We start from the raw sequence: 72,089 nt of genomic DNA, 5'->3' as shown, positions 1-72,089 counted from the left end.
TTAAATACCGTTTGTAAATTCTGAGCACTGTTTCCTGAGAAAATATACCATAACTGATTACTGAATGAACGTAACTGAAGTATACAGCTCTCAAACATTCACTACTGGATGCAGATACAAGGACTCTAAGTGCATAACATGTTGTGGATATCTTTTTTGGGAGTTTTATAGCATGTTACCCACTTCATTTGGCTGTCAATGTGCAACCATAAGAATTTTGTTGTAGATACATCATCTATGGAGATGTTATCTACTCTTAAATTTAAGGGACTGTATTTTCTGTTCATTCTAAAGCATATTGTATTTGTTTTATTTACATTGAGAGTCACTTTGTTTTCATGAGACCATTTGTGAACATCCCTCAACACTTCAGTAGAATTTTCCAACATTTGTGTGGGTGTCTTACTGGTGATTACTATGTTGCTGTCATCTGCAGACAATATCTTTTCTCCATGGCTGATATGTTGCAGGAAATCATTTATATACACCAGAAATAATAAAGGGCCTAGTACACTTCCTTAAGGGACCCCAGTATTGATATATTGTGGATCAGATATATGTTTCTCAATGTACTTTGATCCACTGGAGACATGTGTGACCTCTACTGACTGTACTCTGTTTTCTAGATATGAACAAGACCATTTGAGAACCACGCCCCTTACTCCTAGTGCCTCTGATTTATGCAACAGCTTCTGGGGTCAACTATATCAAATGCCTTAGACAGGTCTAGGAAAAGGCCAGTTACATAGCTGTTCTCATCTAGTGCTTCTGAAACTGTTTTTGTAAATTGTGCTATTGCAGATTCTGTACCTCTACCAGGCCTGAAACCATGCTGGTAATTGCAGAGGAGGTTGAATTTACTTAGATAGCTCAAAATCCTGTTTTTCATTATTGTTTCTATCACTCTGGAAAAGCATGACAATAGGGCTATTGGTCTGTAGTTCTCAATGTTTTCTACATCACCTTTCTTGTGAACTGGTAAAATTTTGGCATGCTTCAGATAGCCAGGGAAGCAATCAGTTTTGAAGGATTCATTTATGATTTCTGTTAGTGGAGCTTTGATACCGTTTATGCATTTTTTCAGCACACACATTGGGATTTCATCTAAACCTACCGAGTTTTTGTTCTTTAATTGCCTTACAACATTGCATACTTCCTCCTCAGTAGTTGGAAGCAATACCATTGAGTTTGCTATATGCTTCTGTATTGGTTGATTAGCACCTTTCGAAAAAAAATTTCTGTAAGTTCGTTGCAATGCTGCTAAAGTAGGTATTCACAAAATTTGCTAATTCCTTTGGGTTACTTTCTAAGTTTTCCTTGTTCCTGATTTGTGTCTTTATACCTCTCTGCTTCACAGTTCCTGTTTCTTGTTTCACTACAGGCCATGTAGCTTTCCTTTTATTATTGGCTAAATTTATGAATCTATCATTGGCTGATTTTTTGCAGTGTTGATTACCTTCCTGTAGATGCTTTTGTAGTTTTTGTAGTAGTGCAAAAACAACTGGATCACTATCATATTTTTTAATGGAGTTTAGGTATTTACAAGTTTGAGCACTTTTTCTAATTCCTCTAGGAATCCATTTATTGTTGGTTGGTGTTCCAATGGGAATTAATGCTTTGGGGAATGTTTCTTCAAATTTTAATTTAAACTCAGACATAAAATTGGAGAACTTGCTATTCACTTTAGTTTCTATGTATATTCCTTCCCAACTTTCATGTGCTAACTTTAAGGAAAACTCTTGCAAAGCTGATGGAGAGTAAACTCTTTTATATACATGCAGTTTTGATTCTTTTTTTACACAAGCTTTTACTTTTATAATCTGACATAGATGATCACACAGTCTTAGATTTTTGACAAGTAGATCATAGTTTTCTCTGCCTACATCTGTAGCTACATGGTCAATGGTAGATGATGAATGTGTGGTTGTTCTTGTTGCACAGTTGACTAGTGATGATAGACCAAAACTATGTAGGATATTCATAAATGTGTTACTGGTGTCATCTGTTTTATTTGTATTTATGTTAAACTCCCCACACAAAAGGATATTATGTTTCAGAGTCAACGCTAGTTCTAGGCTTTGTATAAGTTTTGAAAAGAATATCTCTAAATTACCACTGGGAGAATGATATACACATAATATAGTTACTTTCTTGGGCATATTTATAGCAACTATCTGTATTGCTGACACTTCAAAATCTTTGTCTACACTTAGCATGATAATATCATTTCTGACTTTAAATTCAATGCTGTTCTTAACATAAATACATGATCCTCCACCTTTCATTGTGTTTCTGCAATAATAACATGCTTGGACATATGAGGGTAAATTAATATATAAGATTTCACTTTCTTTATACCAGTGCTCTGTAATACAGATAACAGTGCTGTCTAAGATTTGTAACTAGACTTCCAGCTATTGGACTTTGTTTTTTTACACACTGAATATTTTGGTGGAGTACTGTAAGACATTTAATGTTACTTATCTTGGTGGCTTCTTTTTCGTCATATCTGCAATTAAAAAATCCTTTAGGTGGGAAGGAGGTGTCCTTTTCCGTCTACTTGCTGCCCCATGGATAGTTGTTTTCATGTCTGCTGCTGCTCCTGCTATTGCTGCAAAAACAAATTCAAAGAATTTAAAATTCTATCTGCACCAAGTTTGAACATATATGAGATAATACTTCTTTTAATGGTAAATTGTAAAGTATCCCCAAGCAGAAATTTTCATGACCACAACACTAGAACTAAAGAAAATTACCATTTCTGCAGCAACAGATTGAAAATGACTAGACAGGGACCCTACAAATGCAGGAAGCTTACCTTATAACAGGGTGTCACTTAGCATAAAGTTCATGAAGGAAATGAGGGTCCACCTTTGTTGCTGAGTTGTTAGCGTGATGAATTGATGACTGATGGAAAGGGCTTGGGTTTGATTCCTGGCTGGGTTGGTGGTTTTCTCCACTTGGGGACTGGATGTTGTGTTGTCCTTAGGCTCAGTTCATACTAATTGACATTCCACTCTTGTCATGGCTATATTAGCACATCCCAGGGAAAAAAAGGGACTAAGTGCCTTCAAATAAAAACTGACAGAATTTCTCACCCCTGGGCTTGATGTAAGTTGAAGCAGTAGTTGCAGGTAAATTCATACAACAAATATAAAGTGGGAAATGGAGTAAAACACTTCCTTTGTAGGAGGAAACAAATGTACTGCAAGAAGAAAAATTGAAACCACAGTGTAGTGCTCAAAATACTATGTATAAATGTCTAAATACTTTCTGCATTATGGCTACACATATATGATCTACATCACCAATTTTCAGTTTGTATAAATGTATTTTTAGTATTTTCAGCTATGTGGCAAAAACATATAACTTTGTAGACTTTCCTTATGTATGAAAGACTGTTGTGTAAATTATTGCAGGCTATTAGCATATCACTGTGTACTACTATTGATTATCAGTTATATTATTATACAAGGAAATGATGAATTTATAAGAAATTAGTTTATTCTATAAAAAAACTAGCTGCAAGACATGTCTAATATCATTGTGAAATATGATTTATGGACAAAGAAAAAGCTTTAAACATTAGTCGATGCTCACTTGCAGCCCCCTGTCATTGAAATGTTTAGCTATTTCTGCTATGGTGCACCATTAGTCACAAAATATTCCAGCTCCTTATACTGTCTGTCCCAGATAAGGATTGAGATGATACCTGCATGTGTTGTTAAGTGGGAGTTACATGGTTGCAGCATGTTGTTAATATATAGGATGTATCATAATGAATGGCAAAAACTGATAGTGGTGAAATTACATGATAATGAAAGCTAAAAAGGTGCAGTAAACATGGATCTGTAAATGAGTTTCTTGCAAGACAACTGAAAATGTGTGGTTACCAGCTGCTACTGACTCCTGTATGAAATATTGTACACGTTAGTACCAATTTATATGAAATGTAAACTTTTCCATTAAGTCCTCATGGAAGTAGGCTCAAATGTCACTCATACCTCTTGTGGAACATTGGAAAGTACATAACATGCATGATGTGACAATGGCACATGTTGCTGCTGTTGTACAGCTACATCCAGTGCACCAGTATGGTTCAAGATGCAGAGATCAAGCAATGCCTGTACATTTGCTTCCAAGATCACCTTAACTCACCCTGTGAAGTTTTCTGAATGGACTCACCTTAAAAGTGAAATAAACACCTCTATTGATTCAGTGGAAGAATAGGAGCAGTGAGTTGTATAGTTTTACAAGATGACCTGGATGTGTTTGGAAGAATTTGTAAGTCACCACAGAGATGAATGCAGTACTGCATCCAAATATGAGTATGACACATGTATCATCCCCTTTAAAAGTACATGTGTATAGTAAACTGTAACATTTGATGCTCTTAAGCATTGTATTTCATGGGTGAAATGTGAGGACAGCTGAATGTGGACTCAACTGAAGGCAGTGGCAGATTATAACAACACATTCACAATTATTCCTCAGATGACTCATAAGTTACATTTACTGGAACACTTACTCTTTTGTTTTGTGTATTTTCTCTCATGTCAGTCTTAAGTATCAATTATGATACATTCTGTGCATGAAGTAGAAAAAGGAACAAGTATTGATGCCTGAGACACACTTGGAGTACTCTTACACTACTGGAGTGAAAATGTTTGACTTTACGATCAGTTTCAAATGTTATTGTCATACTTTTCTTGCAGTTAATTATATACTTAGCTGAAAGATGGATAGAAAGGTCCTTGAAGTTATATGACTTCAGTTCTGTTAGAGGTAACCCATATTTTATTGTTTTATGGAGTAAAAGTATTTGTCAGGTTCCCTCAGAGGTAACACATGTTTTCAGAGTAAAGAGCATTTGTCAAATCTAAAAATATACCTGCAATTTCAATTTGTTTGCTTTCCTGACGATATACCTAATGAAAGGACTGTATTGCTGCTACAGTTGCGCATACCTCTGTTCCAACACCACCACACCTTAATGAAGGCAAAAGAATACAGTAAAGATTCCCAGATATGTGAGTGCTCAAAGACCTGTTTATTAACAGAAACCAGTATGTTGTCCTCGGCAGCAAGCGTTCATAGGGACAAAGGTAGTGTAAATGCCCCAAGGAAATGTGATAAGATAGCTGTTATTTTCTGTATCTATAAATGATCTGGCAGCAAACTGCAGCTGTTTGCTAGTGATGCTGAGGTGTATGGAAAGGTGTGGAAGTTGTGTGACAGTAGGAGGATACAAAATTACTTAGACAAAATTTCTGATTGGGGTGATGGATGGCACATAATTTGAAATGTAGAAAAAATGTAAGTTAATGCAAATTATCAGGAAAGAAATAAAGCCTGTTTTGTTCGAATATGGTACAGCATTAGTTGTGCACTGTTGAGATAGTCACATCGAGTAAATATCTAGGAGTAACACTGCAAAGCTATATGAAATGGAACAAGCATGTAAGGAATGTGGTAGGGAATGCAAATGATTGACTTTGATTTATTGGGAGAATTTTGGGAAAGTGTGGATCATTTGTAAAGGAGACCCCTTATAGGAAAAATTACTGTGAGCTATTCTTGAGTATTGTTGAAGTATTTGGGATCTGCACCACATCAAATTACAGGAAGGCACTGAAGCAATTCAGAGGGCGGCTGCTATATTTATAACTGATAGGTTTGAGCAACATGCACATAGTATGGAGATGCTATGGGTATTCAAATGGGAATTCATGGAGGGAAGGTGGCATTATTTTTGAGGAACATTATATGTAAAATTTAGTTAAAAGGCATTTGAAGCTGTCTGCAGAACTGTTCTGCTATAACCTTTATGCATTTTGCATGATGACCAAGAAGACAAGATAAGAGAACATATGGTTTGTACAGAGGCATATAGACTGCCGTTATCCCCCTCACTCTATTTGTGAGTGGAACAGGAAATGAAATGACTAATACCCGTACAGTGTACCCTCCACCATGCACCATATGGTGGCTTGCAGATATGTATGTAGAGGTAAATGGATGTATTTTCTACCGTACTGCATAACTGGTTTTTTTCTCATTCCACTCATGTACAGAGTGTGGGAGCTTAGATACCTCTATGCATGGTGTAATTAGCCTGATGTTGTCTTTGTAGTCCCTACAGGAGTGGCACATAGAGGGCTGTAGTGTAGTCCAATATTTCTCAGTTGCTGCTGGTTCTTTAATAGTTGTAAGTTGGCTTTTGCAGGACAAATGAAGTCTATCATCAAGTGTCTGTGTATTTAGGTTTTCAGAATTTTCATGATGCTGTCTTGTGATCATTTGTACTGCTCTTGTTTACATACAGTCAACATGACCTGTTAGTTTTATCTGGTATGAGTCCCACAGACTTGAACAATATTTTAGGATTGGTCATTTGAGATCTCATTTAGAAACTGACTGTGATTTTCCAGTGTCCTACACATGAAGAAAAGTCTATAATTTTGATTTACACATGACTGAACACATGCCATTTTTCCATTTATTGTTCCCATGAACTATTCCACACTGGTATTTCTATAAGTTGACTGAATCTTGCAGTGACTCATCAATACTGTAGTCAAATGAAATACCTTGTCTGTCTTTTTGAAACACAAAGTTTCGCATTTTTAAACATTTAAAACAAGTAGTGAAACTTTAAACCCTTTAAAATCTTATCAAGATCTGTCTGGATATTTGCTCAGATATTTTCGAATAGAACTTTATGATACATTACTGCTTCATCTACCAAAGTCTGAGTTTAGTAATTATGTTGACTGCCAGTTGATTAATTTGTAACATAAACAATGAGGGTCCCAAAACACATATGTGGGGAATGCCTGAAGTTACTTCTACAGCTGTCAGTGAGTCTCCATCCAGAATAACTTAGTGAATCCTCCCAACCATGAATTCCTCAATCTGATCACAAATTTCTTTGCTACCCCATCTAATAATACTTTACTAGTGAGCACTGGTGTGGTTCTGACACAAAAACCGTATTTGGAAATGAAATCTTCATTCATGGCTTTCAGGATGTCATGTGAGAAAAGTAAGTTGGGTTTTACCTATTCAGTGTTCTTGGGGGTGGATAAAAGTTGTGTCAAATGGTGGGTGCATCACACAGCTCAATCTTCATTGACTCAGTACAGGTTTTGTGATTTGGATTTCCTGGTCTGGGAACTGGTGAACACTACCAGTTCTCTTTAACCATAAGCTCTGGCATGCTTCAGTGAACAGTGTGTGAAACAACAGCACAATGTTGCTTGTCACAATGTTGCTTGTCAGAGGGAATGGGGATATTAGCTTAACCACTTGGATTGCGAGGATGGTTAGAAACCCATAGTCTGAAGGTGGCCGGTGTGCTTGTTGCACCATTTGGGAGTATTCATAACCCCTATACCAAGAGACTGAGGGAGGCTAGTGCTCAAGTGCCTCATTTCTGTATTCATAAATGTCAAGAAGGGCTTGCTGATACCTTCAAATCTATTAAACAAAGCTGAATTCAGCAGGTCAAGTCAGTTGGAACTTCAAAGGAAGTCAAAAAATTGGGTGACTATGACATAGTTGAGATCTGAAACTCCCTCAACTCAAGCAAGGGTGTGGTAACATGGTGCTATGTTATGCACATGGATATCTCAGAACTGAAACAAGAAAGGGTACAACTGATCTGGAACAAATAACATGAAGGAATAATGGAAAGAGTGTAAGAAGACACCACTTCTCCATCACTGCCTGAGCACATTACGGCAGGATTCCTCTGATTTAGGGGTGTACCTTACTCACCTAACCCTATGAAGTGTAATGCAAGATATTTGGGCACAACACTGAGGTGCGGGTTTGTAGCGACTTGTGGGAAATGTGGAGAGGCAACCCATGAGGGTGGCACTGACTGTCTGTCTCCAGTTACGTGCATTAACTGCTAGGGGAACCACCCAGACTGGAGCAGAGACTGCTTGGTAATCACTGAGAAATGAAAAATTCAAGAAATAAAAGTTACAAAGCAGATCCCTTATGCTGAAGGAAGAATATAAGGCTACAAAAATCTTTGCAACCTACTATGTTACATCAGTGAAGTAAAATATTTCAGTGCAAAAAACATCCAGTGAAACAGAAGCCACCACTAACATCTGTACCAGCACTTGCATCTGAAAAAGCAAACAGAATGATAACACAGCAACATAGACAGCTGTAACACAAGAGAAGAGCAAATCTCCAACACTCAGTACAGGGAGGGCACCCTAAAAACAGAGTGCCCCTCATCTCCCCCTTTCCACACCAAACTTGGAAGGAAAAGGGGCTGTGAAAGGAGCATGGCAGGTGGGTCAAAATCTGCTCCAGGTGCCATCAGGTGACATACTGGCATATGTGAGTGATGAGGTGAATGTCATGTAGACCCAGACAGCTGCTCCACTCTCCCTCACTCTACCAGTGTCTCACCATGCCAACACAAAGATATGGATAAATTAAAACCATTATGCTAGAATGGCTTCTATACTTCAGTGGAATTTGTATGGCTACAGCATCCATTTGGAGGAACTGAGACTCCTCATACAGAACAGATCTTTGTGCCTGTCTCCATGAGACTCATTTTTACATACTTAGGCACCTGTACTTAGGGGCTATTGTTTCTACATGAATGGCAAGCTTACTGGTGACAGGACAAAATGAACTTTAGCGGTGTTCATCAGGGACACATTCCACTCCTCATCTGTGATCTTAACCGCAATGCTACAACCAGTGGCTGTTGGTATGGTACTGAGTCAAATGCTGTTTGGTAACATTGAAATAATGCATCCCCTGATTTTCTTCATTCATGGCATTTCGGCTTACCTGTCACTCCAAGAGCCCATTAACAGTGAGATCTTCAAAGAACATCTTGATTTTCTTAATTCATGGCATTTAGGCTTACCTGACACTCCATGAGCCCATTAACAGTGAGATCTTCAAACAAGCTCGTTGCTGAACTGTCCCATTCCTTTATTCTCTTAGGAGATTTTAATGCACACACCACTTACCCCATGGGTCAACTGCTTAAGGATGTCATGCAAAAAGAAAGCATTTTACTTATTCCAAACTGCTACAGGTTGATCTCTTCCTGCTCATCTGTCCTCGCAGGTGCTCCTCAGCCAGAGGTGGATGATGACTGTCATGGAAATGACCACTATCTCATCTGAAGCAGATCCTGAAAGGAAGCTGATGAGATGGCTGTTCGGAATGGCTGACTCAATGCTTTACAGCCACCTAGCTGTTTTCAAGCACTGTGAATGTGCCCAGGACTGAGAGTATTACATTGCAGCTGTGATTCACCAAGATTCTGATGCATACATCCTCAGGTCATCAAGAGCACTTAGGAGGCATCACGTCCTTTGATGGAATGATGTCATTCTGCCATCATGCAATCTCAGACAGAACGGTGGTTCTGCAGTGTTTCAGTCAGTGCCCTACAGAACTGTACGAGAGCAGGGATGCCTCTGAACATTGCCAGGAGACATTGCTTGGACAATGGGTGAATTATATAAGAACATCATGGCTAATTGTAGTGTTCCATTGTTACTGGGTGACACAGGAGAGGGTTGGCTGGGATTTCCATTCCACAAACATGGAGGAATATGACTGGCATTTCTCATTGTGGGAGCTGGATTCTGCATTGTTAGTAGCTCGTGATACTGACCCCAGTCACCGTGTGAAACATACAGTAGGTTGAAACAGTTGAATGTCCTATAGAAGGAGATCCTCCTTCACCTCTTTAATGAAAATTAGTTGCAAGAGTATTTTCAAACTCATGGAAAGAATCTATTTTAATCCCCATTTTAAAATCAGGGAAGGATCATACTCACTCCAGTCGTTATCATACTCATAGTATCAGTGTACACCCCGATAGCTGAGTCGTCGGTGTGACGGATTGCCATCCTTTGGGCCCGGGTTCGACTCCTGGCTGGGTTGGAGATTTTCTCCACTCATGGACTGCGTGTTGTGTTGTCTTCATCATCATTTCATCCACATCCAGCACACAGGTCACCCAGTGTATCATGAAATGTATTAATCAGACCTGCACCAAGGCAGCTGGACTTGACCCGCAAGGGGCCTCCCGGCCAATGACACCAAATGCTCATTTCATTTCATAGTATGAGTCTCACAAATGCTTAGGGAAGACAGTGGAGCAAATGGTCAGCCAGTGCCTTGTGTGGATTCTCAAAAGCAAGGCACTAATAAGTCGCTCCTCGTGTGGGTTTAGGAGGTATTGCTGGAAGTAGCAGTTTTGCAAGCTTTCCTAAATAAGCAATACCTTGATGGTGTATTCTTCAGTTTGGAAAAGGCCTAGGCAACTTCCTGAAGGCTAAATATTGTGTTGGAGCTATACGTCTGGGGTTTCCACAGATGTCTCCTTACTATTATGATGCCATTCTTCCTCTCAGAAAGATATTTTCGATATAGGGATGGCACTGTTCTGTTAGACATTTTTAAGCAGGAGAATGGCATTCCTCAGGGGAGTGTTTTAAATGTAACGGGGTTCAGTGTTCACCTTCATGATAAACAGTATCATGTCCATTGTATGAAGTCCCATACAGTTTTCTTTCTTGACTGTGGGCTTCTCCATCTTCTGAGCATCCTTCAATCTTGCAACAATTACTCGACAGTTGGATTTTGCAGTCAGGCAGTTGGAGGAATGGGCAAACACCAGATGTTTCAAATTCTCTTCGGAGAAATCTGTGTGTGGCAATTTTAATTGCTTCCACTCTTTTTAATACACCTGCTTTAAAACTGGGGGTTCCATTCTCACTTTTAAGAAAAATGTGAAGTATATGGGCCTCATGTTTCATGATAGCCTAATGTGATTTCCACAGGTTAAGCTTGTGTGGAGAGGCTGCTAAGCCTCCACTCTCTGTTTAATGTCTTCTCCTATGTTGTGCCAAGCATCCACACCTTCTTGTGTCCCAAAACTTTCAGCATTTGCCTCCATTACCCAGCCATTACTGTTCCATGATCACCTATGAGTAATGAGGCCATTTGAGATCCATGTGAGGGAGAGCCTTTGGGCACTGCAGGAGGAGAACATTAAGGTCCAAAGCTAGGGGTGGAGTAGTATATCCTCCTAGCTACTGAGTGGTCCAGGTTACTTTTAGAAGTGAATGGCACAGGAAACATTGTACCCCAGATTATATTTATAATACAAAATATTAGGGAGTTTTAAATTGACACCTGGATATTGTTAGTGTCTACTTGAATGAGTCTAAGTATTATGGTTTATCAGCTGTTTGATCATGTGCTGCAAGTTATTCTTAGGATAGGGCTCCTGAAGCATTTTCCAGTTTATTATACAGAATTGTTTACTATCCTGAGGGCTCTGCAGTAGCTGCGACAGTATCATGACAAGAAATTCCTCATCTGCTGTCATCCCCAAATTGCTCTTCTTCTTATTGGTCAGATTGTCAGATGTACTCAACGGATATGATGGTGCAAGAAGAGCAGGGCACTCTCCTTTTGTTGATAAGAAAGGAAAAGGTAGTAGTTTGTTCCAGGGTTCATAAGGCTCTGGGGAAATGAACTCACTAATGTGGCTGCTGTGGAGCCTTCTTGCTCCCTTCTACCTCCTGCTCAGTGTTCAGTCCCCTTGCAGTCTGTAATCACATTCTTGACCCAGAATACCATGTGTTGGTGAAAGGCTCAGTGGCTGGAAATGAGGAGTAATAATCTGTGGTCAGTGAAACTTTCAGTTTGACCATGGTTACTTCTTTTCACCGTGATGAGCAAAGTAGCTATTACAAGCCTTACAGGGAGACATTCCCCCACTGACACATGAGCATCTCTTACATTGCAAGGAACCACCAGTATGTCAAAGATGTGGAACATTGGTGTCAGTACTGTATACTTCAACATTATATTACATTAATACTTGTGCCATAAATCATGACTACAACATTTTGAAATGATGTGGAAAACACACACACACACACACAGAGCCAAAGAAACTGGTACGCCTGCCTAATATTGTGTAGTGCCCTCATGAACATGAAGAAGTGCTGCAACATCACAATGTGACAAGGACTTGACTAATGTCTGAAGTAGTGCTGGAGAGAACTGAAACCATGAATCTGTAAGACCACAAGGTGGTGGAGATCACTTTTGAACAGCATGTTGCAAGGCACCCCAGATATGCTCAATTATTTTCATGTCTGGGGAACTTGGTGCCCAGTGTTCCTGGAGCCAGTCTGTAGCAATTCTGGACACAAGGGGTGTTTCATTGTCCTGTGTCCTGCTGGAACTGCCCAAGTGCATCGGAATGCACAATGGACATAAATGAATGCAGGCGCTCAGGATGCTTACATATGTGTCACCTGTCAGAGTCGTATCTAGATGTATCAGGGGTCCCATATCACTCCAACTGCACATGCCCCACATCATTACAGAGCCTCCACCAGCTTTAACAGCCCCTCATGACATGCAGGGTCCATGGATTCATGAAGTTGTTTCCATACCTGTACACGTCCATCTGCTTGATACAATTTGAAACAAGACTCGTTCAACCAGGTAATATGTTTCCAGCCATCAACAGTCCAAAGTCGGCGCCAACAGGTCCAGGCAAGGTGTAAAGCTTTGTGTCATGCAGTTATCAAGGGTATACGAGTGGACCTTTGGCTTTGAAAGCCCATATGAATGATGTTTCAGTGAATGGTTTGCACACTGACACTTGTTGATGGCCCAGAATTGAAATGTGCAGCAATTTGCAGAAGGGTTGCACTTCTGTCACGTTGAACAATTCTCTTTGGTTGTTCTTTGGTCCCATTCTTACAGGATCTTTCCCTGGCTGCCAGGATGTCAGAGATTTGATGTTTTACTGGGTTCCTGATACCCATCATCCACTCGTGAAATGGCCGTAAGGGAAAATCCCCACTTCACTACTACCTTGGAGATGCTGTGTCCCATCACTCATGCGCCGACTATAACATCACATTCAAATTGACTTAAATCTTGATAACCTGGCATTGTAGCAGCAGTAACCTATCTAACAACTATGCCAGGCACTTGTTGTCTTATATAGGCATTGCCGAGCGCAGTGCTGTATTCTGACTGTTTACATATCTCTGTATTTGAATACGCATGCCTATACCAGTTTCATTGGTGCTTCTGTCTGTGTGTGTGTGTGTGTGTGTGTGTGTGTGTGTGTGTGTGTGTGTGTGTGTTGTATTGTATGTGTATTGCATGCTTTTGTGCAATGAATATTCCCCATCTAGCTAGAGGATACATTTACATTTTCTGTTTTCAAGATATTTTTATCCCTTTAGTAAGCCATGGCTTTTGATATGGTTTCTCACAATTATGTTTCACTATTTCCTTAGGAAACTCATTTTTTAATATACTTGCAAACTTATCATGAAATAGGTTAAATTTTAAATTAGTATTGGGTTCCCTGTACGCCTCATTCCAGACTAACTGTCGAAAGCTTTCCCTTTAAGATTTGTAATTGCTTAAACTTTAATTGTATGCACTATTTTGGAGGACTGATTTGCATTACTGTATGGAGGTATGTCATATACTGTATGTAACTAGCTGTGCATCATGATCAGAAAGACCATTCTTACCAGGAAATGTTTTTATTTGATTAAACTTATCTTGGTCTATATAAAAACATTACCTATCAATGTGCTGCCTTCCTGTACTACCGAAGTAGAAAAATCAGTAACTGATGTCAAAATTAAAGAACCAAGTAACACTTCAAGGTCATGCTTCCTATCAGACTCTTTCAGAAAATCTACATTGAAATCCCCACAAACAATAATTGGCGTCTCCTTTTCTGGCAGATATCACAACAAAGAATCCAAGTTTTTCACACTATGTTAAATTTTAACATGTATGGCAATTCCTTCTCTCTCCATAGTGCCCCTATCTACATGTGCTGAAATCTTATACCCACCTACATTTACCTTTTCCATTTTTGTTACTATATGATGTTCAGACAGGCATCGTACACTTATTCCACCCAAAGTTTCTAAAACTTCTAAACAAACTAGAAGCTCACCTACTTTGTTTTTTAGTCGCCTTATATTCTGATGCAATATACTAACATTATTTTTCCTGTACTTTTATGAGATTCATGTGATATACTAACATCACTTTTCACTGTACTTTCATGAGAACCTTGTGATATTTTAACATTTCTAGTACCTCCCTGTCTGAGCTTCTAATTAAGTTTAATTTCATTCAATGGTGAATCATTGGACAATGATCTTAGCCTAAAAAAGAGGTATCACCATGAGTTTCAGTGTCCCCCCCCCCTTAAAGTTTTTGCTATCACCCTGGCCCGTTCACTCTTCCCTTTCCTATTGAGATGCAGGACATGCCTTGTTAAGTCCCACCTCATAAGTGCTTGTGGAATGCTGATGTTTAGTTTAGTACCTGTTTCAGATACCTACGCATGGGCACCATGTGCAGGAATCAGCTTCACATGCACATGCACAACACAAGACCTGCTACATGCAATGCCAAATGCAATAGAGTTTGCTAACTTCCGGCTGGCAAAAGTGTAAATAATTGTCTAGTAAATAAAGGGTGTTTATAAATGAATACTGGGGTTTTAATGCTTTATAATATTTATTACATTAAACTTAAAGTTATAAATGATATGTCAAATGAAAGAGCAACTCTAACAGTTCTACCAAGAACCTTATAAATGTTCAATGTGAGCACCATTTGTCACACAGCACACAAGTCTATAGCCGAGTTCTTCCCAAATGTTGATAAGTGTGTCTTCAGTGATTTTAGCAACAGCTTCTTCAATCCAGTTTCTTAATTCAGGGAGGTCTGCTGGTAGCAGAGGCATGTACACATGATCCTTGATGAAGCTGCAAAAGTAAAAAATCACATTGTGTTAGGTTGGGTGCAGGTGGAGACCATGCAAAGCATGCCCTGTCATTGGCTTGTTTTGCATGGCCTCCATGTTCACCCGACCTAATGCATGCAATTTTTTCCTTTGGTGCTTCATCAAGGCTCATGCGTGCATGCCTCCACTACCAGCAGTCCTCCCTGAATTAAGAAATCAGATTGAAGCAACTGTTGCTACAATCACTGAAGACTCAATTCTCAACGTTTGGGAAGAACTCTGCTATAGACTTGATGTGTGCCGTGTGACAAATGGTGCTCATATTGAATATTTATAAGGTTCTTGGTAAAACTGTTTGAGTTGCTCTTTCATTTGACATATCATTTAAAACTGTAAGTTTAATGTAATAAATATTATAAATCATTAAAACCCCAATATTCATTTATAAACACCCTGTCTATATACACATGACATGTAAATATTGTACATTATTATATACATCGTAAATGCTTCTGACATGAATAAATAAAGTCCCACCTACCAATAGCATCAACAGGAACCAAACCTATGCCCGACATAGTAGCCACCTGAAGCAGCTAACCTAACTCCATACAGACATTATGGCACTGCTGTTCAAATGTGACCAGTCATACTGCATGAAAGCTGGAACCAAGCCAACATTTGTAGGGTTCATTGCACATGGTATTTGTACCAGGTTGCACTCAATATTGTAGCCGTGATCCCTATCAATACCATTTCAAGCTCCAGTCACTATCACAACATGATTCTGTGCCATAAGACCCTTGCACAATGACGCTACATCCTCTGTCACTTGGCTAGGACATGCACTGGGCTTGAAAAAATCTTGTCACCTGGTACCTGTCACCTAAGTTTTCCTGCAAGATCTAGTGCACACATCTTCCATGGCTACTACCTAACAGCAGAATTTTCCTCCTACTTTCTACTTTTTATGAAACAGATGTTTTCCTGGTGTAAGTCTATTGTGTACAAACTTCAATCACATCCACCTATCCCTTGAACATACTTTCCAGTATCATGGAGAAGACCAATTTAGTTCCCCAGTTCACATTCCTGTACATTCCCCCCAATGTGAGCATCTGTCACAACAGCTGCATAGAACACCAGACCTAACTTTCCTACAGCAGCTCAAACACTTCTCATTCATGATTGTTTACAAGAATTTTACAAAATTTGTGTAGACAATAATAGTAATACTTTATTAACTGTTAACAACAGTCACTAAAGTTTTGTGGAACACTAATACATGTGTATACTATTAGTATAGTAATGTAATGCACTTAAAATATTGATAAAACTCGATACTTTTATGCCCACACAATTAGGCCAAAATTTAATTATGCTTGATATGGAATTTACATGTTTTGCAAAGAAATAAAAGATAGAATTTAAAACCTATAATTCCCCAAGTAGCTATGGCACTACTAAATATATGTGTAATGAAAGCAATCTACATTATTCACTTAACAGTTACGCAAACATCTTAAATATGTGGAAACAGTCCCTTAGGATACTTTTTTTTTCTCAGAGAAAGACATGGAAAATGAATATGTTTTATATGAAGACCTGAGGGCAGACCTATGTCTCCCACATGACTTCATTCCATTTTAACTGATAAAGGGACAGGTGTGGATCATGGTTTGAGATTTTGTATGACATCAGGACTCCTTTCCAAAACATTGGGTGTGAGATTTTAATGTGTTGCAGAGTGGCTTAGTCACCCATTATTTATACATAGTCATCCAGCCACAATAATCTGGGCCCTTTTCACTGTATCTTTATTAGTATGTTATCCTTGATTTTAGCTAGTTATTCTGTTGCATTTAGTCTACATTTTATGGTTGGTCTTTTATGAATCCCAAAATATGTGTTGTATTTAAAATTTTTGTTTGCTAATACAACTTGGATTTAACATTTATTGTTTTTAATAGATATTTGCCACTTGCAACTATCTATTTCATACAAGAGGACAGTTGACCTCACCATTTTGTGCTCTAAAACACTAATCTTCATTGTCATCATCATCAATATTCTTGGAAACTTTGGTAGTTTGTGTGGAGGAGCTCATTCTGTTCAAAACACCTCATTAAATTTGAGCTCAGATTATGTTCTAAGGCTCCACAACTGATGTTTGTCAGTGATATTGGTTGATAGTTTTGTGGTCCAGTCCTACCTTTCATTTAGATGGGTGTGATCTGCACTTCTTTCCAACCACTACCCACAGATTTTTGTGTGATGGATGTAAAATATATTACGTTAAAGAAGTGCTAACTCAGGAGCAAATTTTGTAGAGAAACTTACTGGAATTCCATTCAATGCTGGGTAATTGTCTGATTTTAGCATTTTCAGCTGTTTCTCAGTGTCACCATCTTTGCAGAGCTATGAGAATTAAACTGGGGAAACATTCCTGTATCACGATTTGCATTTGTTTTTCTACCTTCAAATTTTGTTCCTGTATCATTGAGAGTCTCAACATATAATGAGAATTTCTTGTGGCCTTGTAAGAGGTCATTCACTAAGTTTCCACTACATTACTCACTGACGATTTCACATATATTGTCCTTTTGACAGCCACACATGTTTCTTTCAGCATTTCTTTTCTATCAAACTATGCTTCATTTGACAACTATTCTGTGGCATTAACTGTTTCCTTAAAAGTTTCTTTGCAGAGGTTGTATACCACGGATGTCACTACCATGTTGAGCTGTTTTGCCAGGTACATATCAGTCCTCTACTTTGTTGATTATTTTTCTAAACTTGAGTCATATTTCCCCTAAATACTTCTGCTCAGAGACAAATGTCCTGAGTTCCTCCTTGAGATACATACACTATTGCATCTGTATGTATTTCACCGGACATGTAAATCAACAGTATTCAAGATGTAGCTTCCAAAACTATAGGTAAAAGAAAACGAACTAACAAAATCTGGTTTAATATAAGGTGCCAAGAAAGAGTACTGGAGAGGCAAAATGCGAGGAAGGCATGGTTACAAGACATGGACAATATTATACTAAAGGAGAGATACTATAAAATCCGCAAGGAAACACAACGAACTCTAAGACAAGAGAAGAGAAAACACTACAACAACATGGTAAGAGAAGCGGAGGATGATTTCAAGCATCACAGAGCAAGGCAGATGTACCAGAATATAAAAAAGTCCTTGGGAAAATTCACTAAAAGGGAACAGTTTATAAAGGACCATAATGGGAAAATACTTACAAACAAGAATGACATACAAGAAACATGGAAGACATACTTTACACAACTGCTCAACTGCAATGATCCACAATATTACTTTACATTTGAAGAACCAGATACAGTTGATATACAAGTCACCACACCATCAGTAAATGAAATAAGACAAACAATAAAGAAATTAAAGAACAACAAGGCCTGTGGGGAAGACCAGGTATATGCTGAGCTTTTAAAAAATGGAGGACCACAATTGGAAATAGAACTACATTCCTTAATTGAAACAATTTGGGAGACAGAAAACATACCGGCCGATTGGAAAACTGCAATTATATGCCCCATCTTTAAGAAGAATGATCCCCTTGTCTGTGATAACTACAGAGGAATTGCCCTACTCGATGTCACGTATAAAATTTTGTCGATGTGTATACTACACAGACTGATTCCCATAACCGAAGAACTGATTGGGGACTACCAATGTGGTTTCCGCACTAACAGATCCACTTTGGATCACTTATTCACATTGAGACAAATAACTGAGAAGGCATGGGAATTTAATGTAGATATCCATATTCTATTTATAGACTTCAAGAAGGCCTATGATAGCATACACCGACAGACACTCTTAAACACCATGAAAGAATTTGAAATACCATTAAAATTAATCAAATTAGTTAAAATGTGTTTGGAAGAAACCATATGCAAAGTTAAGACACCTGCAGGAGAGACTGAAAATTTTAAGGTGTACACTGGACTGAGACAAGGGGATGCCATCTCACCTACTCTATTTAATATTATCTTAGAGAAGATTGATAGAGAATTCACCAAAACTAATCCACAAGGGATCCAACTGCAGGGACAGAACATTACTAGACTTGCTTATGCAGATGATGTAGCCTTAATAAGCACTTCAAAAGCTGAATTAATCAGGATGATGCAAAATTATTACAAAATAGCTGAGAAAGCTGGACTTCATGTGAATGAAGGAAAGACAGAATATCTAGTCATAAGTAAAAAACTCCAAAAGAATACACCACTGACCGTAAATGGTCTCACTTTCAAGGCAGTTGACCACTTCAAGTACTTAGGGAGTCTTTTTAGCAGAGACAATAGAGCAGAAATAGAAATAGATGCCCGTCTAGCAGCAGCTAATAGAACTTTTTACAGCTGTATCAAAATTTTAAGGATGAGATCACTTAGTACTGAATTCAAAATCCGTTTTTATCAGTCAACTATTGTACCAGTAGCATTATATGGATGTGAAGCTATTACATTCAGGAAAAAAGATGAAGAAAAACTGTTGATATTTGAAAGAAAAATACTAAGAAAAATATTTGGACCAATCTTCGATGAAAATGTCATGGAGTGGAGGATAAGGAAAAATGAAGAACTATGGGAGCTGTACAAACACAGTACCATTGTGGAAATGTTAAAGAAGAGAAGACTGAACTGGGCTGGTCATGTAGCAAGGATGCCGGAGAACAGACTACCCAAAATAGCATCCACTAAGAAATTAGAAGGAAAGAGAAGAAGAGGAAGACCTCGAATTAGGTGGATGGAGAATATCCGGGAAGATGCAGCTAGGATGGGCATCAACTCTGATTGGACAACAATTTCCCTGGATAGAAATAATTGGAAGAGGCTCGTAGAGCAGGTGTATGGTCGATAAGGCCTTAGCCACGTGTAAAGTAAGTAAAGTAATGTAAATCTTCTATGCATATAAGTTTCCCTTTTTACTCATTGTTTGGTAATCATTGGTGCAAAATGATACAAGTGTATGGAAATCTTCAGAGGGGTCAGGTCAATTTATTGCCATGATTGGGTTTCTGAACTGTCTGTTCTAAGGAGTCTTGGATGTCCTGTCATGCCCACTGCATGCAAAACTCTAATTATCTCAACTAATTGTTAGATGATTGAAATTTCCTCCATTAATGATAGTATAATAGGGGAACATACATACTGGCAAGCTGAGGATTTCTCTAATATTTTTGTTATATCTGATTGTGAAACAAGGTTATGTGGTTATACTATATATAAAATTTGAAAAAAGTTCACTTGATAATCTTAATTATGACCTTTACTCACCTTGAGAAGGCTTTTTACCATGTGACCAATGATAGCCAATGCAATATTATGTCTTATTGTGGATTCCTTATTAAGCACAGGTATGAATTAATTAACAAATGTATAACAATAATGGAAATTCCTGGATGGAGCCATATGTAAAATAAAGGGAAGATAACTGCTCAGCTATAGCTAATCAATGTATGGAGTGCAGATACACGTAACAAGAAGCAGCATTCACACTAGTTCTCAAGATGTAGCTCTTTTTTCTAGCAACAGTACAAACACATCCATAAAGACATAGTGCCTGTGTGGTTATGTGTGTGAGTGTGTGTATTATTGCTAGAAAAAGTGCTAGTGCTCAAAAGCTACTGAGAATGAATGTGTAAGACGAAGTGTGGGTGATGAATTATGATTTTTAATATTTACATTGACTTCATTCTTTCTAAATAGAAAGGTAAAGTAAACAAAGGAATTAAGATAGCGAATGTGGAATACTTGGGTGTGCTTCTATTTGCAGATGATATCGTTATTGTTCCAAAGAATGAAGATGACCTTCAAAGATCAGTATACCATCCAAACTACAAATTCACGAACCAAAACTTTAAGGCTTTTAGTAATAAAATAAAAATAAAGGCATCCCAAGGAAAATATACAGTCAGCTCAAAAATATTTAAGTTTTGAAGGGGGAGCATGGGCTGTACAAGAAGAGACATGATTAGAAATGAAGCTATTAGAACATAATTAAGTATTTTAAGTAGGAGTGTAAAAAATCAAACATATCATGAAAACTGGACACAACACCTCATGAGAATGCCAGATCACAGAATTTCTGGGAAGATCCTGAACCACAAGCTGAATGGGAAAAGAGATAATGGAAGACTTGAAAAAGATGAGATTGATTTTGTTTGTTAGTTCAGAATAGGCAATAACAAAGTACTTGAAAGGGAGATGATGATGGTGATGTTGATTGATTCACTAATCAATCCCTGTCTAGGAATCAGTATGGATGCCAAAGTCATTAGTAGAGACCAGACAGAAATTAGGAAATACCCAGTTTCTGGAAAACAAAGTAAATGAGTACATTACTAGCCATTCTTTCCATAATTTATCAGAAGCTTTAGATGTAACTTCCAGTCTACATGAAAGAATTTTACCTTTTCCAAATGTAGACAGCCATATTGGTCTCTGAAATTGTGGAATATTAGATACAAACAGTAGCTGAATAGTAGAAGAAGATGAGCACTCACGTGTTTAAAGAAGCAACTTTCTTCCTAAATTACCTGCACATTTATAAAGTAGTGTAGAAGTAAATCATATGACTGCCAGAAAGAGAAGTTTAGCATTAATCATAATTAACTGTACTCTGAAGAAGATTGCCTACAGAGTCTGCATGTGGCTTTTAAAGTTTAACTTGTCCTGTTTTCACTGCTGGTTGTTGTCCTGCATGATGCAATTTATGGAACTTCGTGTACAAATGAATGTATGAATGAATGAATAACTTGCTACTTAAGTGTGAATGAAATGAAATGAATTCAATAGAAAGGGAAATATGAGGCCTCTGACCAATAAACCATGGGACAAATAGTGCAGTTACCTGCATATGTTTCTTAGTTGACTAGACAAAATGAGTAGCTGGAACTTGTTGAATTCCCAAATGTTCCTAGAATCACAAATAGCACTTGAAATTACTGCTTAGAGTATAACACAGAAAAATTAATACAGTGGTAGTGAGATGAACAGGTCATATGTATTGTCAAGAAAATTGATATACTGGAAGCAAGAATTTGTCATGATTGGCAATTGTATGGATACCAGTACCATATCTCATTTATGCAATTGTAAGTATCAGGAACATAAACTACATGATCAAAAAAATATGAACACTCTATGTGATGCAGAATTGACCGCTAGATGTCATGAGAGCCAGACCTGTCAGTATGAAGGGAGTGCAGCAAGTAATCTGTTGTTAGTAGAAAGGCAGAAATGGCAGATTCGGTTGGTAAGGAGAGCTCATTGACTTCAAGCATGGACTAGCCATTGGATGTCACATGAGTAACAAAGCAATCAGGGACATATTGAAAGATAAAATGTATGTATCCCCATTTCATTGTGACCCACCCTTAGATATTAAGTGAACAGTGTCTGAGGCAGTCTTTTTGTTTGTTCTACACGACAAACCAGATAATGGCAGCCTGGTAGCTGCGTGAAAGTGTGGAGTGACTTGGACACAACTCATAGTAACCCCTCCCCTTTCCCCATGTAATTTAGAGTGAACATGAAGGACGCACTCCATAGCAACTTCCCCTCCTCTACCCTTGTGAATGGAAGTGTAGAATGCTAGCCAAAGCGGCTACAACAGCGTGTGTAAAAATGAAATTGTCATGATTTGTGAAATTTTCTTTCAGGTTTAGAAAAGACTGCTAAGATATAATTATCTGTTTATGTATCATGAATAACTGTGTTATTTTCTTTGAATTTGTGTATGTAAAAATGTATTTAATGGATTTAAGATTTTCATAATTTTACATATTGTATGTGTGTGTCTGTCTAAGGCAATATGTATGCCAAAGTGTTTCATTGATTTTGCTTAAATTGTGAGTGATAATGTTGCTTAAGAGGCAGTGAACATGCCAGCAATTTAAATAATTGAAGTAGGTAATCAGTTTTCTTTTAATATTTGAATATGTTTACATTTAAATTTTAATTTTTCATAGGGAGTTAAGCTGTACTCTTGCTTCCCTTTTGTAATTAAATTTTTTTCTTTCCCATGTACATTCGAAAAAAAATTTAAGTAGAGGGTGATGTAGGGAAGCAGCCTACACATGCTGTATAAAATTCACATCAGTCTTTCCATTGTGTGCCAGCCTAGTCCGCTGTAACTAGCTCTCACATCATAAATGTTGCGCAATACTTTAAAAATCAAGTAAATAACCTGAAACGTTTCTAGCATGTTAGGAGTAATACTAAATCAATGTGTGTTGAATATCAGTTCAATAACTTTAACCATTTTCGAAATTTGGACATTTTTCTGTAAAAATCATTGGCGCAACAGAAAAGAGCTAGAAACTTAAAAATTTATATTTGGATTCCTTTTGCATAATAATTTAGTAGAAACAGTATTCTGGATCTCACAAATTAAAATTTTAGTTGAAATTCATGATTTTCTGGTTTTTGTCTTAGAAATTAAGGAAGCAAGATAGATTAAGTAGGCGAATAAATAATGCTAGGATGTTTAAATTTAAGTAGAAGGGAGATCCACTATAATCATAAAGATGTGAGAAGTTTCAATTGAATAACTATAAAACTATAGCAATAGCGTATCTCCAAAGGGCAAGTTCAGAGCTCGTCTACTGCGTGTTTTGTAATTAAATTAATTCTCTCGCCCAAAGTATTTGACTTAGCCACGTCAGACTTTTATTGTGATTACTTACCTGTGTGCTGATTGCACATTTAAATTAAGAGCTTCATCGGCCATCAGCAACGGAAGCAATGATTTATTCGATAACCGAGCAAGGTGGTGCAGTGGTTAGCACACTGGACTCGCATTCGGGAGGACGACGGTTCAATCCCGTCTCCGGCCATCCTGATTTAGGTTTTCTGTGATTTCCCTAAATTGCTTCAGGCAAATGCCGGGATGGTTCCTTTGAAAGGGCTCGGCCGATTTCCTTACCCATCCTTCCCTCACCTGAGCTTGCGCTCCGTCTCTAATGACCTCGTTGTCGACGGGATGTTAAACACTAATATCCTCCTCCTCCTCCTCCTTATTCGATAACTTAAAGTGGTGCATTACTAGCCCAGCGGCTAGTCGGGAGAGCGGAATTGATCAGGCGTTCCCTTAGCCATCCGCACCGCAGCTTTATATATAAGAACGCGGCATGAGAGAAGAAGGCCCCAGTTCTCTCCAGACGCTGAATAGCACACCGCCTGTGCCGGGAGTCGCGTTGCATTGGTATCATTGCTATAAACAGCCTCGGATGCCATAATAAGTTACTTGGGATACGCGTAACCATGAAATCGTTTTCGAGTGAAGTGTTAATTCGGGGATGACTTTAATGATCTATCTTCAGTTTGCGTATGTCGTATTTTCACATGCCGCCGCGGGACAGACATTCTACCATTATTTAGCATGGCGTTTGATGAATATTATCATCAGATTATGGCGAGCATTCACTTAAACATTTAATTTGTACAGTTATAGTTGTATCAGCGCATTAGACTCTGATCTGCTCTGTTAGTTGGATTGTGTGGATTCTTTTGGTCTGTGACTTTCAGAATATAGTGAACATTTTTAGAGAATCATTTTTGATTATGAATCCCAATCTCCTAATTCCTCAGAGCTATAAGCTGTAGCTATAATTGTATTTCTCAGATGAAGTGGGCACTACGAATTCTAATTATAGGCTTCACGTTTTTGCTAATCACTTTCTGGTTGCCAATATTGTAGTTAGAGAGCCAGTGTTGAGAACGGCAAACAACAGCATTAAAGACTGCATAAATAATAGGAACATTTATATAACAAATAATTCCACCCGCCGCCCCACATATGGTTAATCGGCCGGCAAAAGACTACATAACATTCTACATTATAAATCAAATAATTCAACCCAAACACTAAATGTGAAGAATATAAACACATTTTACAGCATTGTGTACCACATACACTAGAGGAACAGTTTGGACAAAATGATCATTTGTACCGGCATAACAATGCACCTTGTCATTTAGCAGCATTTGTGAGGCAATGGTTTGTGGACAATAGAGTCCTTGAAATAGACTGGCATGTTAGAAGTCCCAACCTGACCCTATGGAACATGTTTGGCTTAGTTAGACCATTGACTTTACTCCAAACCCCAGTGTCTTAACATCCCTACCTTCTCTGGCTTCATCTCTTGGGAAAGAATGGGCTGCCTTTCCTCCAGACACTTTTGATCAGATAGTGCAGTTTCTATTGAAGGGTACCCTGGAACTAAAAGTGCAGCCAAAGAGAAGCTGAGATTTGTAATGGAGACTTGTGTTAAGCAAAGTCTTATAATGTATGTGTTACATTAATGATTCATTTCCTGGTTTAATTATTATTATAGTTAATTTAAAGACACTGAACTATGTTTTAGCATTTTAACATGCATTGCAAGCTTTTATTAGCAATAATTTATATAAAAACTGCAGTGTTTTGCATCTACATACGTACTTCACAAGCCACTGCCTGGTGCATGGCAGAGAGGACTTTGTACCACCACTGCTAATTATTTTCTTTCCAGTTCCACTTGCTAATGGAGCAGAGGAAAAGAAAATATCTATAGGCCTCCATCCATGCCCTAATTTCTCTTTCTTATCTTTGTGAGCCTTGCACAAAATGCACATTTGTGGCAGCAGAGTTGTTCTGCTGTCAGCCTCAAATACTTGTTCTCCAAATTTTCTGAAGAGTACCTTGTGAAAAGAACATAATTTTCCATCCAGGAAGTGCTAGATATTTAACATTTGTAATTCTCTGCCATGCTATCGACAGTTTTGATTAATCATAATATTGGGCACAGGAAATTTATAGCCTGAAATGATGTCTTGTGACAGTAATTACATAGTTATTTGATTCTGCAGTGATTTTTTGTATCAACTGTCTTCATGAAGCTATAAATTCCAAGGGCAGTAGTAACTGAATTAGTTTTAAAAGTACTTCTTCTAATCTTGACACAGGAGAATTCCTATTTTTATTCCATTTTCTTGGTAACTGGTTTTGGCTATGCTGTGGCAACAACACAGCTAGTCAATATCTACTTACAGCTGATGATGTGCTCTATGAAAATAGTTATTTTCATAACACATGATCTGTGGTGTACAAAGAAATTGTGCCCTAATGATAACATTGTATTTAATAATTCTGGTGAAAAGAAAATTAATGACATTGTTGTGCCACCCATTCAGTGTTCTGATAGTAGGGAAGTTAAGATTCTGTTAGAAAATTTGAAATAAACTGCTTTCAATTTTTTATTTATTTACTTAGAATTACTTATTATCTTCCATGTTCCTCCATATGAGCTCAAAAAACAGTACCTCTATTCCTTTTTGAGAAAGACCAAGTCTACCTAAAAATGACAGCTCTTTATATAAAGAAATGCACACAAATTTTTCAAATACTGAATAATTTTAATTGTTTATGTGCGCCCTCAGTATCTTAAAAAATAAAAACGCCTGTTACAGTTTCCCTTGTTTGCTACCTATCACATTTCACATTCTAACATAGACACCCAATATTGAGGATTATGATCTATAAAGTTCAAGTAAACAGTGTCCACTATTTTCTGAAATATGGTGCATTTATATTGAAATTAGCACACAAACTGCTGAACTGGAATCAAAGTGCTCAGTGAATGAGTGCCAAGCATTAACACAGTCATACTGAGCTGATTCTGTGCCAATAGCATGTACAGTGAAACTGACTCATGTCCATTGAGATTTCATACAAGAACTACATGAGTTAAAAGATGAGCTAGTGATTAACTTCGAAATTTGAAACAATTGAGGCTATCACAATTTTCTTTGGGTTAGAATAACCACAAAGTACATAATACACAAGTAAGCCCTACTTCCAGTGCTCTTAAGACATCTGATGCTTGAGCAATGCAGCCAATGTCAAGTGGCAAGAAAATCGATTGTTTACATGTGCATTCATCTTAGATGAACAGGATGTAGCTGTCTGTAGGCACAATGACTTATAACTCGTGTACTATAATTAATCTGTCACAGAAGACTTATTCTGGATATTTTTGTATTTATATACATAGTAAATTGTACTGACTGAAACTCTCCATGCTATCTTTTTTGCTTGCTTACTCCGGCATCAGCTCTCACTCAAGTCCTCAATTAGCAGAAACCAGCAAAAATCTGAAGCATTCAGTCAAACAGAGTATTCGATCCAGCACCCACTTCACTGACATATGAGGTCCTACGGTATTGTAGTGAAGTAGCACCAACAACTTCACTGTTGTAAATGAAGGAGCTGTGTAGGTTGCAGCTGCGTGAACTAATCACGCTGTTGTCACATAAACCATTTTACCAACATATGTCTCTTCAGTAGTAGTCATTTCCTAATTAAGCTACATACACAAAATGATTCTCTGATAACAGTGCGCATTTACATCTGCAGGTCGAAGAAAAGGCTTCCTCTCATAGACAGAAGACATAAACAAGAGAGATATGAGAACTCGAGTACTTATACTGGTTTATTCTTAAACCATCTTATTTTTTTCTCCTGTATATTTTGGCACCCGTTTCTGTATGCACCCTTCGTGGGGGCCTATCTCTCCACACATTCGGTATGGCCCCAATCATCAACAGTCTTCTTTATGTGTAATTTCATGTGAACTGCTATGCATGATGTTACTGTTGTTGATTGGTCTTGCAAACTTGGAAGTGGTGCTCTGAGAATGAATGAAGTCCTGACTCAGCTCTCGGTATCATTTTTTCTTCTTATTGCTTCCAACCATGACAGCAAGAGGTATGTGAAAATAGTACCACTCAGAAATTGAATATACACAGTACATTAATTAAATCCAATGGAACAAAATGAACAGAAATGAAATTAATAAAATGCAATCATGTAAATGATATCAGCAAAATATATTCATCAATGATGAAGCTCTAGTGCAATAAATATGAAATGACAAATGAAAATTTGTACCAGACCACAAAACTAGAAGAGACAGTGAATGTAGGGTTCAGTCTTGTGAGTACACTTAGAATCCTAGTTGCTTAAGGCAAATGCTTGTGATAAGTGTGAAACCCATATCTGAATTCTATTTTTTCACGTATTATTATATTTAAGACATACTTATTATGTTGTATGTTCAGCCTTTCTAAATACATTTTATTAATTAGAAAAGTTATGTGTTTCCTATTCTTTTCCAGGCCTTTTGATCTGATTCCAGTTCAGCAGTTTACATGTCACTTCTGATACTCGTTTTAAGAAGCAGCTTCCCTTTTTAATCTCATGAGTACTCTTAGGTTCAACATGCAAAATGTCCAAACTGTCATTGATGGGAGGTAACAGATGATCATTCTCTCTCAAATGACAACCAAGGGCCCTGTTATTTTTGTAAGTGAGCTCCCTATATCATGTTGCAAAATCTCTCCCATCTGGTGCACATAGAATTCATCACAAGAACCACATTTGATTCTGTAAACACCTGAGTTTTGTGCACAGCTGTTAATCTTAATTTTTAGAGGAAATATTTCCTTCAAATATGTATCAACATTATTCTTGTTTACTTGGCACTAGCAGATTAAAATTATTCTATCAACTTTGTTACTTGGTATGCATCATTTGTACTATCTACAGTGTAATGTGTGACATATGTTTCTGTATGATATCTTGTTTTTGATTACCATTTGCTTCCAACTGTATTATAAAAAAAAAATTACAAATAATTGATGGTGGGCTATGGCCAAAACACATAATGTAAAAAATAGATTGCGGCGGTAACATCTGTTTACTGTTATTAGTGACCTACCAACATTGGTTATAATTCTCATATAGAGTAGTAATGTAACAGACAGACTAGTGAATACAGTACTGACAAGATATTTTTAACTACAGTGCTTTTAACTTTCAGTAGAATATTTGTTTCTAGCTATATAACCATGTTGTATGGAGAACATTTTTTCACAGTTGGAAGAAACTGACTTTTCTGGAGTAATTTTTGTAATTTTGGGAAAAAACTGGAGTTAACAAAAACTGAATGCATTGGGACATGGAAGAAGAAAATATATGGAACTCCTATTACAGAACTGGTTAGAGGTGACTCTCCGAAAAGTGTTCAACAGTACAGCACTCTCCCTAATTTATTTCAATAAGAGTCTATATCAGCAGCAGATTTTGGTACAGACATGAAGAAGTGATTAAAATTGTCTGAAATCCAAGTAGGATTTTCAATTACTTTGTCTCATATCTTTATTTTAGAAATTTCTTTGTTGGTACATTTGATTCCCAGTTCATATATGGCAACTGTACTTACTACCTTTGATTTGTTTCTCTGCTTTTTAGTGACTTAAGTGTTTACTATTTCCTTGGCTATGTTGACAGCCTTCCTACAGTTTTTAAGTGATTTAAAATAGTTCATAAACCCAGGACTTTTACTGAATTTCACCTAAGCATACATCTGCTTCTTTTTATTGGTGACTTGTTACCTTTCTTTGGCAGACTACGGGTGGAAATGTTTAATTGCAAACGTGTAAAAAGGTTTTTAAAATTTATCAGAATGATTTGAACATGAGGTGTGATTTAATGACCAATCTGCCTCATTTAATATAGAATAGTAAGTGTATGTCGTTTTAATGGAACCATTTTTTCATTAAATATTTACTTCCATTTTCTTTATTTATGTTCAGCAATTTGATAAGGAATGCAGAGCAATTCGAGAGTCCTAAGTTGAAAGGGAATTTAGCAGTGTCAGTAAATGCATAATTTGTTAAAATATCATCTGTAAGTCAATGTTCACTTATTTACTATAGTAGAATCAGTTAAATTTAATCCAAAGGCAGATTCTTGACTTAAGTCAATGAAAGTAAAGTCAATGAACTTAAAGTCAATGAACTTAAAGTCAATGAACTTAAAGTCAATGAACTTAAAGTCAATGAACTTAAAGTCAATGAACTTAAAGTCAATGAACTTAAAGTCAATGAACTTAAAGTCAATGAACTTAAAGTCAATGAACTTAAAGTCAATGAACTTAAAGTCAATGAACTTAAAGTCAATGAACTTAAAGTCAATGAACTTAAAGTCAATGAACTTAAAGTCAATGAACTTAGCTGACATGATTCCTTTTCATGCTTCATCTATGTTAAAACCAGCAACAATTATTACTTTTCCTCTGCTCTTTTTTGAGTTTATCTAGGAGTCACTCGACTTCAAGGTATATAAAGCATGTCAGGTGGATGTGAAAAACAGTGCAGTCATTGTCATAATGCAGAGATGGAGCCAATTTATCTGAGGTCTAAAAGAACATGATCATTGGCTTTTGGCCAAGGGTGGAACCATTTCCAAAATGGCTAAGTTTGTTAACTGTGCATGTCAAAACGGCACTATCCGAGTTTGGTACCAAGACAACTGTGGTGCCCCACAGGCCATAGATGACAGGGGTGAACAACAGCTGCAGAGATGTGTAATGATAAATAAAATTGCAACTGTTGATCAACTGACTACTCACATGAACCAAGGGCTTAACAACTGTGTCTCCTCAATCACGATTCAGTGAACATTGCTGTGTATGGGCCTCCACAGCTTGCACCTGATTCAAGCACATCTGGTGACTGCTGTCTGTTGCCAGCAAAGGCTGGAATGTTCATGCCAATACTGTAACTGGACGTCCACTGAGTCATGACAGGTTTTCTTTTCAGATGAATCATGTTTTAAGCTTCATTTGACAGATGGATACTGGCATGTATGGGTGAAACATCTAAAAGCAAACATCCTGTAACAATTGTCAGAAGGGTCCAGGCCAGAGAAGTGAGCATTAAAGTCTGAGAATGTTTTCATGGCATTCTCTGAATGATCTTGTCACTCTGGAAGACACAGTGGATCAACACAAGCATGTGTCCATCCCTACATGCAGTTTCTTTATCCTTGGCACAATGGCATCTGCCAGTAGAACAATGCAATTTTATTTTTCTATTTACACATCAAGTTCCGAAGGACCAAGAATCTCAAAGGTCATGGAACATATCAGTAGATGAAATTACAACATAAAAGTAATAATAGACAAAAATAAAGTTTTTATGAACCTGAAAAAAGTCAATCTATAAGTTTAAGTAAATGCAATCAGCAACACAACAAGAATCTGCTTAATTTTTCAAACAACTCCTTGACAGAATAGAAGGAGTGACCCATGAGGAAACTCTTCAGTTTCTATCTGAAAGCACATGGATTACTGCTAAATTTTTGAATTTGAGTGATAGCTTATTGAAAATGGATGCAGCAGTATACTGCACACCTTCCGAAAACAGGTTTGAGTTATGCCGAGTATTAACCAAGTGAAAGCTGCTTATTCTTAGGAATAAGCTAATATTGTTAACAAATAATGACAATAAGGAATATATATATATATATATATATATATATATATATATATATATATATATATATATATATATATATATATATATATATATATATATATATATATATATTTGAGATGCCAATGTCAAAATACCCAGACTTGTGAACAGGGGTTGACAAGAGGTTTGTGAAGTTATGCCACTTATTGCCTGAACTGTCTGCTTCAATTTAAGTGAATGAAAATAAGCAAAGTAGGCTAACTTTCCCATCAAACGATCATTACCTCATATACTTTTCGAACAGTAAAAATGGCAGAATTAAGTCTTTGAACAAGATTATGAACATGGGCTTTCCATGACAGTTTATTATCTATCTGAACACCTAGAAATTTGAACTGTTCAGTTTCACTAATCATATGCCCATTCTGTGAAAATAAAATGTCAGATTTTGTTGAATTGTGTGTTAGAAACTGTATAATTGAATCTTACTGTGATTTAGCATGTTTATTTTCTACAAGCCATAAACATAGGTCATGAACTGCACTATTTGAAACCAGGCTAGTGTTGCACACAACATCCTTTACTACCAATCAGCAAACAGAAGTATTGTAGATCTACCAATAACACCAGAGGACATCTCATTTATACAAATAAGGAACAAGTGTGGCCCCAACACTGATCCCTGGGACGCCCCCCACTCAGCCCCCACATCACAGCCATTCTCAACATTGTGAATAATGACCTTTTTCTGTCTGTTGCTAAAGTAAGAGGTGAACCAATTGTGAGCTGCTCACCGTATTCAGTAATGGTCCAACTTCTGGAGCAATATTTTGTGATCAACACAATCAAATGCTTTAGTTAAATCAAAAAAATATGCTTAGCATTTGAAACCTTCTGTTTAACCCATCCAGTACCTCACAGAGAAAATAGAATATAGCGTTTTCAGTTGTTAAATGACTTCTAAAGGCGAACTGTACATCTGATAGCAAATCATGTGATATAAAATGATCAATTATCCTTACCTACAGAGCCTTTTCAATAACTGTAGCAAACAATGATGGCATAGAAATAGGTCTAAAATTATCTACATTATCCATTTCTCCCTTTTCATAAAGTGGCTTTACTACTGAGGTTCAGGAAACCAACCATTCCTAAAGGAAAATTTACAAACACTACTAAATAATCAATCTGTCAGACAGCTCACAGTGTTTGTGTGTGTTTGAACAGCTCCAGGATGTGTCTACCATACCTCACTGCCTCCCAAACTCCCCAGATTTAGACCCAATTGAGAATCTGTGGGACCACCTTGATGGGGCTGTTTGCACCACAGATTCTCAATGTGAAACCTAGAACAGCAGGTCATGGCACCGGAGTTGGTTATGCTCTACATCCCTTTCAGTACCTTCCAGAACCTCACAGACTTTGCTCCTGTACGTGTCACAGTAGCCCACACTGTAAAAGGTGGTTAGTCAGGCTTTTGACAGGTGGTAACAACAATGTGACTGAATAGTATTTGAACTGGAGTAAGATCTTTTAATGAAAGTAGAAAAGGAACTATCCAGCTATGATACATATTTGAGACAACTGAGGGTGCTACCTTTATGGTTACAAGGTGTTTACACAGCTTGCCAGGAGCTCTGAAGAGACAGTACAGCCTGAATGGCAGTAGGTGGCATCCTCTTGTAGGCTGCTGGCTTTCCTATTCTGGCTGTGTGGTATTTATGTTAACTAGGCAGGTGCTTGGAAGTGAAGATGTGGGCCAGACACCATAGTGCAGCACTCCATTGAAGAGAGAAGGATCTAGGATTATTTCTCCATTTTATTTCTGTTACCAATGCCAAGGCGAGTGATGCAAATATTACTGTCAGTGATGTGACAAACAGCTAAAATCATCAGGACTGAACAATGTCTCTGAAGTCCAATGGAATCCCTGCTCCCTCTCTTAACCCTAATGTACTGTAGATCCTGCAAACAGTAAAATTGTGGCCATTAATTGGAAGAAAGGACAGGTGACACTAATCTACAAAACAGATAACAGAAGCTATGTACAGAAACTGCTATTCAATATCATTGATATCAACCTGTTGTAGAATTGTGGAACGTATTCTGTGTTCAACCTAATGTAGTATCTCAAACTCAATGAGCTACACTTTTTAAACCAGAAATGGTTTCAAAAACTGTAGCCATGTGCAATCCAGCTCATGCTTTTCTCTCATGGCATTCTGAATCCCATGGATTAAGGAAACTGGGTGAATGCCATATTCCTTAATTTATGAAGTGCATGTTGGCTCATTATCACATCAGTTTTTTGGTAGGGAAGAGACAGTATGTTGGCTAAGATGGGGAGATAGCAACAGATGTAGAAGAGACTTTAGCCAGGCCACAGGGAAGTGTGTTATGACTCTTCAAGTTTATGTTGTATATTAAGAACCAGGCAGACAATGTTCACATTCTCAGACTTTTAGTGGATGATACAGTTGTCTATAGTGACATACTATATACAAAAAGCTTTATAAATATTCAGTCATACCCTGATTGAAATTAGTGTAAAGCTGGATACTTGATTGAAATATTCTGAAATTTAAATTGTGGGGTCAAAAAACTCTGAAATGTAATATCCAATGACTGAAGTATCAAGGATTCTAAATACCAGACTATTCTTCCTCAAGAACTGAAACCACAGAAGTTAGTGATGTTGGACACTGAAGTATAGAGCAAAGTCACAGTTCTAACTCATATCAAAAGCATTCTATTGGGTTCTGGTTGTTCCTCTGGGGAGTCTAGTCTTTTTCAGGAATGTTACTGTCAATGAACAATTGCCTCACAGATGTTGCTTGGTGACAAGGTGCAGTGTCATGCTGATACAAAACAGTCATTGTCTCCAAAGTGTTCCTTTACTGGAAGCATTACACAATGGTGTAAAATGTGTTCAGATCCTTCCACATTTAACTTTTTCTTATGCTTGATAAGGGGATTACAACCTAACCACAAAAAACACCCCTGCTCTGTAACATCACCTCCTCTTACTTCACTATAGGTACTATACATGATGCTAGTAATGTTCTCCAGACTGTTCACCAACTCAGAACATACATCGGATTGCCACAGGGTACAATGGAATTCATCACTCCAAATCACTTGTTTCCAGTAATCCATTGTCCAATGGCATTGCTCCTTACACCACCTTAACCATCACCTAGCATTGACTACAGAAATGTGTAGTTCGCAAAAAGGTGGTCAACCATTGTATCCCATTCCTTATAATTCCATACACACAGTCCTTGGGCCAGATGGACTAGTGGTAGTACTTCAGAACCCATGAGTGATTGCTTACACTGATCTCATACAATTTTTTACAACCACCCTCCACAGTGCTTGACACTCCCTGTCTATCTGTTCATAAGATCTGCCAGGTCTTGGTTTAGCTGTGGTTTTTACTTCACATTTTTATTTCAGTCACATCACCAGCTGTCAACTTGGGCAGCTTTAGAAGGACTGAATAGTCTGTGATGGTTTTGTTACTCACATGACATCCAATGGATAGTCTATGTTCAAAATCACTGAGCTCTTCTGAGCAACTCAGTCCACTGTTCACACTTCTCTGCCACCAACACAATACTCTCCACCTCCTTTATACTGGTGGGTCCACCTCTGATGATACCTAGTGGACAATTTCTCCTTTATACTGGTGGGTCCATCTCTGATGATACCTAGTGGCCAATTCTGTGTTACATAAGGGTGACCAGTTACTTTTGGTCTGATAGCTAACCTTTGAGAAACAATGTGTGTTCATTCAAGAAAGAGACAACTTATAATTTCTTGTGTGAACTGTTCTACAATATTGATCAAATATGTGGACCCAAAACAAATGGTAATAATAGGGAATGCTGTACATATACAAACGACAGCAATTTTATGACTTACAGGATAGCATCATGGAAATCCTGATAAACCTCATATGGCAGACATTGAAGATGGGCGGGCATCAACTGTCACATAAAATCCTCTTTACTAAGTTTCAAGAACCAGTATTAAGTGAAGAAAGTAGGAATATACCACGGCCCATCTGTGTATCACAGCTGTAGGGGCATAAACACAATATTAAATTAATTACTGCACACACAGATGATTTTAAATGGACATTATTCACTCACTCAGTGTATTAATGGAACAGGTGCATGTAACAGTTGTTTGTATAGTTTAGCTGTAGATACAGATTTTTGTGAAAAACTTCACAAGTTCATATAATTGAATAATATTTTTGTCTGCAGGACACCAGAGTAAGGTGTCAAAATTTTTCATGAAAATCATTCACATTCCACTGTATCATAAAAACTATAAGAGTTAAATTTTCTAAGATTAATTTGGCAGGGCCTGCTTCCATTTCATGATCTATTCTTATTATGAATTTTACATCTCCCTCCTTATTGACATGGGATCTATATAAACAAAAATTTAATTTCCAAGCACTTACATGACAACTTTATTGTTGTGACTCGGCGATCTTTCAAAGTGCTGCTGCACAGTTACGCATGTCCTCTACATGCGGCGCTGTCTGCCAGCAATGCAGCAGCACCGTCACCTAAGCGATCAGCCAGCCAGTGGCCACTAGACTTGGACTCAGTTATGATTTGACTGTTAAAGTGTCACACGTCTTACTCTGTTACTTGATCTGTGACTTTCATGTATTGTGTCGTCCTTGAAATATATTTGGCCACTTGAAGTTATAACAATGTCAGCATGTATGTGTCCTGTTAAAAGACAAGCTGTCTGGTGATATGTTATTTCCTTTTAAATTTTGAATACCCTGCATCTGTTAAGGAACTGCAGGCCTTCTTGGGGAAAATAGCATACTATCACAGGTTTTTACCGTCTGTTGCTTCGGTGGCTCAGCCGTTGCATCGCCTGTTGCATAAAAACGTGCCTTTTCACTGGTCCGTGTCATGCGATGCGGCTTTCCAGAAATTGAAGACTATGCTGACACAGGCCCCATGCCTGGCTACTTATCGACCTGGCCAACATCTTGTTCTTGCCACGGACGCCTCTCAATACGGGGTTGGTGCAGTCCTTGGGCACCATTTTTCTGACGGTTCTGAACAACCCATTGCTTATGCCTCCAAAACGCTCATGGATGCCCAACAAAAGCATTCTCAAATTGAAAAAGAAGCTTTGGCCATTATTTATGCTCTTCATAAGTTTGGTGTTTTTCTCTATGGAGCCAAATTTCATCTTGTTACAGATCACAAACCACTTGTTTCCTTGTTTCATCCATCAACTTCACTTCCCGACAAGGCTGCACACCGCCTCCAGCGTTGGGCTCTTTACTTGTCTCATTTCAATTATGAGATTCATTTCTGGTGAATGCTGATGCACTGTCTTGCCTTCCCATGGGTCCTGATCTGGCATTTGATACGGACGAACTTTTGTGTTTCCACCTGGATGTTGCCGAGCAGCGTGTTGTGGTCGGGTTCCCCATCATCGGGGACCGGCTGGCGGCTGCTACGGGTTCTGACCCTACCCTCTCCTGGATTTTATGCTGTATTCAGAAGGGATGGCCAGATCGTCCATCCGCTAAGACTTCTGATCTGTTGCAGAACTACTACGCTTTGTGTTACTGCCCCATGGCTAGGGATGGTGTTATCCTCCTTTCCACCGAAAATGCTTCGCCGTATGTTGTGGTACCTGCGTCTTTGCGTGCTTCGGTCTTGCGCCTCCTTCACCAAGGGCACTGGGGTGTCTCTCGCACAAAATCTCTGGCATGCCGTCATGTGTACTGGCCCAGCATCGATTCTGAAATCGCACACATGGTGGCTGCCTGCAGCCCTTGTGCGTCACAGACCACCACCCCGAAGTCATCTTTGTCACCGTGGCCTTCACCTGAGAAGCCCTGGGAGTGTATTCATGCTGGCTTTGCAGGACCTTTCTAAGGTACTTATTGGCTTCTCATTATTGACGCCTACGCTAACTTTCCTTTCATTGTCTGTTGCACGTCGCCTACCACCACGACAACCACCAATGCTCTAGCTCACATTTGCTCTTTGGAAGGCCACCCCTCTACTCTTGTTACTGATAATGGTCCACAATTTACCTCTTCCGATTTTGCGGACTTTTGGGGCCGTCATGGCATCATGCATGTCACGGTCCCTTCGTTCCATCCACAGTCAAATGGTGAGGCTGAACGACTGGTCCACACAATTATGGCTCAGATGAGGAAACTCCTGACTTCTTCTGCTGCTGATGATGCACTTCTCCAATTTCTGGCTTCTTACCGTTTCACCCCCATGGGCGACCACAGCTCTTACATGGCTGACAGCCACACACTACTTCATCTTCTGTGGCCTTCCACCTCACGGCCGCAGGTGCCTTCGCTTGGCCGGTTCACCGCCAGCGACCTTTTATGGGTACGGGGATATGGCATGTTACCAAAATGGAGTCCTGGCCGCATCTTACGACACCGTGGCCGACGCCTGTATGAAGTCCAGATGGACACGGGTGTTGCTGTGCATAATTCGGACCAGCTTTGGCCTCGTGTGCCAGCAACGCCTGTTCCGGATGCCGCTACACCACCTTCGGCTCTACCTGACACTCAGGATACTAGAATCTCTCATTACTCACAGCGCAGTCCTCTCACCATCATATCAGTGCCAGCACAAGAACTGACACCACCAGGAGATGTGCCCATGCAGGAACGATATGACCATTATCTGTTGGAGCAACTCAACTCGCCTCCTTCTTCTACGGATATAGACACATCGCCCATGTCTCCTGTCATAACAACTGGACTTGCCACAATGGGCAGATTGGTGCAAGGGGCCCCAGCAGATTCGACCCCCACGTCTCCTGTCATCTCGACCCGTTATCATCGGGGACACTTCCGTCCATACGGGAAGCCTCCTCCTCAAGACTTTACAGCCAGTCAAACAACACCTACAATTAACAATCTACAGGCCACCTCCATCAAGACCTGTGCAAAAAATTCAAAGGGGGGAAAAGTGTTGTGACTCGCCAATCTTTCAAAGTGGCGCCGCACAGTTAGGCGCATCCTCTACATGTGGCGCTGTCTGCCAGCAATGCAGCAGCAGTGCCACCTAAGTGGCCAGCCAGCCAGCGGCCGCTAGACTCGGACTCAGTTATGATTTGACTGTTAAAGTGACACACGTCTTACTCTGTTACTTGATCTGTGACTTTCATGTATTGCGTCATCCTTGAAATATATTTGTTCACTTGAAGTTATAACATTTATATCCTTGTAATTTATTAGTGCACAGATGGACAAGTTTTGTCAGTATTCAGAAAGTTAGTTAGTTTCATGTTCCATTGATGATTTGCACCATAAATTGTAATGATGTGAAATGATTCACTTTCCTTTTGATCTGCCTCTTGCCAAGATTTACAACGATTCTAACTGGAAATGTGGCTGAACTAAGTTGTTTTAGACGTTTGAAAACGTGTTTTTTCCAGTTTAAATTCTCATCAGTATGGGCCCCTAAGAATTTTGGAAGTTTCCATCCTATTTATTAATTCCTCATCATGTGTGATACTTAATTCTAGAACTGAACATGCTGTGTCTTTTTAAAATTGAGGGTGTGACCATTTGCAGAAAACCAGTCAATTATTATCTAAGAAACTTATTCACCATTTCATTTGTTGTGTAGCTGTACATGATTTTGGACTGATTACAATACTAGTGTCACCCGCAAAAGAACTAATTCTAATACTAGTAACATCTACAAAAACAATTAATTTTGCTTTTTGTATATTAGACAAAATATCTTTTCATATAGAGGGTGAGGTGCTCAAAACTGGTTGTCAGAATATTTTGGGAAATATACATCAGATTAAAAAAGTGGTAACAAACATTGTTCACCTCAAAGAAGGACATTCATTAACATAACATTCGAACCCCCTGCACCACCCCCGGGGCCAGGAGACAGGGGTGACTTTGAAATCTTAAATAGGAACCCTTATTTTTTGTTGCAGATTTGGATTCTCCATGAAAAAATATTTTCTTTCGTTTTATAATAGATGGCGCTGTAAGTATGGTGACATTTGTTGCAAACCAATACTATCTGAAACAAATACACATGCAATTTAGGCAATCAAAATACCTTTATTGATATTTTTGATAAATCTATAATGTAAGCCCATCTACCCTTGCGCAATGCATTCTTATATTACATTTACTGTTGCCCAGAAATAATGACATGGACATAGTAGTAATGTGTTCCCTTTGGGATGCTTGATTTTGGTGAGCCCCCTTGCCTCTCACTATCTCGGGGTGCTTGATTACTGTGAGTCCCCCCGCCTCTCACAAGTGGTTCAGTGCAGCAAATGTTTGAAAGGTTGTCTGCTGTTTCTAATGCACACTGAAACTCTGTGTCTGAATGACAATACAGCATGTATTACTGTTTCTGCACTAATGTTTGCACATTCATGGAGAATTTGCTGCTGCCTCTCTTTGAGGATTGTTGGTACATCCATGTAAACTCTCTCTTTTACCCATCCTCACAGGAAAAAATCAGCAGAAGTCAAATCGGGTGAACATATGGGCCACATTTGAGGACCTCCTCGTACAATCCATCAACCTGGATAGTTTCTATTCAAAACTTCTCAGGCTAGTCTTGAATAATGCACTGGGCATCTATGCTGTTGAAACCACATTTCCAGTCTCATTTAAAGTGGAACACCATCCATTAGTCCACAATGTTGTTGTACATTTGAACAGTCAGATTACCTTCTACAAAGTATGACCCAATTACCTGCATACCTAAAATACCGCACCAAATGATGACACTCGATAGGCATTGCTGTTGAACTTGCCTTACCCAACGGGGATTCCCCACTGACCACTAATGCATATTATGGCGATTCACTTGACCTTGACTCATAAAATTTGATTCATCAGAGAAAAGTTTCTATGAAATGAAATTATCACTGACTGCAGTTGTTCCTGTATTCAGTAGCAGAAAGTCAGGCGATTTGTGAAAATTATCGCCATGCAGTTCTTAATGTGGTGATAAATGAAATGGATGCCATTTGTGTGCATGCAGTATGTGCAGAACACTTCTTTGTGAAATTCCTGAACCTCATGCAATTTGCTGAGAGATAATGTGAGGATTTGCAGCAACACCAGCTAAAACATTAACTGTGTTATTTTCATGTTTATTGCTAGGTACACAGCTATTTTTCTTGGTTTGAGCTTCATCAGAGGAAACATTACCAGTTAGGGTGTGCCATCTTTATTCACTCATGTTGAGAAGTTAATTACTGAGATCAAATTGTATGATCCAATTAAGATTTCCTGATCATTTTTCTATCATAATCCTATAGAAAATTTGCACTGAAATCACCACAGCCTATTAACTGCTTGCTAATATCTGACAGGCAGCACACTAAGGAATCCAAATTCCCCACCAAAAGTTCAAAATATCTCTGTGGGGATTTGTATACAGTTACAATTAAAAGTGAACTATTGTTCAGGATTAATTCTGAACCACACATTTCTACATACAAATGAAACAGAGACTCATTGATTACTTCATGGGGGTAAACAGCTGTAGCCACAAAATATCCTATCTAAAGCATGTTACATGCAGTACCATCAAATAAAGCCATATGCATATCAGATCAGCATCTACTGGTCATGGTAGCATCACAGTCCAAATGTGAAGCTTATTATTTACTGAGTGCTGTCAATTTTAACAAGTGTCTTCCACTGCTCCTCAAACAAAAATGTTTTCCTGAGGCCCATAAACAGGGCTAGTTAAGTCACTACCCATCAGGTGGCTCCTAGGGTTTGATATTAGCTCCTATACTCCTCTCATTGTATGTAAACTATGCAAATGATGTGTCATCAGTTTTGTCCCACTGCAAATACCACATGTACCCTGATGACTGTCAGTTGTATTTAAGAGCAAAACCAATAAACATGAAGACTGCTATCAAGAATCTCAATGCAAAGCTGTGAGCACTATCAAAATGGGTGCAGGATATAAAGTTAAAGCTCAGCCCATTCAAAATCCGTGTGGTACTGGTTGGTCATTCTGAGCTCATTTGCCCAAAATATCAAGAATCACTATCATCTTTAACCCTAAATAGTACTAGTATCAACTTCTCTCCCTCAGCAAAGAATCTGGGAGTAATAATATATGAAAATATAAACTGAGCACATATCTGCAGTGTACAAGAAGACATCAGCTTCATCCCATACCCTAAAATAACATAAAAAGCTCTTCCCTACTGACTTAATAATGAACTTGTAGAAATGTGTATAGTTCCAATTGTTATGTATCCTGCAAGGTCTTTCTCAGAAAAGCTCGTGGAGCCTGGAACTGGTTATGAATGGTTGTGTTTGCTATATCTGCGATATTTGACTCTTTAAACATATTTTAACATCATATGCACAACTGTTCTGGCTGTGTGCAGACAAGCAAAGAACATTCTGTCTTCTCTACTGTCTTATCATTGTACACCATCCATCATATCTCTCCTCAACCTTAATGCTCTTATCTGAACAACATGGCAGAAACAGGCATTCATGTCAGAGGTAAATCCTTTCTGTCGCACTCCATCATTTAGTCACATTCTATGAGTTCTTCTCAGTAGCAGGCAGTGAGCTGTGGAAGTACCTCTTGTGTCATATTAGAGAACTGAATAACATCTTCAGAAGACAGTTAATGACATACTAACAAAGCAACAACAGCTATTGCCATTGTCCCTGTACACACTTGTTACCCTTGTACATTCTTCTTTCTTGTCAAATCTTCCTCATTTTGCAGTACTCTTAGCTGGTGCAGCCTCCTTAAATTTCCTTTCCCTAGGACTCACTATATTGGAAGACACCTATTTTGTACACCTATAAATTCTTTTTACATTGACCACTATCATTATTGTTAATAATCCTGTTGTTACTGTCATTATTATTATTATTATTATTATTATTATTATTATTACTAGTATCATTACTAGTGGCAGTGGCAACCACAGTGGAAGTACTTCCATTGTCAACCTAATTAGTTCACACTATTATTTACTCACTTTGTAACTATAAGCACTCAAATCAATTTAAAACAATTGGTCACATCAAACTTGTTATTTCTTAGACAATTATGATGTAAAAAATCTGCTGTACAAGTGAAATGCTGGTCTGAAGTAAGAGAGGTCCTGATGGCTTTAATCAAATCAGGTTAAATAAATCTATACAGATTTTGTCTAATTTTGATACCAGAAATCTCAAAACAAACTTGATTGATGTGCTTCGTATTTTACATGATACACTAACATGTGTGTGTGTGTGTGTGTGTGTGTGTGCGTGTGTGTGTGTGTGTGTGTGTGTGTGTTTTATACAAATATGTATATAACTTTTATGATGGAAACATTGTTACCAGTGTTCTCAAACAGTTTTTCACTGATTTTTTCATGATATGCTAATAACATTGAGATGGACATATGCTACACGTTTTTTTTATAAAATTTATAAGTGTATATGTGATACATAAACTGGAAACTTTGTTACCAAAATTTCAAAAAGCACTTGGCTGTTTTACTGATTTACTTCAGAGTTTCACATGATACTTGAAGGGAAACGTTGTTACCAAAAATCTTGAAAACTTCTTGACTGGCTCACTTCATATTTTTAACATGATGCAGTAATGAACACTCTAATAGGCATGGGCTACATATAGGAAAAAATTTTTGTCCTGTAGTATTAAAATGTGCATCTTCAACTTCTTTGTCACATTCAGTTCCAACAATGACAGGAGGGCATGTAAACCATTAGACAAATTGTTCCACTCATATTACTCTTTCCCCTTATATATATTTTCAAACACTAAGGCAAAAATGTGCTGTATTGTTTTCTTCCCTGCCATCAGTATTACAGAAAACAGGAAAGTTGTACTTGTGGTTTTTTGGTTTATGATTAGAGTACTAATAGGAAATCTGAATCATCCAAAACTTTGTGATGTGATCATATTAAACTATGCAAAATACTGTTGTTGAAGCTACTATTCTGTACAAGTATCTCTTTTACCCCATATGCAAGTTATTCCAAGTGATTTACATGTTCAATTTAATTGACTTAAATTCCCAGTGAAAATTTCATTTGCAGTAACAATAAACAAGGTCCAAGATCAGATACAGGTGTAGGAGGATAGAAGGATGGGGGACATCTACATCTACATCTACATCTACATCCATACTCAGCAAGCCATCTGACGGTGTATGGTGGGGGGGTACTTTGAGTACCTCTATCGGTTCTCCCTTCTATTCCAGTCTCTTATTGTTCGTGGAAAGAAAGATTGTTGGTATGCCTCTGTGTGGGCTCTAATCTCTTTAATTTTATCCTCATGGTCTCTTCACGAGATATACATAGGAGGGAGCAATATACTGCTTGACTCCTCGGAGAAGGTATGTTCTCGAAACTTCAACAAAAGCCCGTACCGAGCTACTGAGCGTCTCTCCTGCAGAGTCTGCCACTGGAGTTTATCTATCATCTCCATAATGCTTTCGTGATTACTAAATGATTCTGTAATGAAGAGCGCTGCTCTCTGTTGGATCTTCTCCCTCTCTTCTATCAAACCTGTCTGGTTTGGATCCCACACTGGTGAGCAATATTCAAGCAGTGGGCGAACACGTGTACTGTAACCTACTTCCCTTGTTTTCGGATTGCATTTCCTTAGGATTCTTCCACTGAATCTCAGTCTGGCATCCACTTTACCGACAATCAACTTCATATGATCATTCCATTTTAAATCACTCCTAATGTCTACTCCCAGATAATTCATGGAAATAACTGCTTCCAGTTGCTGACCTGCTATATTGTAGCTTAATGATAAAGGATCTTTCTTTCTATGTATTCAAAGCACATTACACTTATCTACATTGAGATTCAATTGCCATTCCTTGCGTCAATTGGTTGCAGATCCTCCTGCATGCCAGTACAATTTTCCATTGTTACAACCTCTCAATATACCACAGTATCATCCACAGAAAGCCTCAGTGAACTCCTGATGTTATCCACAAGGTCATTTATGTATATTGTGAATAGTAATGGTCTTACGACACTCCACTGAAGCACACCTGAAATCACTCTTACTTCTGAAGACTTCTCTCCATTGAGAATGACATGCTGCATTCTGTTATGTAGGAACTCTTCAATCCAATCACACCACTGGTCTGATAGTCCATATGCTCTTACTTTGTTCATTAAACGACTGTGGGGAACTGTATCAAAGACAGGGGGAAGAAATGGCAAGAGAGGGGAGGAGGGGGGAAGAAGGAAATGGACGGAGAGAGGGGAAAGAGGTGATGCACAGAGAGAGGGGGAGTAACAGACAAAGAGAGGGGGAGGTGGAGGTGGTCAGGGAGGAGGGGGGAAGGAGTGTAAGATGTATATCCAGTTCCAAAACATATTCAGCTATTGCAAAGCATTGCTGGGTCCACCAGCAATTACATGTTACTGCTTCCTACCACAGTGTCCACCTCGAGGGATTAAACATCATCATGACTGTAACCAATCAATGTAACAATCCCAAAGGCTTCAGCTCTACAATATTCCATTACCAATTTTTATCATAGAGCCACATTGAGACCCCCATCACACCCAAAGTGGTACTACGGGTGTCTTACTCCTGCATTAATAGTCACTTGGCATTAAAGCATGTATGTAACAAGTTTTGTTGAAATTCCTCTGGGAATTCTAAAGCTATTATGGAATGTAGACACATTCACTTCATCCTAATGCCAGATGTAATTTTGCTGTTTTTAACTGCTCATATTATGCTGATGCCTAATTGGATACTAATGATTTATTCCCTTTGGCAGAATACGGGGTATGTGAAGGTGATGCAGATGCATCGTTGGAGTCTTTTACAAGCCAGGGAAGGGGAAAAGAAAATGAGCAAGAAGAGAGAGTGCTGAAGAATGCAGAGACAGGAAACAAGATGGCAAAGGTGAAGGTAGAGGAGCCAGATGCGGAGGAAGATCTGACAGCGGGAGAGGAGCTAGAGAAGGAGGAATCGGATGAGTTGTTTATGGACATTGAGATACAGGAGAACAAGGTGAAGGTAGAGGAGCCAGAAGCAGAGGAAGATCTGACGGAAGGAGAGGAGCTAGAGAAGGAGGAATTGGATGAGTTGTTTGTGGACATTGAGATACAGGAGAACAAGGTGAAGGTAGAGGAGCCAGAAGCAGAGGAAGGTCAGACGGAGGGAGAGGAGCTAGAGAGGGAGGAATCGGATGAGTTGATTGTGGACATTGAGATAGAGGAGAACAAGGTGAAGAAAGAGGAGATAGAGGAGGAGGTGGAGGAGGAGGAGAAGGAGGAGGAGGAGAAGGAGAAGGAGGAGGAGGAGGAGGAGGAGAAGAAGGAGGAGGAGGTAGAGCATCAATCGGTCAGGTGTTACTTGGTTATGATAAGCAACATAACACTTCGCGAGTATTTTAAACATTACTGTCCACATTGTGATACAATAGGTTCCCATCTGATAAATGCCAACCCATATGTTGTACGACGTCGTCCTTCACTACGTGAATTTTTCAAAAACTACAAACCATATTAACATATGCACTGCAGGCTCCCAGAAAAACCTACAATGATGACAAATGCTGTGTAGAATTGGGGATGCATATAAAAGGTAAGCCACATGTATGATGTATTTCAGCCATAACTAATAGACCAATGATCTATATTAATAGAATAACAAAGTTCTGTAGGTGTGAGCTTTCGTTGCCAGGGTTGTAGTAATTTGCAACAGATTTATAAATCACTAGTTTATTGATTAGGTGAAGGAGGAGACAGTTTCTTTGAAGACTTCATATTCTGGTACAAAACAGAATTGAAGTGAATTGAGGTAAAGTACGTCTAGGCTGTAAGAATTACTGAAGACATGAAACCTAATGTATCAAAAATAATACATACAAAAGAACAGTGAAAGATAATCAGTACAAGAATCTGTGCTAAGCAATGTTATCAGTTTTGCTGACTGACTTTAAAGAAGCAATTGATAATGATTTACAATCTGTCCACTCCTTTTCTTTTTGATAGTGATTTTGTGAATATATCTTCTAGTTGGAATTCTGATCAGATGTAATGTGAAGAACTGAACCATTGTCTACATCCTTATGAATACAATTATGTTTTATGTCAGTTTTTTGGTCTTTCTATGATCGTTACTGATCCAACCGTAGGGTGCAGCAGACTTCTAGCAAAGCAACTCAATGTAGGTCAGTACCAAATGAGAATAGGAACAAAAGAGACTTGCTGCTAGGTAGTAGTCATAAGAGAGGTGTAGGCCAGATAGTATGGGACAAATTTGTAGTGGAATACTAGGTCACAAGTATTGTGAAGACAAGCACTAGCTTCAGCCAGGTGATAGAGGACATACGAAACTTGTGCAAAGAGGATCAGGTTACTATAGTTGGTGGGGCAGAGAACAGCCTGGCTAAGAACAGGAATTACAGAATAATGGGTGACCTGGATGAAACAGGAGTAGCAACCACATACACAAATGTGAGTTTTTTTAGAGGTTCTACAGTGCCCTGACCAGCCCTGGGGAAACACTGTTGTGAGCTCCAGACACCAGATTGAAAATGACTTACAAGTTTGGGGCACCCTCCATCGGTAATACTGGAATTCAGTGTGGTGTTGCCCACCCTTAGCCTTGATGACAGCTTCCACTCTCGCAGGAATATGTTCAATCAGCTGCTATCAGGTTTCTTGGAGAATGGCCATCCGCTCTTCACAGAGTGCTGCACTGAGGAGAGGTATCAATGTTGGGCAGTGAGGCCTGGCATGAAGTTAGTGTTCTTAAACATCCCAAAAGTGTCCTATAGAATTCACGTCAGCACTCTGTGCACGCCAGTCCATTACATGGATGTGTGCTCGATTGTGTTGAAAGATGCAATCGCCATCCCTGAACTGCTTTTCAACAGTGGGAAGCAAGAAGGTGCTGAAAACGTCAATGTAGGCCTGTGCTGTGACAGTGTCATGCAAAACAACAAGGGGTGCAAGCCCCTTCATGAAAAACACAAGAACACCATAACACCACCGCCTCAGAAGCCTCACCAGGCATTCGCTATATCCTTCCCCTGCCATTGGATCGCCACATTGTGTACCGTGATTTGTCGCTCCACACAACATTTTTCGACTGTTCAGTCGTCCATTCTTTACACTCCTTACACCAAGCGAGGCATCGTTTTCAATTTACCGGCATGATGTGTGGCTTATGAGCAGCCTTGCGGCCATGAAATTCAAGTTTTCTCGCCTCTCCCCTAACTGTCATAGTTCTTGCCATGGATCCTGATGCAGTTTGGAATTCCTGTATGATTGACTGGATAGATGTCTGCCTATTACAAATTACAACCCTCTTCAGCTGTGGGTGGCCTCTGTCAGTCAACCGATGAAGTCAGCCTGTACGCTTTTCTTCTGTACATGTCCCTTCATGTTTCCACTTAACTACCACATTGGAAACGGTGGACATAGGGATGTTTAGGAGTGTGAAAATCTCGCGTACAGACGTATGACATAAGTGACACCCAGTCACCTGACCACGTTCGAAGTCTGTTAGTTCTGCAGAGCGCCTGCTTCTGCTCTCTCACGATATCTAATAACTAGTGAGGTCACTGATATGTAGTAACCTGGCAGTCGGTGGCAGTACAATGTACCTAATATGAAAAATGTATGTTTTTGGGAGTTTCCAGATACTTTTGGTCACATTGTGTATGAGTGCAGTGTCAGTTGCTACAATTAGGAGATGGGAATATACTGCACTACTGGCCATTAAAATTGCTACACCACGAAGATGACATGCTACAGATGCGAAATTTAACCAACAGGAGGGACATGCTCTGATATGCAAATGATTAGCTTTTCAGAGCATTCACACAAGGTTGGCGCCAGTGGCGACACCTACAACGTACTGACATGAGGAAAGTTTCCAACCGATTTCTCATACGCAAACAGCAGTTGACCGGTGTTGCCTGGTGAAACGTTGTTGTAATGCCTCGTGTAAGGAGGAGAAATGCGTACCATCACGTTTCCGACTTTTATAAAGGTTGGATTGTAGCCTATCGCGATTGCCTATCGCGACATTACTGTTCGCGTTGGTTGAGATCCAATAAGTGTTAGCAGAATATGGAATTGGTGGGTTCAGGAGGGTAATACGGAACGCCATGCTGGATCCCAGCGGCCTCGTATCACTAGCAGTCGAGATGACAGGCATCTTATCTGCATGGCTGTAACAGATCGTGCAGCCACGTTTCGATCCCTGAGTCAACAGATGGGGATGTTTACAAGACGACAACCATCTGCCTGAACAGTTCGATGACGTTTGCAGCAGCATGGACTATCAGCTTGGAGACCATGGCTGTGGTTACCCTTGATGCTGCATCACAGACAGGAGCGCCTGGGATGGTGTACTCAATGACGAACCTGGGTGCACGAATGGCAAAATGTCATTTTTTCGGATGAATCCAGGTTCTGTTTACAGCATCATGATGGTTGCCTTCATGTTTGGTGCCATTGCGGTGAACGCACATTGTAAGCATGTATTCGTCATCGCCATACTGGCGTATCACCTGGCGTGATGGTATGGGGTGCCACTCGTTACATGTCTCGGTCACCTCTTGTTCCCATTGACGGCACTTTGAACAGTGGATGTTACATTTCAGATGTGTTATGACCCATGGCTCTACCCTTCATTCGATCCATGCGAAACCCTACATTTCAGCAGGATAATGCACGACCGCATATTGCAGGTCCTGTACGGGCCTTTCTGGATACAGAAAATGTTCGACTGCTGCCCTGGCCAGCACATTCTCCAGATCTCCCACCTATTGAAAACGTCTGGTCAATGGTGGCTGAGCAACTGGCTCATCACAATACGCCAGTCACTACTCTTGATGAACTGTGGTTTCGTGTTGAAGCTGCATGGGCAGCTGTACCTGTACACGCCATCCAAGCTCTGTTTCACTCAATGCCCAGGCGTATCAAGGCCGTTATTACGGCCAGAGGTGGTTGTTCTGGGTGCTGATTTCTCAGGATCTATGCACCCAAATTGCATGAAAATGTAATCACATGTCAGTTCTAGTATAATATATTTGTCCAATGAATACCTGTTTATCATCTGCATTTCTTCTTGGTGTAGAAATTTTAATGGCCAGTAGTGTAGGTAAGGCCTACGCCTGAGTAGGAGAGGGAAAGATACGTTGGCTGAGCTTCTTGCATGTAATACACACTGGGCTATCATCACAGATAGCAAGATGCCTGTACTTATTGATGTCAGAGGGGCTTTTCCTAAGTTGGATCAGGATTCAGGAACCCTGTTTTGCAAGAAATTTGAAAATAACACAAAAGCCACACAAAATGCTTAATAATTCACAGGAAGGTAACATCAGCTTATTTCATCAAAATATTAGAGGATTGAGTATTATGGTAGAAGAGCTTTTTGTCTGTTTGGAAAATATAGAGAGCTTTGAGAAGACAGACATCCTGTGCTGGTCTGTTCACCACATAACCACATGGTTAGATAAGTTACATATAAAAAAGTACACTATTGCAGCTTACTCATGCAGAAATAGCATAGGAAAGGGATGAGTTGTTACATACATTAAGACAGAAAAAAAGTTCAGAAGCCCTGAGGCAAGTATGTTTTGGATTGATCATCACACAGAAGTGCATGCGTATGAGTTAATGCTGAAAAGTAGTTCACTTTCGATTGTAACTCTATGGGTGGTCCATTGATAGTGACTGGGCCAAATATCTCACGAAATAAGCATCAAATGAAAAAAGTACAAAGAACAAAACTCGTCTAGCTTGCAGGGTGAAACCAGATGCTGCTGTAGTTGGCCCACTAGATGGTGCTGTCACAGATCAAACGGATATCAACTGCATTTTTTTAAATAGGAACCCTCATTTTTTATTAAATATTCATGTAGTATGTAAAGAAATATGAATGTTTTAGTTGAACCACTTTTCTCACTTTGTGATAGATGGCGCTGTAATAGTCACAAACATATAAGTACATGGTATCACATAACATTCCGTCAGTGCGGATGGTATTTGCTTCATGATACATTACCCATGTTGAAATGCACCGCTTACCAACTGTGGAAAAGGTCAATATCGTGTTGATGTATGGCTGTTGTTGTTGTGGTCTTCAGTCCTGAGACTGGTTTGATGCAGCTCTCCATGCTACTCTAACCTGTGCAAGCTTCTTCATCTCCCAGTACCTACTGCAACCTACATCCTTCTGAATCTGTTTAGTGTATTCATCTCTTGGTCTCCCTCTAAGATTTTTACCCTCCACGCTGCCCTCCAATACTAAATTGGTGATCCCTTGAGGCCTCAGAACATGTCCTACCAACCTATCCCTTCTTCTAGTTAAGTTGTGCCCCAAACTTCTCTTCTCCCCAATCCTATTCAGTACCTCCTCATTAGTTATATGGTCTACCCATCTAATCTTCAGCATTCTTCTGTAGCACCACATTTCAAAAGTTTCTATTCTCTTCTTGTCCAAACTAGTTATCGTCCATGTTTCACTTCCATACATGACTATACTCCATACAAATACTTTCAAAAACGACTTCCTGACACTTAAATCTATACTCCATGCTAACAAATTTCTCTTCTTCAGAAACGCTTTCCTTGCCATTGCCAGTCTACATTTGATATCCTCTCTACTTCGACCATCATCAGTTATTTTGCTCCCCAAATAGCAAAACTCCTTTACTACTTTAAGTATCTCATTTCCTAATCTAATTCCCTCAGCATCACCCGAATTAATTCGATTACATTCCATTATCCTCGTTTTGCTTTTGTTGATGTTCATCTTATACCCTTCTTTCATGACACTGTCCATTCCGTTCAACTGCTCTTCCAAGTCCTTTGCTGTCTCTGACAGAATTACAATATCATCGGCGAACCTTAAAGTTTTTATTTCTTCTCCCTGGATTTTAATACCTACTCCAAATTTTTCTTTTGTTTCCTTCACTGCTTGCTCAATATACAGATTGAATAGCATCGGGGATAGGCTACAACCCTGTCTCACTCCCTTCCCAACCACTGCTTGCCTTTCGTGCCCCTCGACTCTTATAACTGCCATCTGGTTTCTGTACAAATTGTAAATAGCCTTTCGCTCCCTGTATTTTACCCCTGCCACCTTCAGAATGTGAAAGACAGTATTCCAGTCAACATTGTCAGAAGCTTTCTCCAAGTCTACAAATGCTAGAAATGTAGGTTTGCCTTTCCTTAATCTAGGTTCAAAGATAAGTCGTAGGGTCAGTATTGCCTCACGTGTTCCAATATTTCTGCGGAATCCAAACTGATCTTCCCTGAGATAAGCTTCTACCAGTTTTTCCATTCGTCTGTAGAGAATACGCATTAGTATTTTGCATCCGTGACTTATTAAACTAATTGTTGTAATTTTCACATCTGTCAACACCTGCTTTCTTTGGGATCGGAATTATTATATTCTTCTTGAAGTCTGAGGGTATTTCGCTTGTCTCATACATCTTGCTCACCAGATGGTAGAGTTTTGTCAGGACTGGCTCTCCCAAGGCTGTCAGTAGTTCTAATGGAATGTTGTCTACTCCTGGGGCCTTGTTTCGACTCAGGTCTTTCAGTGCTCTGTCAAACTCTTCACGCAGTATAATATCTCCCATTTCATCTTCATCTACCTCCTCTTTCATTGCCATAATATTGTCCTCAAGTACATTGCCCTTGTATAGACCCTCTATATACTCCCTCCACCTTTCTGCTTTTCCTTCTTTGCTTAGAACTGGGTTTCCATCTGAGCTCTTGATATTCATACAAGTGGTTCTCTTTTCTCCAAAGGTCTCTTTAATTTTCCTGTAGGCAGTATCTATCTTACCCCTAGTGAGATAACCCTCTACATCCTTACATTTGTCCTCTAGCCATCCCTGCTTAGCCATTTTGCTCTTCCTGTCAATCTCGTTTTTGAGACGTTTGTATTCCTTTTTGCCCGCTTCATTTACTGCATTTTTGTATTTTCTCCTTTCATCAATTAAATTCAATATTTCATCTGTTACCCAAGGATTTCTACTAGCCCTTGTCTTTTTACCTACTAGGTCCTCTGCTGCCTTCACTACTTCATTTCTCAAAGCTACCCATTCTTCTTCTACTGTATTTCTTTCCCCCATTCCTGTCAATTGTTCCCTTATGCTCTCCCTGAAACTCTGTACAACCTCTGGTTCTTTCAGTTTCCTTAAATTCCCACCTTTTTGCAATTTCTTCAGTTTAATCTACAGTTCATAACCAATAGATTGTGGTCAGAGTCCACATCTTCCCCTGGAAATGTCCTACAATTTAAAACCTGATTCCTAAATCTCTGTCTCACCATTATATAATCTATCTGATACCTTTTAGTATCTCCAGGATTCTTCCATGTATACAACCTTCTTTTATGATTATTGAACCAAGTGTTAGCTATGATTAAGTTATGCTTTGTGCAAAATTCTACCAGGCGGCTTCCTCTTTCATTTCTTAGTCCCAATCCATATTCACCTACTACATTTCCTTCTCTCCCTTTTCCTACTACTGAACTGCAGTCACCCATGACTATTAAATTTTCGTCGCCCTTCACTATCTGAATAATTTCTTTTATTACATCATACATTTCTTCAATTTCTTCGTCATCTGCAGAGCTAGTTGGCATATAAACTTGTACTACTGTAGTAGGCGTGGGCTTCGTGTCTATCTTGGCCACAATAATGCGTTCACTATGCTGGTTGTAGTAGCTTACCCGCACTCCTATTTTTTTTATTCATTATTAAATCGACTCCTGTATTACCCGTATTTGATTCTGTATTTATAACCCTGTATTCACCTGACCAGAAGTCTTGTTCCTCCTGCCACCGAACTTCACTAATTCCCACTATATCTAACTTTAACCTATCCATTTCCCTTTTTAAATTTTCTAACCTACCTGCCCAATTAAGGGATCTGACATTCCACGCTCCGATCCATAGAATGCCAGTTTTCTTTCTCCTGATAACGACGTCCTCTTGAGTAGTCCCTGCCCGGAGATCCAAATGGGGGACTATTTTACCTCCGGAATATTTTACCCAAGAGGACGCCATCATCATTTAAACATACAGTAAAGCTGCGTGCCCTCGGGAAAAATTACGGCCATAGTTTCCCCTTGCTTTCAGCCGTTTGCAGTACCAGCACAGCAAGGCTGTTTTGGTTAGTGTTACAAGGCCAGATCAGTCAATCATCCAGACTGTTGCCCCTGCAACTGCTGAAAAGGCTGCTGCCCCTGTTCAGGAACGACACGTTTGTCTGGCCTCTCAACAGATACCCCTCTGTTGTGGTTGTACCTACCGTACGGCTATCTGTATCACTGAGGCACGCTAGCCTCCCCACCAACGGCAAGGTCCAAGGTTCTTGGGGGGGAAGGATGTATGGCTATTGTGATCAAAATGCCCAATGGGTGTGTGCTAGGTATGCTGCTCGGTATCCTGGACGACAACATCCAATTGTCCGGAGTGTTGTCCAGATAGTTACGTTATTTAAGGAAACAGGAAGTGTTCAGGCACATGTGAAACATCAACCACGACTTGCAACAAATGATGATGTCCAAGTAGGTGTTTTAGATGCTGTCACGGCTAATCCGCACTTTAGTAGCAAGCAAATTGCGCGAGTATCGGGAATCTCAAAAACGTCGGTGTTGAGAATGCTACATCAACATCGATAGCACCCGTACCATATTTCTATGCACCACGAATTGCATGGCAACGACTTTGAATGTCGTGTACAGTTCTGCCACTGGGCACAAGAGAAATTATGGGATGATGACAGATTTTTTGCATGCATTCTGTTTAGCGACGAAGCGTCATTCACCAACATCGGTAACGTAAATCTGCATAATATGCACTATTGGGCAGCGGAAAATCCACGATGGCTGTGACAAGTGGAGCATCAGCGACCTTAGCGGGTTAATGTATGGTGCGGCATTATGGGAGGAAGGATAATTGGCCTCCATTTTATCGATGACAATCTAAATGGTGCAACGTATGCTGATTTCCTACGTAATGTTCTACTGATGTTACTACAAGATGTTTCACTGCACGATAGAATGGCGATGTACTTCCAACATGCTGGATGTCCAGCACATAGATCGCATGTGATTGATGCGGTATTGAATAGCAGATTTCATGACAGGTGGATTGGTGATCAAAGCACCATATCATGGCTCACACGTTCACTGGATCTGATGTCCCCGGATTTCTTTCTGTGGGGAAAGTTGAAGGATATTTGCTATCGTGATCCACCGACAGTGCCTGACAACATGCATCAGCGCATTGTCAATGCATGTGTGAACATTATGGAAGGTGAATTACTAGCTGTTGAGAGGGATGTCGTTACACGTGTTGCCAAGTGCATTGAGGTTGACGGACATCATTTTGAGCATTTGTTGTATTAATGTGGTATTTACAGGTAATCACGCTGTAACAGCATGCGTTCTCAGAAATGATAAGTCCATGAAGGTACATGTATCACGTTGGAACAACCGAAATAAAATGTTCAAACTTACCTACGTTCTGTATTTTAATTTAAAAAACCTACCTTTTACCAACTGTTCATCTAAAATTGTGAGCCATATGTTTGTGAGTATTACAGTGCCATCTATCGCAAAGTGAAAAAAGTGATCCAACTAAAACATTAATATTTCTACATACTACACAAATATGCAATAAAAAATGGGGTTCCGATTTAAAAAAAACACAGTTGATATCCATTTGATCTATGGCAGCGCCATCTAACGGGCCAACCATAGCGCCATCTGGTTTCTCCCTTCAAGCTAGACAAGTTTCGTTCTTTGTAGTTTGTTCGTTCGACCCTTATTGCGTGAGATATTTGGCCCAGTCACGATCAGTGGAACACTCTGTATATAGAACCCCACTGGGAAATTTTGAACTATTTATGTGAAATCTGGGTGCCTTACTGTGCTATCTGTCAGACAGAAGCGAGCAATTAATAGTCTATGGTGACTTCATTGTAGATTTTCTAAATGATTCTGATAGGAAAAATGATCTGGAAACCTTATTTGGATCCTACAACTGGTCTCAGTAATTAACTTTCCAACACAGCTGGATAAAGACAGTAGGACCATAATTGATAATGTTTTCTTTGATGAAGCTCAAAGTAAGAAAATTACTTTTTACACAGTGACAAATGCTCTCTCTAATTATGAGGCACAATTAGGATAAACAACATAGTACCTTACAGTATGCATACTCTTCAGTGGCAACCAATAAGAATAATTAATCTCTCTAGGACAAATGTTTTTAAGAATAGTTTACAGGAGAAGATATGGTATGTAATTTATAATGAGCCAAATTTAGCTTATAATTTAATCTGTTCCAAGATAAATTCATATCATTATTTGAAAACAGCTTTCCACAGAAGCTAATCAACAGTGACACTAAATAGCCATGTAAAAAGCCATGGATCACTAGAGGATTCAACTGCCTTGTGAAAGGAAAAGGGAAATGTGTCTTTTGTCAAAAACAAGTAGGGATCCTGCAGTAGTCACACACTACAAAAATCACTCAAAATTACTAAAAAGGGTTACTTTAAAAAATCAAAGAACATGAACATACTGTCAGAAATCAGTACTTCTGACAACAGACTTAGGCTATATGGAATTTAGTGAAATGAGAGAGAGCCACAGAACATGACAGCATCACTGCTGAACTGAATGGAAGGGCTATAAATGATGAATCACAGGTAGCAAATGCATTTAATAATCATTTCTTAAATATAGTACAAAGCATAGGGACAAACTGTTCAAGTGTAAAATCACAGTGGTATGTTTAAAATGTAACTTTCATAAAATTCAGTCATATGAATGTATCACCAACGTCTCCTTCTGAAATTAAGAAACTTAACCACTCTCTCAAAAAGAAAAGCTCATCTAGTTTTGATGATGTTTCCAATTGAATACTAAGAATTTGTTCCCATGTAATAGACCTCATCTTATCTTAAATATGTAATGCATCACTAACTCAAGGCATTTTTTCAGAGAGACTGAAATATGGTATTTATAAACCCTTTTTCAGAAAGGTGACAAGGGTGAGGTCAGTAACTATCAACATGTTTGTCTGGTGACATTATTCGACAAAATTTTTGAGTAGATGTGTATTAGAATAGTATCTCATCTTAACAACAGTAGTATCTTCAGCTAATCACAGTTTGTGTTTCAGAAGGGGTTCTCTACTGAGAATGCCATTTACACGTTCACTCAGCAGATTTCACAAGAATTAAATAATAAAATAGTGTCAGTTGGTATTTTCAGCAACCTCTCTAAGGGATTTGACTGTGTGAATCACAGTATTTTCCCAAATAAGTTGATGCTTTTGGGACTGCTAGTATAGCCAACCAATGGATAATTTCATAGCTATCGAAAAGAATGCAGAAAGCTGTACATAGTAATTCAAGCAGTATAGTCCAGGAACATAATTCTGACTGTGGACAAATCACATATGGGGTGCCCCAAGGTTCAGTCTTAGGTTCACTACTGTTCCACATGTATGTAAGCATCTTTCGTCTAGTATACAACAAGCAGAATCAGTTCTTTTTGCAGATGATATGAGTACTGTAATCAATCCAAACATACATACAGAAACAGCAGAAATGGTGAACAAAGTTCTTAAAACTATCATTGACTGCTTTTCTGCAAATGATTGCACCTTCAATTTTAGAAAGACACAACAGATTAGGGTCTGCACATCTAGAGCTACTACACCAATGATAAGTGTAACATATGGTGAGGAAATAATAAATAGAATGGAAACTTCAAAAGTCTTAGGGTTCCATATCAATGAGAACTGAAATTGCAAAAGACACATTTTGGAACTCCTAAAACAACTTAGTTCAGCCACATCAGAATCATTGCAAATCAGTAAGTTGATATATTTTGCCTATTTGAATTCGATAATGTGATATGGAATAATGTTCTGGGGTACCTCATGTTTAAGGAAGTCTTCATTTTTCTGTAAGAATAATATGTGGTGCTAACCCTTCATCATCTTGCAGATATTTGTTTAAGGAGTTAGTCGTTCTGACTACTGCTTCACAGTATATTTATTCCCTCATGTAGTTTGTTGTAAGTAATCTACTACAGATCAAAAGGAACTATGAGATTCATGATAACAATATCAGAGGAAAAAATGGAATTCATTACTCCACAGAAAGATTAGTTTTAGCACAAAAAGGGGTGCACAATGCTGCTATAATAATTTTTGATCACTTAATCAGTGATATAAAATGTCCAACGGACAACAAAGTAAAATTTGAGGCCATCTGAGAAAGTTTCTACTTGACAACTCCTTTTTCTATTACTGTAATGTGTAAAAGGTGGTGGGTAGGAATTACTAACTCACATCTGTATATCTTTTTTTCTTTTGTAATTAAAATTAACTTAGGAATGTTCAGAATGTAACTGTACATACAAATTAATTTGTGGTGTGAATGCAAAATCCCCTTCCACGTCATTACAATGTATTGCGCAAAATGATCCATGGAACATCAAAATAACTAACTAACTTTTCATGAATTGTAAATTACTTTCATTTTCTATAACAAGTTGAGTGTTCCTTCATTCTAACGTCAAGTTTCTAAAGCTATAAGCAAACCCATGTGATTTTAAACTGCCTCACACACTGAAACATAACTTGCTTTGGAGTTTATCTGATCATGCAATTTTACCTGTGAGCTGACCAGGTAAGAAGTCCACTATACATTACACTAACACAGACTTTTTTCTGAAGGCCATACAGCTATCACTTTGTGAATTTTTGGAGATGTTGATGGTCAGAGTACATTTACTATTGAAATTCATAATTAGTTTTAAATTAATACATTATTTTGTCTGTTGTTAAACAATTTGTACCATTACAAACAAGTATAGTGTCTCTGTATTTGAAAGTTATCACATATTTTGTGATCAGGTGCAATAAATGAAGTATGAAAATAAGCCTGTTTGTGCTGAGTTTATTTTAATGTGCAACAGCTTACAACAAATGGCAGACAATGATACACACACAGAATAAAAAGCAAAAGCCAAAGCACCTAAAGAATGAAAGGTAACACAAATCAAAGAAAAACAGTGTTGCTTCCTTAAAATAACATTAACATTGTACCATTAACACCCTCCCTCAATGTTAATTATCAGTGTTACAAAAACAAATTGCCATCTCTAAGTAAGTCCTAACAAGGCTCTAAATTTTTCAAATTTTATTTTGCCTAGTGACTTTGTTAGAACATCAGATTGTTGGTCACTTGTGCTAATGTACTTTAACATAGCTTTGTAATTTAAAACTTTTCAGAATAAAATTTTCACACCTATATGCTTTAGTTTATGATAGAACTGTGGGTCCTTGCAAAGGCTTATTACTGGTACATTGTCTTCATAAATGACAATAGTTCTTTGACTGCCAGAAAGACGATGATACAAATTATTAAGCCAACAGGCTTCACTAGTTGCCTTGCTTAAGGCTACAATTTCAAATTCTGTTAATAACAGAGACGCCGTGGGTTGCTTCTTAGATACCCATGAAACACTACAACTAAAACTTTGAAAAGATATCCACTTGTGGACTTTCTGTCCACTCTGTCACCAGACCAATCAGAGTTCACATAAAGGATCAGTAAACCTTTCATCTGTATCATATAACAGACTCAGTTTTACACTTTCCTTAATGTAACACAAGACACGTTTCAAAGAATTCCATAAATCCACAGTTGCAGATGACTGGTACCTGCTTATAATACTTACAACTATGCAAATATCTGGTCTGGAACCTAACATAGCATTCATCAGTGACCCTATTAATTTTCTACACCTTTTCTCGATGTTTTCATTTCAGGTTTTTATCTTTTCAACATAGTATGATCAAAATTCTCTTCCATGGCGGTTGAAACAGAACTGCATTTAAACATATCATAAACTTTCAACCTTTTTTCAAAGTAGGTACTTAGGCAAATAATAATAGTACCATACCTTAAATTTTGAACAATATAAATTCCTACATAGTTCGTAATCGTACCCAAATCTTTCACTTTAATGTTATCACTCAATAACAGCTTTAAATTGTCAGTTTCACTCTGGGAAGTTGGAGCTATCAGCAGATCATTAGTGTAAAGAAGAATGTATGCTTTATGGCCATTTTCTATCTTTACATACAGGCAATACTCAAAATCACTTCTAACAAATCCTAAGCCAATTATTATGTGTGAAATTTAACATTCCAATTTTTGGGCAAGTTCTTTAAACCATACAGAGACTTTCTAAGTTTACAAACTTTACCATTCATTTTACTGCAATGTCCAGTACATAATTTAACATAAAAGTCTCCAAATATGTCTGCATTAAGAATGGACTACAACATCCACTTGATAGATGGGAAAGTTATTATCATTGCAAAAAACCTGAAAAAGTCTCATTGATGTTAGTTTTGCTATTGGACTGTATATCTCTGAATAAGATAAGCTTTGTTGGAAACTTTTTGCTACAAGATGAGCTTTATAAGAAACAACATTACCTTTTTCATTTCTGTTTTGCCTAAAAACCCACATTGTGTCAGTAAAATCACAATCATTTGGCTTATATACATATTCCCACTGTTGGTTTCTTCCAGGGCTTGCAGCTCTCGTGCTATGGCATCTCTCCAATTTTTAGCTTCACTACCAGACTTTGCTTCAGCGTAGGTGCTGGTGTCTTCATCATTCATTGCTTTTAACAGGCCCAGCTCATAATCCTTCAATTAATTTGAGTGTTGAATTTTTCTGGTGGGTGTAAAGTTTTATATCTTCTTGTCATCAAAAACTACATCTTCCTCTGCATCTCAAAAGAAATGTCTCTGTTTTCACTGTCTTCACTGACTTGTTGTTCTCCTCTAGGCTGACTTTTATTTTCTTCCACAGCCTCAGTCTTCATTTCTTCCTTTTGTTCCTCCAAATCTGAAGTTTTATGTTCTCTTCATCACAACAAATAGGATCTGATTCTTTTGCATGAACATCAGTTTTCTTTTCCCTTTCAGATACTGCTGGTGGAATGAAAATTACATCTCAATGCACCTTAATTGTCTTTGTCAAAGGTAGAAATACTCTGCACCCCTTCTCATCATTAACAGAGCCCATAAATAAATGTATCTTGTTTTGGTGGCCTTGTTTCAGTCTCTTTTCTTCCAGTGCAAGGGCAGAGACATGAGTTCCAAATATTGTCAGATATGCTAAGGGTAATTCTCTCCTCTAAAAAGCCTTAAAAGGAGTTTTACCTTCTACAGGGCTTGGACCAGTTTCATTTAATACATAAGCAGCCATATTAACAGCTTCGTCGCAGAAATGTTTGGGCATTCCTGAAATCATTGAACAAACAGCTTCAACCAAGGTGCCCACTTGGCCTTTCAGCTCTTCCATTTCGCTGTGGTGTGTACACAACAGTTCTTTGGCAGGTTGTGCCATTTTCACTCAAAAATGTACCTAAGTCAATATTCATAAGCTCCAGGCCATTATCACACTTTAGAACTTTAATTTTCAGACCAGTTTCTATCTCAATTTTTGCTATAAAATTCCTATTCAAACCTTTAACTTAATTCTTCTGTTTCATAAGGAATACTTTGTGATAACCAAAGAAGTCATCTTTCGAAAGCAAAAAATATCTTGCTCCTCTAAGCGAACTCATCTCCTTGGGTCCACAGATGACTGCATGAACAGTTCAAGTGGGGCATTAGCTCTTGACAAACTGGAAGGGAAGGGCAAGTGGTGATGTTTACCTACCAAAAATTTTTCACAAGTTACAAAGTCGTCTATGAAGCTCACTCCTTTATGTGACAAAAACTCTTTCATAGGCGTAATGCTCTGGTGGCACAATTTTTTATGCCAGGCACTCAAGATTTCAACACATTGAGACAAACTGACCAGGCCACTATCAATACTGACTGACGAAAGCTCACTAGTATCACTACTCTCAACCACTGTCTGTGTTGTATTCGCGCACATAAAAGTAACCATTGGCAGTTCTGATTGTGTTCTGCTTAGTGGAAACAACATACGATACATTTTGTTGACATATTTGGATAATGCACAAACTTCACCTTTACTGTTCAAGAATTCACATTGTTTCTTGTTTGACCCTAAACACATATTTTAGTCTAACACAGTTCCTGCAGAAAACAGACTGAATTTCAGTTCAAGCACAAAAAGCACTCCACTAAGTACTGGTTTGATAAATTTAACTCTGTTCCATGCATACAGTTCCATAGTGCTATGCCCAATCACATAAAGAAGTTTACCACCACCCACAGTAACTTTCATTTGCACACTGTCCAGTCTTCTAAACAGTTCTCTGTTATTGCACATGTGCTCTCTAGCACCTTTTTGCATTCCTTCAATTTCAACAACCTGCAATTTGACTTCGGATGACCTCTTTTCTTACAATAATTGCACCTTCTCATTTCTCTCTTCGCTTTACGTCTAAAGTCATTTGCAAAATGGACCTCCTTACTACAAGCATACCAGGTAATTTTTTGCTGCCTGCTTACAATGGCCAAAGCTACCTCCGGCTAATCGGACTGATTATTTCTCTCTTCCTCAATGAGTAGTCTTTAAGTTAACTCATTAAGCATTTTCTTCTCAAAGGACATGGACTCCCATGCTGAATGGAAATATTTATATCACTCTAGCAATGACATTAACACTTTTGTTATTACCATTTTATCTGAAAGTGGTTCACTCACTTGCTTCAATTTTGTGTTGATTTCTTCTATTTTCAACACAACTGTAACCTCGGAGTCATCACCAAACTGAAGCAAGAAAAACTTTTGCTGAAGTAGTTGAATACTCACTATAGATTCCTTCTCATATACAGTCTTCAGTTTTGTCCACATGCCGGCTGACATCACAAATGAAAGTAGATGAGTGAGTGGTGCTACCAGCATCTGCATTACAACAAGTTCCTGTGCTTTTGCGTCCTTTTCGAGCCATGTTTTTACTTCATCTTCTTTCTCCTGTGGTCATTTAATAATAATGCCATTGAAGATATCTAAATGGTCTTTCCCTCTGAATATCAGTTCCATTTTGAATTTCACACTGTCCAGTTGTCTCCTCCAGACAACTTTCGACACTGAAATTAATGCCTAGATTGTTCCATTGTGCCATGCAAACACTATATTGGTAATGTCAAATTTTGATGTTACACGACACCACCAAACATATCTCTACCAATACACTCAAAAACAGACTTATGCTCCTGGGCCTATAACCTATGATCATGTGCAATAACTGAAGCAGGAAAATAAGCCTGCTTATGCAAAGTTTATTTTAATGTGCAACAGCTTACAACTAATGGCAGACAACAATACACACAAAGAATAAACAGCAAAAGCCAAAGCATCTAAAGAATGTAAGATAATACAAATAAAAGAAAAACAGTGTTGCTTCTTTAAGATAACATTAATTTTGTAGCATTAACATATTCATTAGCTAGACAACAGTCCAAATTGTAACTGTGAAATGTAGACAATAGGGGAAATATCGAGGTTGTAATTGCTTTTTTTTTTTCTGAGAGTCATCTAATATAGCCCTCTCGGCAAGTTAATAATTCCTCACAGTTTTGTCAGATTTCCAATCCAATAGTGTATTTGGGATCAACTGTGTTACTGAGATGAATCTTGAACCCTACTAGTATTTTGTTTTCATTGCTGAAAAGACCACTTGGGCATAAAGTTAAAGTTTAAAACACAAAATTGTATGAATGTGGGTGTGTGAAATCAGAAACCTTAACAAAATGAACGAATTTTTAATTGCAATACAAAGGAGATTGCTTCAGCCCATAAAGGCTTTTCCTTAGTGTGTAATTAAAATTTATGCCATCACTGCTGAAACATTGAGGTTGTTCCATAAAAATCTCTTCTTGTAGGTTACCATTAATAAATACACTTTTTATATCAAACTTCTTCATGTGCATGTCATACACTTTAGCCAAAGTAAAGAAGATAGAAAATGACTCCCACCTAATAACACATAAAAACTTTCTCTATAACCTAATTCAAGGTTACTGGGTATATCCTTTGACACACAATTTAGCTTTCACTCTGTTATCATACACTCACCATCTTGAATTGGAACTTTGTTGCTGCTTGACAGTTCACTTGAGAATAGTTTTGTTCATTTCTGTCTTTTATGCCATCTCCAGAGGTGAAACCATGACTCAGAGGCAATGAAAGTGAAAGCTATTGACTGTTGTGGAAAGTGTATAACGTGTGATTTTTGCCAATAATTATAGTTCAATAGGGGTGTAAATCAGTGGTTTGCATTCTTTTAAATCAGCTAGAATACCTGTTGGTGACACATCATATTGATGACTCAAATATTTTTGAGAAGTATTTTGAAGTGGAATAAAACTTTTGCTCTGCATCTGAGCATGAGCTACACAGTACTTTCTGGAAAATTAAAACTGTACATTCGAGCCCATAGTTTTGCCTTAACAACTAAGCCATCTGCACACCTCTCAGTCTCCCACTTGACTCATGAAACTGCCAGAGTGTCTCTTCCACTCTTCCATACATTACAGAAGTTCTCCAGTACACCTAATGGACATACTCTTGGATGAAAGATATTGCACAGACTGGATTAGCCACAGAGTGGAGTTTTATCTAGATTTAAAATTACACTCAGCAGCCTAGCACTAGTCCAGGAGGGTATGCAGTTGGCCTTCCATGGAACTGTGGACATTAGGAGGGTGGTGATGGCAGATTGAAGCTTCAAGCTGGTCTTTGGATTGTTTTTGGATGGCTGTGGTGGTAAGAGAATCCACAGTGGAACATAAAATTGCTGTGCACAGGTTTTATTAGTCAGCAAGTTTCATCTTTCAGATGTTTTGTTTGTTCTTATTTCCTAATCGTGTTTTCATTTCTACTTCAAACTTTGCATTGTCTTTTGTTTCATCTCACCACAACACAATAATTATATGATTAAATTCAAACTATCTGACAACTCATTAGTCTTTCTGTTCTGATAATGATACTTTTTATTCATCATGGTGCTACATTACATTTGTCTTCATTTAGCTGAAACAGGTGTTACTGTTTTTCAGGCTTGAATGTGGCCTACATGGAGCAAGAGTCCTTCTGCATATACAGAGAATTTTTGGTGCAGCAGTATTTATTGTTCTCAGCAGTAGTTTTGTATAGTTCCTGAACTTCAAAGGTTCATTTATTTACCACGTTTTTTTTTTATTTTTGGTTAATATACTGCATTAAGAATGAACTTCCAAGGAATTTGGTATAATGGTAATGACTCTTCACAGTTACTTTAAGTTATGTAATATCTACTGCAGATTTGTTTAGACACATGTCAGCTAAAGTATTCATACAGTATGTTAAAGAAAACTTTCACCTAGTACTCTGAGTAGTAGTGACAGGTATTTTTCATCACATTCCAAAATCCTCAGTGGCTTCATGCTGAATGGAACTGACATGTTCTGCAATAAACACTAAAGCAACTTTGATGTGTTGCCACTTATGATTAAGTTATAATGTAAGATATGTATGTGTCAAACACCAAGTGTTATAACATATTGTCATATAAGTGACTTCATTTCTAACAGCATTTATTCATTTAATTATATTATTTTAGTACCTTAAATAAAGAAACATCATCATGTAACTTTCTTACCATTGTAATGGTATAAATATTTCTTGGGATGACATTGTAGAATATTGTGTTGTACTGCGAGATTTTATTTCTAATAGCATTTCTTCATGTAATTATAGCATTTTAGTAAATAAATAAGTATTATCATAATGGTTTCAGCAAATAAGAAAGCAGATGTTTTGTAACTTTCATGCTATTGTACTGTGACAAATATTTCTTGGGCTGAGACTCAGAAATATTGCTTTGTCAGTATCCTAGGTGAAGGTTGTGCAGTATAGCATCATGTGGCATTGTGGAACATATAGTAGTACCTGACTTGCTGTGTGATACCTGCTTTGAGCAAGGCAGCAATGAAATATTCTGTGTAAATCCTTAGACATAGCAGGCAACATTACTTTCTTGGTACATGATAAACTGTTAGACCTCATGGAACCTAGGATCATCACAAAGATGTGCTGTATTCCTCGTCCCCTTACAGTCACTTTTAGTGCAGCAGATATCAGCAATTAAAATCCAATCCTCTGTCTCACATGCCATACCAACGCAGTACTGTGTTGCCTGAAATGACACTTGATGCAGCTCATTTATTGAGTGTGAAGGTATATGGAACCTGGGAACTTACAGGAAACGCCTAAGAATGGTCTTAGACACCCAGATTAAATTTAACAAACTGATATAGTGCAAGAGAACTGCCAATAATCTGGGATGAAGTGAGAAGTATGAATAAGCATTACCAGTTTTAATTTTATTTCTTACCAGTGCCAAAAAATGGAAGTAATTGGTGCCCCAGAAGGTGCTGTACAGGTGCATAGGGCCTCAAGTGGTAAGTAATTGTCAGGATATACAATGATCCGGATGTCCAATTTACATGAAAATGGAACAGGAAGTTTAAAAGGTAAATCATACCATGCTGGTTCAAGAGCTGAGAGTGAGTCACCTATTCAACCCATGCTCTGTTCACATCTCCTATCCAATACATGATACTTCTCTTAATCACTCTATTGGCTACATCACCATGCAGGAAAGCTTGGTCTGTCAGTATCCTTTCTAGAGTGAACCACCCCAAGCCTGAATTACTGGTTGAATCTGTTATGTAGGACATGTGAGGGAGTGCCAAGGACTGACTGTGAAATCAAGTAGAATGAAAATTTTCTAATTTTTAATAAATTATTCTGGTACCCCTTAGACTGATTGTGGCTTGCAAATCCTTTCCCCTCCTGTGGAAGTGGTGACTGCATTGTTTACAGCTTGTCACAAGCTTCCATGAACAGACGGACTGCCTGGATGGGGGCTATAAATTCTAAGGGTTACACAAATGAAATATCTGAAAATTTTTCAGAAGGGAATGTATAACTGGTAACAAGCAGCAATATAATTTGTATCAATATACAGGCCTCAATGGATGTTGTAATATAACACCTGCCAATGAGGTTGGAGTGAGGCTTTTTAAGCTGGCCCTGGGTTCTCTAGGTGGTTGGGCTATGGGGATGATGGTATCTCCTACAGCAGCAGACTAGCTCAAGATATAGCCACAACTGTTCTTCTGCAAAACTTGGACAACTAGTATGAGCCTAGAGCATTGGTTGCTAGGCTAAAGTACTTGTTGGCATAGGAGGAGGACTGTGCACTCAGTAACGAGCCGCATTAGAATTACATTTAGTAATCATTTGTAAAATAATAGGCATCATTGCCTAAATAACCAACCATAGGTAACAGTAATTAACTACAACAGTGAGTGTCTTAAAATTAAAGGCTTTTCAAAACTGAGAATTAATGTAAATAGGTATTTGACATGCCTTTCCTTCATAATGAGCCATGATGAACTATCTCCAATAATTTACCATCCCCAGTGCACTGTAGGCCTGGTGCAAAACTAAACTTGACAAATTAGAGACAGCTGAGTTAAAACACTGAAGCATGATATGTTTCTGTTTAAGCACCTAGCAAGATTTAAGTACATTCCCTTTCTGAAATAAATTAAAACAAGTCACCCCTCACCTTGGATCTATTTTAAATGCATCATTTAGATGGTGGTGCCCAAGTTTAAAATCTTTTTTGTGGCAAGTCCTTGCTGAATTAATGTAACAGTAGGCAAAAGAAAGAAAATAAAATGCTCTCAGTATTTTCCAACAATTTCAGACAATGGCATCCTACACCCTTGACTACTAGTGTAGTAATTTCCATTAAAACTACAATTATAGCCATTACATGAATGTATGTGGGTTTTATACATTAGTCAGTTTGGTGCACACTCTTCTATTCATGTGTAGTTTTCTAACTTCGGAGAACATTATAAGAACTTTGACATCTCTGCATTTCCTACAAAAATGTTTAATTAATGCTTGAATTAACACAAAAACTAAACTGCTATAAAAACCATGCCCCTATGGAGGAGTTAAAGTTCCATGAATCCTTGTGTCAATAAGTAAGACTCCACATACAAAGTCATTTATCTATTAGTCGAGGTAATAACATATCTACCCTCTTTTGTTTCCTTTTAAACTTTAAGGAGAATATACTTTACAAGTTAAAAATGTATAATTTTGAGTAGGGGAGAGTGGGGCACATTGAACCATAAAAAATATTTCTTCGTGTTACTCATGCAATAATTTTATTACAGAGTTGTGATTTACAAATGCTACAGTTTAATCATTCGAGTATCAAATGACCTTATATGATTGCATTGTCATTACTTGTTTTTTAGTTACACGCCTTTGAAGAAAATTTGGTAAATGCTTCATTGTGCCCCACATGTGGGGTACAATGAACCACTTTAAACATGTTCATTGAAAGAACCTATTTAGCATACAAAGTAAGTGTAAATGTACTTTAAAAATAATGTTTTTAGCATACAAAGTAAGTGTAAATGTACTTTATAAATAATGTTTACATATATTCCATGTGTGAATCATATAATTAAATCTTTAGTCACACAGTCATGTAACTTATTTTGGAATTACCGAACATCCATGGACTCGAACCTGATTCCAAATTTGAAATATGATTTTTGTCTCTTTGTCACACCATCAGTAGCAGGTCATGGGAGCATGTAAAGTATGTTGCTAGCTGGAACAAAAGCTTCATCCTTTACCTGAGGAAAATAAAACTTCACTCTCATTTTTTCACTTTTTCTCAAAAATTATACCTGATAGTCTCCTGTGTCATCCTTCAGTTTCAAAATCTTCCTCACATAGTAAACTGCTGTTTTGTTTTTCAGTTCAAATTTGGTCAAAGCGAAATCATCTGTGTCTGGTAATTTGTCCAAGTCTTCAAAGTTGTGCTCAGATTCACCAGACACATCCACATTGGTATCGCTCTCTTCATAATGCACCTCACTGATGTCGCCATCTGATTCCTGCTCATAAAGCTTCCGGTTGACCTTTTTATTGGGATGTTTTGTGGCTTGCAAAAAATCTTTCTCCAGTGTATCAGTTGCAATTAAACTTCGTCCTCTCTTACGTTTATTGCTCTTCTTTCTGCTATCTGCTTTTGAATATCCTCGAATTATTTCAGGAGAAACTCCATTAGGAAAAGCTGTTTGGGTGTTAAGTACTACAGATGGTCCTGCTTGCTGCACATCTTGTGGCTGGGTGACATTGATTGAGGCTTGTTCTGCAGATCGTACATCCTTGATGTGATGGAGAGAATTAACATCTGAAGTTGACCTGTTTGCCTCCACGACCCTGTCTGTTACTTCACTGACCATAAAGTCTTTGTCAGTGAAGATGTCTTCATCAAATCGAAATATTCCACATTTCTTGGAAGCTGAACATATGTTAGTGGGTGTCATTGATCTGTCATGAGCAATTTTGACACGTACAGCTACATCGTAAGTAGTGAGAGGAGTGCCTTTTTTGTGTAGGAGTCTTGAATTGAATGCTGAGTAATAAGTTCCCTTGAATGAAGACAACACTCCTATATCTAGAGGCTGCAGTTTGTTTGAGGTATGTGGGGGTACAGTTAGCATAACCAGCCCATTGGCTTTTGCTACACCTATTACCTCAATTGACAGATGGGTTTCATGATTGTCTAAAAGTAGAAGCGCAGGATTGTCTTTGCTACTACTGAATTGGTGGATGAAATGTTTCACGTCATCCACAAAAAGTTCGCTATTCAGCCAGCCACTCTTTATTGCTAACCCCAGGGTGCCTGTTGGTGCATTACTTATCATATGTTGTTTAAAATGTACTCGAGGAAATATCATTGCTGGGGGCAGGGGAAAGTACCACCTGCACTGATTATGCAACAGGTGGTCACTAAGACACCACGTTCTCCACTAGTAGCTTGAGAAATCTGTTTACTTCCCTTTTGTGCCACTACCTTTGGAAGGCTGTCTGGTGCAATTGAGGTACTTGCTTGATCCATATTGAAAACCCTTGTACCATTAGCGAAAGCAGGGTATCTCTGGTAAAGGTCTTTCAAGTTTTTGAACAAATTCGAAACAGTATACCGATTAAAGGATGTTGTTCTGGATAAGCTGCAGCCCTCTGGGGTTCAGATACTTAAACTGGGATTTCGTTGGATGAACCCATAGAACCAGTCTACACAAGCCATTGCCTCCGTCCAGTTCTCAGGACATTTCAGACCATTTTTCAAAGCCAGCTCACTTGCTAAGCGCCTGCATGTTTTAGTGTCAACACCAAAGCATATCTTAGAAGAATGCAACAAATACTTCACTAATTCTTTCACCAGCTCCACAGAAAAGTCTTTTCGATTTTCATAGTTTGGTGTCAATCTTGCACTGGAACCATATTTAATGCTTTGAACATGTCATCGAAGAGTAGGGTAAGATACTGAATGAGATTTAGCTGCTTGACGAACTGCCGTACCCTTATTAAGAACATCCTGTACGGCTTCTTGGTCAATTTTACCTCTGTCCGTCTTCCTGCGGTACAAACAAACCATCTTCAAACGTGATAATACAGGGTGTTACAAAAACGTACGGCCAAACTTTCAGGAAACATTCCTCACACACAAACAAAGAAAATATGTTATGTAGATATATGTCCGGAAACGCTTACTTTCCACGTTAGAGCTCATTTTATTACTTCTCTTCAAATCACATTAATCATGGAATGGAAACACACAGCAACAGAACGTACCAGCGTGACTTCAAACACTTTGTTACAGGAAATGTTCAAAATGTCCTCCGTTAGAGAGGATACATTCATCCACACTCCGTCGCATGGAATCCCTGATACGCTGATGCAGCCCTGGAGAATGGCGTCTTTTATCACAGCCGTCCACAATACGAGCAAATGCCCCCATAAATGAAAGTCAAGAGGGTTGAGGTCAGGAGAGCGCGGAGGCCATGAAATAGGTCCGCCTCTACCAATCCATCAGTCACCGAATCTGTTGTTGTGAAGCGTACGAACACTTTGACTGAAATGTGCAGGAGCTCCATCGTGCATGAACCACATGTTGTGTCGTACTTGTAAAGGCACATGTTCTAGCAGCACAGGTAGAATATCTCGTATGAAATCATGACAACGTTCTGCATTGAGCGTAGGTGAAAGAACATGGGGCCCAATCAAGACATCACCAATGCCTGGCCAAACGTTCACAAAAAATCTGTGTTGATGGCGTGATTGCACAATTGCGTGCGGATTCTCGTCAGCCCACACATGTTGATTGTGAAAATTTACAATTTGATCACGTTGGAATGAAGCCTCATCCGTAAAGAGAACATTTGCACTGAAATGATGATTGACACATTGTTGGATGAACCATTCGCAGAAGTGTACCCGTGGAGGCCCGTCAGCTGCTCAAAATGGCTCTGAGCACTATGGGACTCAACAGCTTAGGTCATAAGTCCCCTAGAACTTAGAACTACTTAAACCTAACTAACCTAAGGACATCACACACACCCATGCCCGAGGCAGGATTCGAACCTGCGACCGTAGCAGTCCCGCGGTTCCGGACTGCAGCGCCAGAACCGCTAGACCACCGCGGCCGGCCCGTCAGTTGCTGATAGTGCCTGGACACGCTGCACATGGTACGAAAACAACTAGTTCTCCCGTAGCACTCTCCATACAGTGACGTGGTCAACGTTACCTTGTACAGGAGCAACTTCTCTGACGCTGACATTAGGGTTATCGTCAACTGCACGAAGAATTGCCTCCTCCATTGCAGGTGTCCTCGTCGTTCTCGGTCTTCCCCAGTCGCGAGTCATAGGCTGGAATGTTCTGTGCTCCCTAAGACGCCGATCAATTGCTTCGAACGTCTTCCTGTCGGGACACCTTCGTTCTAGAAATCTGTCTCGATACAAACGTACCGCGCCACGGCTATTGCCCCGTGCTAATCCATACATCGAATGGGCATCTGCCAACTCCGCATTTGTAAACATTGGACTGACTGCAAAACCACGTTCGTGATGAACACTAACCTGTTGATGCTACGTACTGATGTGCTTGATGCTAGTACTGTAGAGCAATGAGTCGCATGTCAACACAAGCACCAAAGTCAACATTACTTTCCTTCAATTGGGCCAACTGGCGGTGAATCGAGGAAGTACAGTACATACTGACGAAACTAAAATGAGCTCTGAAATTAAGCGTTTCCGGACACATGTCCACATAACATATTTTCTTTATTTGTGTGTCAGGAATGTTTCCTGAAAGTTTGGCCGTACCTTTTTGTAACACCCTGTATAAAACAGAACTGCTGAACGTCTGTAATTTCAAAGCCTTAAATACCTACAGATATGTACTGGGTGATCAAAAAGTCAGTATAAATTTGAAAACTTAATAAACCACGGAATAATGTCGATAGAGAGGAAAAAATTGACACACATGCTTGGAATTACATGGGGTTTTATTAGGAAAAAAAACAAAAAAAACCATATTTCTAGACGCGTGAAAGATCTCTTGCGCACGTCGTTTGGTAATGATCGTGTGCTCAGCCGCCACTTTCGTCATGCTTGGCCTCCCAGATCCCCAGACCACAGTCCGTGCGATTATTGGCTTTGGGGTTACCTGAAGTCGCAAGTGTATCGTGGTTCAAATGGTTCAAATAGCTCTGAGCACTATGGGACTCTGAGCACATCTATGCTCTGAGCACATCTATGGTCATCAGTCCCCCAGAACTTAGAACTACTTAAACCTAACTAACCTAAGGACAGCACACAACACCCAGCCATCACGAGGCAGAGAAAATCCCTGACCCCGCCGGGAATCGAACCCGGGCGTGGGAAGCGAGAACGCTACCGCACGACCACGAGATGCGGGCAAGTGTATCGTGATTGACCAACAT

The 72,089-nt window shown here is 38.7% G+C and overlaps 1 protein-coding gene across 1 annotated transcript; it reads left to right on the top strand.

Annotated features, from left to right (window-relative positions):
• Window positions 1–27,592: 27,592 nt before the first annotated feature.
• Window positions 27,593–64,284, top strand: LOC126184173 (probable serine/threonine-protein kinase kinX). Its single transcript, XM_049926542.1, has 3 exons — window positions 27,593–27,605; window positions 44,984–45,462; window positions 64,279–64,284. The coding sequence occupies exons 1-3, from the start codon at window positions 27,593–27,595 to the stop codon at window positions 64,282–64,284; spliced, it is 498 nt and encodes a 165-aa protein (XP_049782499.1).
• Window positions 64,285–72,089: the final 7,805 nt, after the last annotated feature.

The sequence above is a fragment of the Schistocerca cancellata genome, chromosome 4, assembly GCF_023864275.1.
Source record: "Schistocerca cancellata isolate TAMUIC-IGC-003103 chromosome 4, iqSchCanc2.1, whole genome shotgun sequence".
Taxonomy (NCBI): Eukaryota; Metazoa; Arthropoda; class Insecta; order Orthoptera; family Acrididae; genus Schistocerca; species Schistocerca cancellata.
Note: the sequence above shows the minus strand (reverse complement) of the source record. Positions and strands in the feature narration are given on the sequence as shown.